Source organism: Myxine glutinosa, chromosome 5 (assembly GCF_964187855.1).
Source record: "Myxine glutinosa chromosome 5, kmMyxGlut1.1, whole genome shotgun sequence".
In the NCBI taxonomy this organism is placed as follows: domain Eukaryota; kingdom Metazoa; phylum Chordata; class Myxini; order Myxiniformes; family Myxinidae; genus Myxine; species Myxine glutinosa.
The window spans coordinates 209,019,939-209,092,027 of NC_136265.1; the positions used below are offsets into that span (position 1 = coordinate 209,019,939).

General features: G+C 44.8%; 1 long non-coding RNA gene across 1 annotated transcript; it reads right to left on the reverse strand.

Annotated features, from left to right (window-relative positions):
- Positions 1–25,516: 25,516 nt before the first annotated feature.
- On the reverse strand, positions 25,517–38,359 carry LOC144892079 (uncharacterized). The gene is made up of 2 exons (XR_013623387.1): positions 38,313–38,359; positions 25,517–26,797 (listed from the first exon to the last, which is right to left on the reverse strand). It is a non-coding gene; the product is annotated as an uncharacterized LOC144892079 (long non-coding RNA).
- Between the last annotated feature and the right edge of the window lie 33,730 nt (positions 38,360–72,089).

Here is a 72,089-nt window from a genome sequence, read left to right on the forward strand (position 1 = left end):
GCCAATGGTGGCCTCCCCAGAAAAACTGAGTTAGAACCCTCTGAATGCCTGTGACCAAGTATCTCGGAGGTTGGAGGGGGATAACTTTATGCCAAATAAAAGGAACCACCAGGTTATTTATTATTGTCACCCTTGCCTTAAGCGATAGAAGGTGGTGCAACCGTTTCCATCTAGCCAGTTTCTGCTTAATTCTTTCCAAGAAACCCTCCCAATTGTTTTGTTCATATGCTTGGACTCCGAGAAATAACCCTAAATATTTAAACCCCTCTTTGTTCCACTGCATTCCTCCTGGTAACACAGGCAGAGCTGAGGAAGGTGGACTGGGGCCCACCCATAAGGCAACACTTTTGTTCCAATTTACTTTTGCCGTGGAGGCGAGCTCAAACTGGGACAGACATCGAAAGACCTCACCCACATCATTTTGGCTGGAAACAGCAACACAAATGTCATCCGCATAAGCTGAAGTAACCATTTTGTGGTTTTTTGTTAAGGAGACTCCTTCCACTGAGTTTCGGAGCAAAGCTAGTAAAGGTTCGACCGAGAGACTGTATAGCATTCCTGAAAGCGGGCAGCCCTGACGGATGCCTCGCTGAAAGGGAAAAGGGCAACATAAGCTGTTGTTTACCTTCAACAGACAGGATGCATTTTCATACAACAACTTAACATAGGAAACAAAATTTTGTCCAAAACCAGCTCTCTGTAGTACAGCAAACAAAAAAGAATGGTCAACACTGTCAAAAGCTTTTTCTTGATCTAAAAGAACCAAACCAAAACCATGAGATGTAGTACGACCGAGACTGATCAAGTCTCTCACCAAAAAAATGTTATCGTAAATAGAACGCTCAGGAATACAATAAGACTGATCAATATCAATCAAAAGGGGGATGACTTCCTTTAGATGTATCGCGAGCGCCTTCGACAATATTTTATAGTCCGTATTTAGGAGTGACACAGGCCGCCAATTTGTGGCGTCTTGCAAGTTCCCTTTTTTTGGAAGGAGACACAAAACTGACCTCCGGCAACTTAGTGGCAATTCACCTTGTTCAAGGCTATCATGAAAGATGTCAAGTAGAGTAGGGCCTAGAATGTCCCAAAAGGCCTTGTAAAATTCAACTGGGAGGCCGTCAAGTCCAGGGGCTTTCCCATCTTGAATTCCTTTAAGAGCAACAGTAAGTTCTCCGAGAGAGATGCCAGGCTCCAGTTGTTGTCGCTGGTCTTCAGACAAAGATGGGAGCAGTTCAAACATCCCGTTTCTGTTTTCCTGGTTCACAGTTCTCAAGGCAAACAGCTTTGAATAAAAGTTTCGTAATTCATCTTTGATGTCACTTTGAGAAGACAGAAGCGCACCGGCAGAAGAGTGCAAAGCGTGAATTTGTTGAGGGGTCTTGGCTGTCTTTTCCAGGTTGAAAAAGTCTTTGTTTGGTTTGTCAAGTTGGATATTGTCCATTCGCAGTCGGACGAAAGCACCAGATGCACGCTCTCTCACCATTTCAGCCAGTAGTGTTCTTTTCTCTGACAACTGCTGGACATTTTCATTGGACATTCCAGATTTCTGCTCACAATAAAGTATATCGTTTTTTAAGGCAGTTATCACACCGAGTGTGTTACAGGTATTATAACGACAGTATTGCTGGCAAAAACACTTAATTTGGGATTTTGTGCAATCCCACCATTGCCTTAAATTTAGGTAGGAAAACTTTTGCATTTCACATTCCTTCCATACCATTCTGAATGCTTCTTTGAAATGCTCACTTTGTAAAAGTTTGACATTGAAAGTCCAATATGCACTTCTACACACGTGATGAGGTAGGCCACATACAACAACAACCATGTGATGATCAGAAAAACCAGATGGCCTTATATATGAATTCTTGACAAGATTTACCTTATCATGGTTAACATAAATTCTATCCAAACGAGCCATTGTCAAAAGATTTCTTGCGGCACAAACCCACGTGTACTGCCGGATATTAGGGTTCTGTACCCGCCACACATCCACAAGTTGAAATTTTTTAATGAGCTGTGCCAAAGGCCTTGCACTCGGTGGATGAGGCTCAGGAGTGTTTCTATCAAGTTGTGGGTTGAGGGTACAGTTGTAGTCTCCCCCCAAGCAAACCAACATGGGCAGGTCAATAGTGCTTAAAAAACCTGCTAACTTGTGAAGAAAAGCACTTCTTGCAGAGTTCGCACTAGGGCAGTATACATTAGTCGTGCAAATCTTTTGGTTACCGCTGACAAACTCCACAGATAGTAAATGGCCCTTGCAAATTTCTCTACATCTGATCTCCAACGGCTGGAGTCTAGGATGTAAGACTACTGCAACACCAGCCTTGGCATCAACAAAAGCACTGGAGAAAAAGTGACAACCTTTAAAGATTTTACGCCACTCAACCTCAGAAGACTGATTTGCATGCGTCTCTTGTAACATCAGCACATCAATTTTTTCATTCTGAAACATTTGAAACACCTGGAGGCGACGCACACAACTGCGACCACCGTTGATGTTTAAGGATGCTACTTTTATCTCCACTCTGTTAACTATTCATAAAGTTCCTTGCCCGCTCGAGTTACACATTTTCTTAGCCTCTGGAATTGAGGTTCTGACATGTTAACCTGATAAGGTTCACGAATCATGTTCTTTGCAGTCAAAATAAAATCATGCAGATTCGGAAAGTAGTCTTTGATTTTTACATGTCTTTTCCTGAACGTTTCTTCAAGGAACTTGATAACATTTTCTTGAGAAACCATGGTGATGGTATTGTCATCACACGCCTCACTCTCTTGAGCACTTGAAGCACTAAAGAGTGGAGTAGAAGAGGTTTCATCAGAATCAAGTGCTTCATCTTGATCTGCATCTTTTCCTCCTATTTGCTGAACACTTAGTTTTGGAAACAGCAATTCTACAGGGTCAAGGACCTCCGCGCTCTTTGCAGACCCTTCCAAATTTACCATATCCTCTGTGGCTATAAGTATGTCCCCCACCTCATCATCCCTTTCATTTTTATCTGTCAGGGAAGGGTTAACGTTATCCTCACAGTCGCAAGGACTTTCCCCTTTATCTATTTTTTCCTCACTAGCAGATCCAGCTGCTAACTCGTCTGAGCGAGTTTGGTTATGAGGACAAGGACTTACCACATCCTGAGAGGATCGACTATTTTCCAGGTCATACTCAATCTCAGCAAGTGGTGCAAGCGAATCTTCCTCACGTACATACACTTCCGGTACCATCTCCATTACCGCCAAGGAGTTTCCGGTGTAGGCCTCACCCTGGAGGTCCTGCGAGCCTGACACGATCTGAATCTTATTTTGTTTTTCTTCGGAATCACAGGATTCATCACTTGAATGCTTCTGACCTTTTTTCCTGGTGTCCGCCACCGATACTTCCATGGTATCGTCCGCACTGTCGTGTACAGTGGACGAAATGGGAGAGGGTTCAACCACTTTCATTCCCACCTTAAATGGAGGAGCGGGGTTAGTCACCTCACGTTCTAGATCTATCACTTCCACCCCCCCGGTCGGGGTGGTCGGGCTCTGGCGCTTCGCTCACCGCAGTCGGTGCGATGGGTGGATTCACCACTCGATCCGCCTCCTCCCCTTCATTGTGCGGTGAAGAGGAGTCACTCCTCACCAATCCTCCGCGTTCCTGCGGTGTACCCGCATTGGGGCAGGCACTCCTCACATGCCCGTAAGCCCCACACTCGAAACACGTCATAGCCTCCGAGGAGGCATACATTTTGTATTCAAAGCCGTTGATTTTCACCCTCAACACGACATTGAGCGTTTTTACATTTGCAGGCAGTATCATGTACACCACTCTCTTGAAGGACATGACATGTTTGAATCGATCGCAAACATTTCGCATCGGCACCATCGAAATCCTCGCTACGACCTTACCGACTTGTTTAATTGTTCACGTAACTCCTCATTTCTAATAAATGGCGGGATATTACTGATGTTAATCTTTACCGTCGGGGCTTGTAAAGCGAACACAGAGAGGAATGTGTTCGGTTCAATGAACAAGCCTTGTTCAACTACACTCGCCACCATGTGCTCCTCGGACAAAAATACGACGAATTTCTTATTCATACGAGAGGCAGCGCGAATACTGTGTGCACCGACGATGTTTCCAATGGCGGAAAGCACATCGTTAATTTCCACCTCGTTGGGAAGAACACAAGCTAGCCCGTGTTTGCGAGTTAGCGATTCGTACGTATCAATGCGGAAACGTTCGCCCGCCATTCTAACTCGACCAAATAAAAGTTCGTAGCCAAGAACCGAGAGAACCCAATGTTTGTCGAACACCAACAAACAGATCAAATTCCCCCCCCCCCCCCCCCCTTGTCCGGACCGGACAAGAGGGTATCAAACCTAAATAATCGAGCTAAAGTAAATAAAAAACGTGCGTTCTAAGCACAAAAATGGCTTACAAAGCGCCGTCAAAGCCAGTAGGCCGCACCCAACAAGGGCCCGCTCTCAATCCTCTCTCTCTCGAAGACAAGGGTGCAGAACGGATGAAAACACAATGCCGAAGCACACAGGATGGAGAAGGAGAGGGAGGGGGGCAGGGGAGGGGAGGGGAAAAACGCAACGGCCTCACCAAAGCACAGAGCAGTTGCTCACAGCCGCCATGACGCCACACCCAACGCACCGACAGCCGATAGGTGGAGAGAGAGAGAGAGAGAGAGAAAGAAAGAGAGAGAGAGAGAGAGAGAGACTTTTATGTGCTTTTATTATAAAAGTATCAAAACACACATGGAAGAACACCGCAAAATTTTTACAAGAAAAAGAAAGTTGTACAAGCAAAAAGAATGTATATACATGTATATGTGGACATTGAGCGTAAGTATAATTTACAAAAACAAACTCAACACCTCATCTGTAAAACAATCGTCGTTCACACTGCCGAAACTTATCCGGGCCGACACTATTCCTTAAAAGCAAAACAGCACATTTTCATCTCTGCCACTCAATTTGATCTTTCTAGTTTTATATATTGCGAGTTTAGCAATTCCGCACAGAAAATTCAAGAAAGGGACCACTGTCTTGTTCTTGGTGCTCCTTTCAATGCCATACACAAAAATTGCAACAGAAAAAACAAACTGAAATTTATAATAGAGCTGTTGGAGGAAACAAAAAAGGGGTACCAATCTCTTACATTTCACAAAAGCATGGGTCACATTTTCAGCCTCTTCACAAAAAGGACAAACATTCAGTACAGAAGGATCAAACTTATTAAGTAAGTATTTGGTGACCAGGGCCTGATGAACTAGTCTCCAATTTAAGTCTCCGGTTCGACCTAAGGTTGGAGACCTATACATCTCTTTCCACACTGGAGATAGGAACGAATTAGCCGGAATGATCTCATCCCACCGATTTTTTAAAGGTTTTGTGAAACCCGGTATAAGCACCTCTTGGCATATCCCATAAATAACTTTTTTTCCCATCACATGGAACACACCGCAACCATCTGACTTTGAGAAGACACCCTGTTGTTTTTTTTAGGTGACTTGGAGCTCGGGGAAATAGAGACGAGAGTCCACCACTTCATCTGCCCCAGTCCACCCGATATTTAATTCCCTGAAAGTTTTAATCACAACTCTCAAAACTTTGTCCACCATTCTAGATGACCGAACCCCCACTTTTGATGTGAGAGAACCGGTGGATAACCATCCATTTAGGGAAGGCTTCATCAGGTCTTGCACTCTGTTTATTCCATTACAGGTGAAGCAATGCATAAATGACCTGGAGGTTGAAATTTCAGGGAATAAAGGATTCAGAACCAATGGCTCATGCATATATTTTTTTGCATCGTAGGACACCTCTAATCGTTGTATTCCAAGGACTTGCCAGGCATTCAGAAGGCTCTGATGAAACTCGGGGAGCAGAGTCGTGTTGACATGCTGCAGGTCCATGAGGAAGAGCTCTCGGTCATACTTCAACCCATCTGCTTCTTGCAGCCAAGCGTTTGTGAGAGGCCGCCACGGGACACACTCACCATACAATAAACGCTTTATCGTCCACATACGGAAAGCCATTATCCGACTCGGAACATGTATCAAGCTTTGGCCACCTGCATTTCGGGGTCTGCACACCGTGTCTGGTCCAAGCCAATGGTGGCCTCCCCAGAAAAACTGAGTTAGAACCCTCTGAATGCCTGTGACCAAGTATCTCGGAGGTTGGAGGGGGATAACTTTATGCCAAATAAAAGGAACCACCAGGTTATTTATTATTGTCACCCTTGCCTTAAGCGATAGAAGGTGGTGCAACCGTTTCCATCTAGCCAGTTTCTGCTTAATTCTTTCCAAGAAACCCTCCCAATTGTTTTGTTCATATGCTTGGACTCCGAGAAATAACCCTAAATATTTAAACCCCTCTTTGTTCCACTGCATTCCTCCTGGTAACACAGGCAGAGCTGAGGAAGGTGGACTGGGGCCCACCCATAAGGCAACACTTTTGTTCCAATTTACTTTTGCCGTGGAGGCGAGCTCAAACTGGGACAGACATCGAAAGACCTCACCCACATCATTTTGGCTGGAAACAGCAACACAAATGTCATCCGCATAAGCTGAAGTAACCATTTTGTGGTTTTTTGTTAAGGAGACTCCTTCCACTGAGTTTCGGAGCAAAGCTAGTAAAGGTTCGACCGAGAGACTGTATAGCATTCCTGAAAGCGGGCAGCCCTGACGGATGCCTCGCTGAAAGGGAAAAGGGCAACATAAGCTGTTGTTTACCTTCAACAGACAGGATGCATTTTCATACAACAACTTAACATAGGAAACAAAATTTTGTCCAAAACCAGCTCTCTGTAGTACAGCAAACAAAAAAGAATGGTCAACACTGTCAAAAGCTTTTTCTTGATCTAAAAGAACCAAACCAAAACCATGAGATGTAGTACGACCGAGACTGATCAAGTCTCTCACCAAAAAAATGTTATCGTAAATAGAACGCTCAGGAACACAATAAGACTGATCAATATCAATCAAAAGGGGGATGACTTCCTTTAGACGTATCGCGAGTGCCTTCGACAATATTTTATAGTCCGTATTTAGGAGTGACACAGGCCGCCAATTTGTGGCGTCTTGCAAGTTCCCTTTTTTTGGAAGGGGACACAACACTGACCTCCGGCAACTTAGTGGCAATTCACCTTGTTCAAGGCTATCATGAAAGATGTCAAGTAGAGTAGGGCCTAGAATGTCCCAAAAGGCCTTGTAAAATTCAACTGGGAGGCCATCAAGTCCAGGGGCTTTCCCATCTTGAATTCCTTTAAGAGCAACAGTAAGTTCTCCGAGAGAGATGCCAGGCTCCAGTTGTTGTCGCTGGTCTTCAGACAAAGATGGGAGCAGTTCAAACATCTCGTTTCTGTTTTCCTGGTTCACAGTTCTCAAGGCAAACAGCTTTGAATAAAAGTTTCGTAATTCATCTTTGATGTCACTTTGAGAAGACAGAAGCGCACCGGCAGAAGAGCGCAAAGCGTGAATTTGTTGAGGGATCTTGGCTGTCTTTTCCAGGTTGAAAAAGTCTTTGTTTGGTTTGTCACGAGCGATGAGACCATGTACTTCCACGTGGTCGCCTCCCTCGGGCCCGGCACAGCCGCCCACGTCGTGTCTGTCCTGAGGAACCCACCAGCCAACCACAGGTACGAGGTGATCAAGCGTCTCCTCCTCGCCACGTTTGGCCTCATGGAGGACGCAAGAGCCGACCGCCTCCTGGACCTCCCCAAGCTCGGCGACACGCGACCGTCGGTCCGAATGGACCATATGCTGTCGCTGATGGGTGACGAAACCCCGGATTTTCTATTCCGAGCGTTATTTCGACGCCAGCTGCCGGCACGAGTACGCCTCGCGTTGGCCGGTTCCGTGATAACGGAACCCCGAGCTCTCGCTGCCGAGGCCGACAAGTTCTTGGCGGCTTTGGACACGCGGGTGAGTTTCGGTGCGGCCGTCGTGGCTCCCGGGGCTGCGGCAGCTGCGGCTGCACGCCCCTACTCCGAGCCCGAAACTGCTGCAGGTGACCACCCCTACTACACAACGCACCGCGTGGCCGCTGAACCTCCTGCGGGTGACCACCCCTACTACGTGACGCACCGCGTGGCCGTTGAACCTCCTGCGGGTGAGCACCCCTACCCTGACGGGCGCATTGTGGCATACGCCACGCCCACCTCCGCCGCCGCGGAAAAAACCGCAAGCCTGGTGCCGGTTTCACACCAAGTTCGGCCACGAGGCTCGGCAGTGTCACCCGCCGTGCTCATTCGGCATGTCGGGAAATGCCCGGGCCGGCCCTTGGTAGTGGCACTGAGCGCCGGCCATTCAAACAGCCTACTGTTCATAACGGACACCTTATCTGGGCGCCGTTACCTGTGCGACACGGGAGCGCAGGTGAGTGTCGTTCCCGCCGGTACGTCTGACAAGCAGACCACGGGCCGGGGCCCCGCGCTGCTTGCTGCCAACGGTACGTCCATACGCACATACGGAAAACGCTGCTCTCTCTGCGGTTCGGAGGGCAGGTTTTCCGGTGGTCGTTCGTCACTGCTGACGTGCCTATGGCACTGCTTGGCGCAGACTTCCTGTGTGCCAATGGCCTGTTGGTGGACGTAAAGCACAGAAGGCTCGTCCAGGCCGAGACGTTCAGCTCGCTCGCTTGCGCACTGCCCGCCTCGTTGAGCAGCTCCCGGAGCGGCTCATCGAGCGGCTCGCCGAGCGGCTTGCTGAGCGGTTCGGTTCCGGCCAGGTTGATCTGTATGCTTCCGGCAGCGGACGAATTCACCCGCCTCCTCGCCGGCTTCCCGGCCCTCACGCGGCCCACCTTCTCGGCGGGGGCCGTCAAGCACGGGTGGAACACCACATCCCCACCGCCGGGCCACCGGTCTACGCCCGGGCACGCCGCCTCGAGCCGATGAAGCTCGCGGTAGCTAAAGCGGCGTTCGTTACGCTGGAGCGGCTCGGCATCGTGCGGCGCTCCGAGAGTGCTTGGGCGTCGCCGCTCCACATCCACATGCCAAAGCACGGCGGGGGATGGCGACCGTGCGGGGACTACCGGCGCCTCAACGACGCCACCACCCCCCGACCGCTACCCCATCCCCCACATTCAGGACTTCTCCGCCCGGTTGGCGGGCATGTCCTTCTTTTCAAAGGTGGACCTCATACGCGGCTACCATCAGGTCCCCGTCAGGCCGGAGGACATCCCGAAGACGGTGGTCATCACGCCATTCGGACTTTTCGAATTTCTTCGGATGCCCTTCGGGTTGAAGAATGCGGCTCAGGCGTTCCAGCGACTAATGGACAGCGTCTTGCGGGACTTGGATTTCGTGTACATCTACCTGGACGACATCCTCGTCGCCAGCGCGTCCCGCGAAGAGCACCTCCACCATCTCCACACGCTCTTCGAATGCCTGGGCCAGCATGGCCTCATCGTGAACCCCGCCAAGTGCCGGTTCGGCGTCGCCGACATCGACCTTTTGGGGCACCGCATCACCAGGCACGGGGCCGTCCCCCTACCGGCCAAGGTGGAGGCAGTGAAGGGGTTTCCGCGCCCCCGCACGATCAAGGGGCTCCAGGAGTTCCTGGGGATGGTAAACTTTTACCATCGGTTCCTGTTCCGCATAGCCCAGCTCCTGCGCCCCCTGCACGAGGCCCTCCGAGGGAAGCCGGGCAAAGGTGACGTTGCCTGGACCGAGCAGATGGACACGGTGTTCGCGGGTGCGAAGCTCGCCTTGCCTAACGCCACCATGGTCGCGCACCCGGCGCCCGATGCACTGATCGCCCTCACCACCGACGCCTCGGACTACGCGGTGGGCGCGGTGCACGAGCAATGGGTGCGTGGTGCCTGGTAACCACTGGCGTTCTTCAGCCGGCAGCTTCGCCCGCCCGAACGCCGTTATAGTACCTTCGACCGCGAGTTGCTCGGGCTTCACCTGGCGGTCAGGCACTTCCGCCATCTGCTCGAGGGCCGTGCGTTCACGGCCTTCGTCGACCACAAGCCACTGGTCTTCGCGATGGGCAAGGTTGCCGAGCCGTGGTCGGCCCGGCAGCAGCGTCACCTCTCGGCCGTGTCCGAATATACGACGGACATCCGGCACGTCGCGGGGAAGGACAACCCGGTGGCGGATTGCCTTTCCCGGTCCGTCGCCCACGCAGTCCACCTTGGCATCAACTATGCCCGGATGGCGGTGGACCAGGCCGCCGACCCTGGCGTCCAGGCCTTGCGGACCGCCGTCACGGGCCTCCGCGTCCCCGAGGTGCCGTTCGACGGCGCGGGCACGGCCCTCTTGTGCGACGTCTCCCTCGGGCGGCCTCGCCCCATCGTGCCCGTGGGCTGGCAGCGCCAGGTTTTTGACGCCATCCACGGCCTGTCCCACCCGGGCACGAAGGCCTCCCAGAGGTTGGTCGCCGACAAGTTTGTCTGGCATGGCCTCCGGAAGGCCGTCCGCGGCTGGACCAGGACGTGCCTCGCGTGCCAGCGCGCGAAGGTGCACCGACACACCCAGGCCCCATTGGCCCCGTTTACGGTGCCGGAACGTAGGTTCGACCACGTTCATGTGGACCTGGTGGGACCTCTGCCCCCCTCGCGGGGTTTCACCCATGTCCTCACAATGGTGGACCGCACCACCCGGTGGCCCGGAGGCCGTGCCTTTGGCGGCGACGACGGCGGCGGACGTCGCGCAGGCGTTCATCACCACCTGGGTCGCCCGGTTCGGCGCCCCCTCGGACATCTCGTCCGACCGCGGCCCCCAGATCACCTCGGAGCTCTGGGGGGCGGTCGCGCGGGGGCTCGGGGTCCAGCTGCACCGAACCACGGCTTACCACCCCCAGGCCAAGGGCCTGTGCGAGCGGTTCCACCGCTCGTTGAAGGCCGCGCTCTGGGCCACCCTCCGCGACGGCGGCTGGGTCGACAGGCTCCCCTGGGTCCTGCTGGGCCTCCGGATGGCGCCCAAGGACGACCTGCGCGCATCCGCTGCGGAGTTGGTCTTCGGACAACCGCTGCGGGTGCCGGGCGAGTTCCTCCCCGACCCCACGGCGCTCCGCGCTGCAGGAGACAGCCCGGAGGTTCGCCCCGGTGCCGACGGCGCACCACGGGCACCCGCCTACGCACGTCGCCCCGGAGCTTCGCACCGCGGAGTACGTCTTCGTCCGGCACGATGCCCACCGGACACCACTGCGGCCCCCGTACGACGGGCCTTTCCGCGTGCTGGAGACCGGGGTGAAACATTTCACCTTGGACATCGGCGGTACTCCCAACTGCGTCTCAGTGGATCGCCTCAAGCCGGCCCACATCGATGTGGACCACCCGCCGCCGGTGGCTCGGCCCCCGCGTCGGGGCCGCCCCCCTGCGGGCAGACCACCAGCACCGCCCAGGCCCGCCGGCGTGTCGCCCCCCGGTCCTGCACCCATCCCGGGTGCAGCCGGAGGCATCCCAGCTGGCATCCCTGCACCCCGGACGCCGCCAGTCGCCAGAGGGCGCTTCGGCCGGGTCATCTGTTTGCCCCGAAAACTGGCCCTCCAGGTGCGCGGGACTTCTGGGGGGGCGCGTGTGGTGGACACGAAAGCTCACTGGCATGATGGCATCATTCCGCGCACCAAGTGGGCGGCGGCCACGCCCGAGGGGTAGGCGTGGCCTCGGGATATACACGGGGCACACAGCCCCGAGCACGGCAGTGCTACAGTGGAGCTCTTCCAATAAAGACTCTTTCTTATTACCTACGTTGTCCGCTTCCCTTCTTGGTAAGCAAGTCGTGCGCGTAGCATCGCACTACAAGGTAAGAGTTTATTTATTTATTTATGTATTTATTTTACAAAGTTTGATTTATACATATAATAATATTGTATTAAATTAATACATTGTTATTTTGTCTTACAGGAAATTGTATCTGCTTTTACCCCAAGTTGTGGTAAAATGATTGATTTGTTTGAAGACTTTCTGAACAGCCACGACCCACAGAATGAGTTTTACCCTGATGATCCCGCAGACAAGTTTCACCCTGGAGACTCTACCTGTGTGGAACTAAACCTTCAAATTGATGAACTGGATTCAGTTGATTGAAAATAAATTAAATTATATGGATGCTATAATATTAGATAAGTAATTTATTTTACATACATTTCAGGAATATCAAGAAAGTCCAAGGAAGAAAATGCTGGAAAAATTCTTCGTCCTCATTTCTACTTCTTCAAACTTAAAAGCTTTGGAAGACAATTGGAAGAAGAGGAAAAAATAGTATGTTGGGATTTTAAATGTGAGGGTTATGGCTGGGGTTAGGGCGAGGGCTAGGGTTAGGGATGAGGTTATGGCTGGGGTTAGGGCTGGGGTTGCGTTTGGGGTTTGGGTTGGGTTTAGAGTTGGGTTGGTATAATATTTGGTTGGGAGGGGGGAAAGGGGGGGAGAGGAGCGGAGAGGGAGGGGAGGGGGGAAGAGGGGAAAGGGGAGAGAGGGGAGAGGAGGGGAGAGAGAGAGGGGGGAGGGGGAAAGAGGGGGGGCAAGAGGGGAAGGGGGGTTCATATATATGCTGGTGGGTGAATGTGGCTCACGTTTCTGAGTTAAGTGTGATGCCGATCAGGAAGCAGAAGAAGATGTACTACCAAATTCGTGCACTTCCTGTGCATGGGGTAAGGGGAGAAGGGGGGGGGTGGGGAGGGGAGAAGGGGAGGAGGGGAGAATGGGGCAAAAGGGAGGAAGGGGATTAATTACCTTTTCGTTGAATATATGCTGTTGAATGTGGCGTTCATCCTGTTTCCATTAAGTGTGATGCCGAACAGGAAGAAGAAGAAGCTGGACAACCAACTTCGAACACTTTCGGAATTGTTTGATTTGTTTGTGTTCAAATGTCTGGTGATTGTTTTGTATTTATTTATGCAAATATGTACTTGTATATAATTGTCATTAATTTTAAAAAGCTTAGGCACTATCGAGCGATTATTATTTTTTAACTCGATAAAAACGATCTTTTTTTCATATTTTTTGGTTGTTTTTCCCCAAAAACACTCCCAGGCACTCACTGATGAACCTCTGAAAGTTTGACGAATATCCGTTCAGCCAACTCTGAGAAAAATGGTGATACACAGACAGACAGACAGACAGACATCTCGCTTATATAGTAGATTTATACTTTATATATAAAAATGTATATACAATAAATCCACGTGCGTTGTATCGTCGAGGATTGTGAAGTGCCAGCCCATTGCTTTCAAGAGCATTATCTGCTTATTTGTGTCTTTTGTAATTCCTGTGAATAAAATAAACCCAGGATTTCCTCCCCATTCATATCATACAATTTGTAAGTCCAAGGAACTGTATCCATTTCATCAACGATTTAAAAAAGTTAATTAGTCCATCTCTTTGTATAACCTTTCTCAAAATGACTTTTCCATCTATATATTCTTACAATATCACCAACTTTGAACTTGGGCTTTCTCAAATTAATTTGCTTTTAATATTCTAATTTTGTAAATGTTTCTGATGGTTTTGATTTTGTTGATGAATGAACTGTATTATTGTAATTATCTACAATAACCTGAATTAAAGCTACCCATTGTTGAGAACCGACTTGTGTAAATTTTTTATATAATCTCTCTTTCAAAGTGCGATTAAAACACTCAATAACAACTGCCTTTCCTTCATTAAAAGTACTGTATAATGTAATACCATTATCTTTAAGAAATTTCATAAATATTTTATTATAAAACTCTGTTCCCTCATCAGTCCATAACTTCTTTGGTTTTCTTTTGCTTTTAATAAATATTCCACTGAAAGCTAACATTAGAGTATTACCCATTTTGTTTTTCAAGGGAACAACCTACACAAATCTGCTCCTCAAATCAATAACGGTTAAAGCATATTTGTATCCCCCATCATTATTTAGTTCAATTAAATCAGTGGACCAGATGTAATCAACACCTTTGGAATAAACCTTCCTTCTTTTAAACTTTGTGATTATAGGTTTATGCAATTCATCAGCCAAAAGCTCCTCAGTCTTGATGACATCATTAGAGCTCAATAGGTTTTTTGAGGGTTCTGTCCACGGTGAACCACCTGGATAACCAAGACCCAGTTTCAATTTAGCACTTATCAATTTTTTCACAATAAACCTATCAACTTTCTCTCTCAACGTTGGATTTTGTATCAAAGACAAATTATACAACATTTCTCTGTCGGCTTTGTGTTTTCCATTCAACGTAGTGGTCTTCCCATAAGCAATATCATGCTTCATGCACACTTCATCAACCTTATTTAGAGGTTGAGACCAAGGTTTAGGATTGTCAGCCTCATCTAATCTTTTATCCAAGTTTGTCCCTGGTCCACAGAAAGAATATCCAGGAAGGTGGAATTCCCCTGGAATTCCAGTTGTTGTAAATTTACTCCCTGACAAAAACTTTTGAATATCTCCCCCACTTTTATTCTTCGGAATGAATTGGAACTTTTTAGAGCCACATACTAATCATACCTCTTTTTCATAAACTCGATTATTTTTATTTATGACATATGAGATATTTTTAGGTTTAGTTTTCTTTTTACACTTGAGACAATAACTCATTTTATTTATTAGTTTAGTTGTTATTTATCTTATCACCTATTATCTTCACACAAATCCATAGGGGACACTATCAATTCCATTTTCTAAAATAAACCTCTTATCATCAAAAGCCCCAAGAGCTTTCCTATTTACCTCTTCTGAATATATTTGATGGTTTTAACATTTTATCGTATTCATTTTTCTAAACTCCTTTCTTTACAGTCAAACAGTAATAATAATTTTCAAAGTTTATTGATTCTTTAATAACATTTTTCTTTATTCCTTTTAACTTTTTATCACTTCTTTCAAGATTATTATCAATATACTTATAGGCCTAAACTTTAGATCTCAATCCTATACGAGCATCGTTCATTCACTCATTATAAATATAAATTATCCTATAAATGTCACTCATAAATTATCCTATAAATTCACTCATTACCTTACCCCCAAATTCACCCTGAAACTTTCTAATTACCTTTTTATTCTTTGAAGAAAACAACTTATCACCCGACTTGTAATTACTTGTGTCAAATATATCAAGATCACCAATCATATCTGAATAAACATCTTCTGCATAAATTTTCAAAATAAAACTATTTGTATCCATATAAAGCAGATTAACATCATTTTGATATTTATTCCTTAGGTTATTGCAAAAGTAATCACACATTAATGACTTTGACAAGTCAAGAATTATTGATGCTCCAATATAAATAGGTTTATCCATTTCCATACTTTCTTTAATCAAATGGATAGCACAAAAGTTCTCTGAAAACATATCTGCTCTTCGAAAACCGGGTCTATTAATTAATTTTGATGCTCGTTTCCAAGATGGAGCAAGTCCTATTGTAGCATTGTAGCAAGATGTAGCATTTCTAAGATTTTTGGTTACTTTCCAACCTGTTCCAAAATTTCTAAGTTTTGTCTATTTCTAAGATTTTTCCATCGTTTTTCCAAATACAGCATTATTCATTAATTTATAAAAGTCTTTCTCAAAATCGGTTTTTGCTTCAGTTCTCTTTATTGTATTAAAATCAATATACTCCTTCAACCAATGACTGACTAAACTGTAAAACTCGATGAATCTTCTTTGTTCTCAGCCCCGCTGATAAACATTGCCTCAAGTTCCTTTGGTGTAAAACATAATTTCCTTTATCATATTCTTGCGGATCCCGGCGTTCGTCGATGTACTAAGGGGGGTTTATGCCCTGCTCCCTCTCAAACTCCGGGTCCACTGAGGCCGCCGTCCACGACTAAGTTCGTGGTTGACGGATTGCTAAGCAATACCGATCGCCAATTTCCCAGCTACGCGTCGAAGAGTTTACTGGTCAATATTCCCAAATACCTTCAAGACACGTGACCGGAGAAACCGGGGATTAAACCCTCCCTTCCACACACCTTATTCAGTTGCGTGCCGAGCGGATTTGCACGGTGTGGAAAGCGGCGTTACCTTATGTGATTTATGAATCCGATTCGAGCCAAATTCGGTCTCGGATGATGCTAGGCCAATGGAGAAAGGACGTACCGAACAGGTTGGAAAGTAACCAAATGAACAGCCTTTTATTTAAAAGGCACAGAGAATACACAAAAGATACAGCTTATCAACTCTTACCCAATAATAAACCCCACTGGCACCTTCACACTCACTCTCACACAGGGGAAAAGACACTGGTTATTATCGTACCAATTTACGTGCTGGAATTTCCTCGCAATTGGCCACGTGGTCTGGTGTGCGCAGTTCGGTCCTCACGTGCAGCCTGGACGAGGTCAGGTCCGAAGGACGAACCACCACCTCAAAGTTGGCATGGACGAACTTCAGCACAGGTAGATGAACTTCAGCGCAGGTCGATGAACTTCAGCGCAAGTGAGTCGTGTAGAAAGCCAACGCTTGCAGGTCAGCCGGATGGCGCAAGAGATCGGCGCATAAGCGATGGGTGTCGACCAAGAACACATAGGTCAAACACGAGTCGTGGGAGGAATGAAAAAGCAAGCGAGGTCTCGGCGTGGGCGTGGCGAAAAAGGCAAGAGCTCAGGGGTGTCCTCGACGAAGTCCCAAAAAGCAAGAGAGAAAGAAACGCGATCCGCGCGGGCTTTTACCAGATCCACCCACGCCTCCAAAATGCTCCACAGCCTCCCATTGGCTGAGATTTGCCGCCTCCTGGCTCGGTGTTCCCGCCTCCTCACTGGTCACTCGGGCCTGTGCTTCTGGCCACGCATTCCTGCACATTAGTAATGGCTTCTCCCAGCCACATGAAGGCTTGACATCCTGCTTAACTTCAACCCATATTGGTCTTGATTATGACACAATGGGAAAGGGCTAATCTTTACATTCAATAAGACATAACTAACTACTGCAGGCTACATGTTGTCGTGCAATTTAACTATAGGGGGTTTGCCTTCATGGCACAACCGCAACACTACCCCCTCCTCTCACCGAGACTCGACCCAAGTCATCCACATGGAGTGGCTGGGGTGAGTTGGCATTCATTTAACATTACTATTAGTGTGACACGTAGATGTGATTCCCCTAACATTTTAAACTGTAATCCCAATGTGTGCGACATTTTTTTTTTTTTTTTACATTTCAATGTACATTTTTAAACTAAATATGTCCCTCCATTTTGGGACGACGAGAAACTACCTTACAGATTCACACCCACAACCTTATACTGTTCACGTATTGCCGGAATTTTGAAACTAAACACATAACCGGTGGGCAACATTTTTACATTTTACACTAAACATAATTTATTTTACCAAAAACTATGACCCAGGACCTGGACTTGAGGAATAAAACTTGAAGAATTTGTTGCTGGAGTCATCTTCCACTGCTGGAGTGGCTTCTTGCCTTGGTAGGCGGCCTAACAAAAACCGGCTGGCCCTGACCGGCATACAGGCCATTTCAAGATCAGGGCCATCTAAATCTTCACCATGGCACACATGGATCACTTTTTATTTCTTGAGCAGGGCCACTCGACCAGTGGTCCGGATGTGTGGCGTCGGTGCCACTCAACAGGTGATCCATATGTGGCGTCAGTGCCATCCAACAGGTGGTCCATATGCAGCAAGATGATGAGGCAGCCAAGAGGTGCAACAATGGAAATGGGTGTGGCCACAGAGCCAGTGGTCCATAATGAGTGATGGATGGATGGATGATGGTAGTGAGTTATGGATGGCAGCAAGATGCTGCGACGGCAAGGTGATGCCTCTTGATGGTCCTGGATCGGGAAGGAAGAGAAGACGCGACGAGCAACAAGGAGAGCACACGGTGGCACATGCAAAACACAGGTATGACAAGCGGGTGAGAGGAACGCCGGCAGAGTGAACTAGAGCCTGGCCCTATCCGTTCGTGCCCCCCACCGTTAACTACACTACCCTAGCCCTCATTGTATTCACAATTCGTCTCTGTCTTGTCTCCCACGTCCCCTCTTTATTCCAAATTCGTCTCCAACTCCCCCCAGGTTCTCCAGAGAAGGAAAGGCGGAATGAACACAATGTTTCGTACTCACGTTGTGATGCAACTCACCAATCAAACATTGAGTCCCGTGGTGCGAAATCCATCCCCTTGTGAATGGTTGTGGGTGGTGCGAAGGGGTTTTCACAAAATCCTAACTTCACGAACATCATTTACACATTTAAATTTCCCTGGGTTCGTACCCTGCCAATCGGCCTTCTTTAAGGTGGGTTTTCACGGGACACACGAACGGTTCACGAAGGATGCGAATGTCAAAAAAATGGCAAAGTCCAACATTCGTATTTTAGGCTCCAAAAGTTCGCCAAACATGCGCGGGGGTTCGGAAGCGTCGTCAATTGTTCGCAGGAGTCGTTTTTTGTTCGGCGGGTATTTCAAACATTTTTGAAATTTTTGAAAAAGCCGGCTATCTTCGTGCCCCGTCCTGTAGTGCGTGGTTATGTACTAACATTAATTACACGGACGGCCACCGCCGGCCCGTCCATTTTGACGAGAGTACGGCCCACGACTAAGCCCGGGACGGACTGCGCTGCCACCGGTTCGACCAGGTCGCAGGACTCCTGCCAGGTTGGGCGATCCCGCCTTTGGACAATCTGACAATTTGTGCTACCCCGAACAGATTTTGTTTTTTGTACACACAGTGAACAATTTGTGCTGCCCCGAACAGATTTTGTTTTTTGTACACACAGTGAACAATTTGTGCTTCCCCAAACAGATTTTCTTTTTTGTACACACAGTTGACAATTTGCGCTGCCCCGAACAGATTTTCTTTTTTGTACATATAGTGGACAATTTGTGGTACCCCGAACAGATTTTCTTTTTTGAACACACAGTGGACAATTTGTGCTGCCCCGAACAGATTTTCTTTTTTGTACACACAGTGGACAATTTGTGCTGCCCCGAACAGATTTTGTTTTTTGTACACACAGTTGACAATTTGTGCTACCCCGAACAGATTAAAAAAATTTGCACACACAGTGGACAATTTGTGCTGACCTGAACAGATTTTGTTTTTTGTACACACAGTGGACAATTTGTGCTTCCCCAAACAGATTTTCTTTTTTGTACACACAGTGAACAATTTGTGCTACCCCGAACAGATTTTGTTTTTTGTACACACAGTGAACAATTTGTGCTTCCCCAAACAGATTTTCTTTTTTGTACACACAGTGAACAATTTGTGCTACCCCGAACAGATTTTCTCTTTTGTACACACAGTGGACAATTTGTGTTTCCCCGAACAGATTTTCTTTTTCGTACACACAGTGAACAATTTGTGCTACCCCGAACAGATTTTCTTTTTTGTACACACAGTTGACAATTTGCGCTGCCCCGAACAGATTTTCTTTTTTGTACATATAGTGGACAATTTGTGGTACCCCGAACAGATTTTCTTTTTTGAACACACAGTGGACAATTTGTGCTGCCCCGAACAGATTTTCTTTTTTGTACACACAGTGGACAATTTGTGCTGCCCCGAACAGATTTTGTTTTTTGTACACACAGTTGACAATTTGTGCTACCCCGAACAGATTAAAAAAATTTGCACACACAGTGGACAATTTGTGCTGACCTGAACAGATTTTGTTTTTTGTACACAGTGGACAATTTGTGCTACCCCGAACATATTTTCTTTTTTGTACACACAGTTGACAATTTGCGCTGCCCCGAACAGATTTTCTTTTTTGAACACACAGTGGACAATTTGTGCTGCCCCGAACAGATTTTCTTTTTTGTACACACAGTGGACAATTTGTGCTGCCCCGAACAGATTTTGTTTTTTGTACACACAGTTGACAATTTGTGCTACCCCGAACAGATTAAAAAAATTTGCACACACAGTGGACAATTTGTGCTGACCTGAACAGATTTTGTTTTTTGTACACAGTGGACAATTTGTGCTACCCCGAACATATTTTGTTTTTTTTGTACATACAGTGGACAATTTGTGGTACCCCAAACATTTTTTTTTTCACACACAGTGGACAATTTGTGCTACCCTGAACAGACTTTGTTTCTTGTACATACAGTGGACAATTTGTGCTGCCCCGAACAGATTTTGTTTTTTGTACATACAGTGGACAATTTGTGCTACCCCAAACAGATTTTGTTTTTTGTACATACAGTGGACAATTTGTGCTGCCCTGAACAGATTTTTTTTCTGTACATACAGTGGACAATTTGTGCTGCCCCAAACAGATTTTGTTTTTTGTACATACAGTGGACAATTTGTGCTGCCCTGAACAGATTTTGTTTTGTACATACAGTGGACAATTTGTGCTACCCCAAACAGATTTTGTTTTTTGTACATACAGTGGACAATTTGTGCTGCCCTGAACATATTTTTTTTTTGTACATACAGTGGACAATTTGTGCTGCCCCAAACAGATTTTGTTTTTTGTACATACAGTGGACAATTTGTGCTACCCCAAACAGATTTTGTTTTTTGTACATACAGTGGACAATTTGTGCTGCCCGGAACAGATTTTTTTTTTGTACATACAGTGGACAATTTGTGCTGCCCCAAACAGATTGTTTTTTGTACACACAGTGGACAATTTGTGGTAACCCAAACATATATTTTTTTGTACACACAGTGAACAATTTGTGCTGCCCCGAACAGATTTTCTTTTTTGTACACACAGTGGACAATTTGTGCTGCCCCGAACAGATTTGGTTTTTTGTACACACAGTTGACAATTTGTGCTACCCCGAACAGATAAAAAAAATTTGCACACACAGTGGACAATTTGTGCTGCCCCGAACAGATTTTCTTTTTTGTACACACAGTGGACAATTTGTGCTGCCCTGGACAGATTTTGTTTTTTGTACACAGTGGACAATTTGTGCTACCCCGAACATATTTTGTTTTTTTTGTACATACAGTGGACAATTTGTGGTACCCCAAACATTTTTTTTTTCACACACAGTGGACAATTTGTGCTACCCTGAACAGACTTTGTTTTTTGTACATACAGTGGACAATTTGTGCTGCCCCAAACAGATTTTGTTTTTTGTACATACAGTGGACAATTTGTGCTACCCCAAACAGATTTTGTTTTTTGTACATACAGTGGACAATTTGTGCTGCCCTGAACAGATTTTGTTTTTTGTACATACAGTGGACAATTTGTGCTGCCCTGAACAGATTTTTTTTTTGTACATACAGTGGACAATTTGTGCTACCCCAAACAGATTTTGTTTTTTGTACATACAGTGGACAATTTGTGCTGCCCTGAACAGATTTTGTTTTTTTTGTACATACAGTGGACAATTTGTGGTACCCCAAACATTTTTTTTTTCACACACAGTGGACAATTTGTGCTACCCTGAACAGACTTTGTTTTTTGTACATACAGTGGACAATTTGTGCTACCCCAAACAGATTTTGTTTTTTGTACATACAGTGGACAATTTGTGCTGCCCTGAACAGATTTTGTTTTTTTTGTACATACAGTGGACAATTTGTGGTACCCCAAACATTTTTTTTTTCACACACAGTGGACAATTTGTGCTACCCTGAACAGACTTTGTTTTTTGTACACACAGTGGACAATTTGTGCTGCCCTGGACAGATTTTGTTTTTTGTACACAGTGGACAATTTGTGCTACCCCGAACATATTTTGTTTTTTTTGTACATACAGTGGACAATTTGTGGTACCCCAAACATTTTTTTTTTCACACACAGTGGACAATTTGTGCTACCCTGAACAGACTTTGTTTTTTGTACATACAGTGGACAATTTGTGCTGCCCCAAACAGATTTTGTTTTTTGTACATACAGTGGACAATTTGTGCTGCCCCAAACAGATTTTGTTTTTTGTACATACAGTGGACAATTTGTGCTGCCCTGAACAGATTTTTTTTTTTGTACATACAGTGGACAATTTGTGCTACCCCAAACAGATTTTGTTTTTTGTACATACAGTGGACAATTTGTGCTGCCCTGAACAGATTGTTTTTTGTACACACAGTGGACAATTTGTGCTTCCCCGAACAGATTTTGTTTTTTGTACACACAGTGGACAATTTGTGCTTCCCCGAACAGATTGTTTTTTGTACACACAGTGGATAATTTGTGGTAACCCAAACATATATTTTTTTTGTACACACAGTGTACAATTTGTGCTTCCCCAAACAGATTGTTTTTTGGTACACACAGTGGACAATTTTTGGTACCCCAACATATTTTATTTTTTTTGTACACAGAGTCCAGGCTCGTGGAACAGATCGTAAATACCCTGGAATTATCAGGGGCAAACGAGCTTTCAACTGAGAGCCACGGTTGGGCAGCTCCAAAAGTTCTGGGCTTGTGTATCGAATCACTACTTTATCCGAAGCCGAAGTGGGGCTCGAACCCTGCTTTGAATATCTTATATTTTATCATCGTCACTGCGGAAGAATTTACTTACCATGGGGGTGGCAGGAAGGGGCATTGCTCTTTGGGGTATATAGAGGAGATCCAGGATCGGGCCTCAAGAACGTTGGGGGTGTGTTCATTTAACAAGTTCCTTGAAGAACACTTACCAAGTGGATTAAGCATTCGAGCAAGCACTCCATTCAAAACCGTTGATAAGGAACGGCAGGCTTGACAAGCGCTAGCGAGCTGCTTGGTAACTGAACACACCCCGGGTTACTTCCCTTTCCGTTTTGTGTTGAACAACGACTGCTAAGATGGAACTTTTTGGCCTAAATGCAAAACGTTACATTTGGCACAAACCCAACAGAGCACATCACCCAAAGAACACCATCCCTACACCTCATGATAAAGTCCCTCATGAAACAGCCAAACCATCGAATGGGTCGTTTGACAAGCATCCGCTACAGCTCAGGCTCAGAGCATGGCAGAACTAACTGGGAGGGGCTTTCTACAGAACCGAATCACCACCTCTCTCCATTGTCTGCTGTGGAACCTTGTCGTCGCTCGCCTGGGAGGACGGCCAGCGAATCTGGCAAGTCCTGAAGCGTACGATCATGAAACCGGCCCTCTCCAACACGCTCAGCTACATAGCCCAGTCGGACGTCCCAATATGAACAGAGCTTTGTATTGAACCAGTCCCAGAACCGGCTCGGCGTCCGAAAGTCTCTGCCCCGTTCCGGTGCTTCAAGCCTGATTCGTCCTTCAGTTGTAACCTTCAGTCACTCACTTGAGCAGGTGAGCGAGGATGCTGCTGTTGCCTCAACCTTTTGCCATTCATTCGGCAGCCTGCACGAGGACACGCTTGCGGCATCGTTCCGGGATGGTGCCGCTCCTGCTTCGCCTCGAATGGGCATTTCCGCTGGACCACGTGGCATCAAGACTCAGCTTCCCACCTTCAATGTCCAACTTTTTACTGAAGTCTGAAGGCCGTAAAGTTATAGGAAGCTGAAACTTGGCATATGAACTAACACACATGAGTTCTACTTCATGTGTGAATTTCGTGAATGTACCTCATTTACTTTAGAAATGAGGTTCTCTCATACATGTGCAAACATTCAAGTTTTAAAAGTACCTGAGAATCACCTTTTTCCAAAATTTCTGTACTTAACCTGAACGGACAACTCTCATTGTTATTTTTTCTATCTCGATAAGGCATTCTACACACTTTGGTGTATTTTCAAGTTTCTGACTTAAAAGGGAAAAGTTTAAACCAAAAAAACTGTTGTATTTATGACACCTGCAAAATGTCAATTTTGGGACAATTGTGGAGGCTGCAGATCAGAGGAAGAAAGATGTAGGAAGCTGAAACATCGGATATGAACTAACAAGTGTGTTCTACATTGTGTGTGAATTTCGTGAATGTAACTCGTTTACTTTAGAAATGAGACCCTCTCATACATGCACAAACATTCCCTCTCATAGTTTTTTTTTTTTTTTTTTTTTTTTTTTGTATACTGAATCGAGGCTCGTGAAAGAGCTAACATTTATTTCACAAACAAAACAACCAGACAAACAAAATATACAAAAAGAGGGAGTGGAAGACACGATGGGGAGAGAAGGGGAAGCACACAACCACAACATTTGAGAGCAGGGAGAAGCGTGGGAGGGAGAGGGCTTGGGGGGAGGAGGCGTGGGAAGGGGGGGGGAGAGGTATAAAACACAAGGGGACCGAAATTAGCAGGGGTAGAAAAGATCAAGGTTTTCGATGGGGGAGGATAAGAGATGGTGGTGAACAGCTGTTTTAAAGACCTGGAGGGTGGAGTGGGATTGAAGAGAGTGAGGGAGTTTGTTTCAGAGGCGGGAGAAAAGAGGAATGAAGGAGTGAAGGTGAGCAGAAAGTCTTGATTTTGGCAGTTTAACCATAAGAGGGTTGCAGGCAGATCTTGTGCGGCCTGTAGGAATATTTGGGGGACAGAGCCCAGAGAGAGCTGGGGGGGCAAGGCCAGAGAGGAGTCGGTAGAAGACGGAAAGACCACCAACCTGCCTGCGGTGAGTGAGTGAAAGGCCCTTGGAACTTCATCGCGGGAGATTCCAATGATTCTGAACGCTTTGGTTTCAACAGCGTGAAGACGAGCTAGGTGTGAGGCAGGAGCACCAGACCAGAGGGGAGAGCAGTATTCCATAAAGCTGCGGATGAAAGCCTTGTATGTGGTGAGGAGCTCAGGTGTGCCAACGAAGGACTTCGCACGACGGAGGATGCCCAGTCGGCGACTGGCTTTGGAGGCCAGATTTGAAATGTGGTTTTCCCAGGAAAGATCATGGCAAATAGTGAGACCCAAAAGCTTGAGTGACAGAACTTCTTGGAGAGGATTATTCAGAAAGTGGATGGGAGGGTTGTCCAGTCGGTCTTTTCGGAGAGACATCGTAAGAGTGTGAGATTTGTCAGGATTGAAAGACATGTTCCATTTGTTTGCCCAGTCTGTGATTTTGTCCAAGTCTGCAGAGAGTGAGGAGGCTGCAGACTGCCGATCTGAGGGATGAGGAATGGAGCGACAGAGAGTAGAGTCGTCAGCAAAGAGATAGAGAGGATTTTCAAGAGAGTCAGAGAGATCATTGATGAAGACCAGAAAAAGCACAGGGCCCAGAACACTACCTTGGGGAACTCCAGCCTGAACAGGAAGAGGAGATGAGAGAAACCCATTCAGGGCCACACGTTGACTACGACCAGAGAGGAAGTCCGCCAGCCATGCGTGGAGATTTCCATGGATACCAAAGGAGGAGTGTTTGGTGAGCAGAGCAGGGTGCCAGACCGTATCGAAGGCACGTGATATGTCGAGGGAGACAGCTCTAATTTCCTGTTTGGCATTGAGGACCTCCATCCATTGTTGAGACAGCAGAAGCAGCATGTCCAGAGTAGAGTGACCTGGTCTGAAACCAAATTGATGATCAGAGATCAAGCCATTGGAGAAGAGGAAAGATTTCATATCTGAAGCAATGATGGATTCCATGACTTTGCTGATAATTGGGAGAAGGCTGATTGGTCTGTAGTTGCTAGGATCTGTTTTGTACATTTGTACACTGTTTTGTACAGTGTTTTGTACACTGTACATGTACATTCATTTTTATGACATTTTCCCCGCGATCCTGAAAGACAAAAAAATAAAATGCACACACAGGAACATTTATTACCCTTTATTTGAAGCACATATGAAAGGTCATGCAAATAAAAACAATGTAGTTGTGCAAACAGTTAGAGAAACAAAAATCATGCCCGGTCTGAAAGACTCGACTTTATGGGGGTGCAGGGGTTTTTTTTTACTTAAAAAAAAAAGAAAACACGTCAAATAATCCAATAGAGATAAATGCTTTTTTTTTTCTTTTTCTTTTTTAGCAAAATAACCTGCCTGACAAATTCCGGGTCAATGATCCATGAATGCGTTCTTGTGATTTATTGAATCACTGCATCTAACTGTTAAGCCGTCCGTCCCTCCATAGTTCAAGATTTTCCTCACTTGTGAGCAAAACTGATGCCAGCGACGTTTCCAGGGCGACATTCATGTTATGACCATTCCAGGGTGACCTGAGAAATGAAGGTCACTCTGGTTCAATCGCGACGTGGAGGGTGACCATCCCCACCAGGTGACCCACACAATACTCGTGTGAAGGACACAACTGTTGTGCAGAACTTACCAGGCTCGTTAACCCTCCGGGGATCTTTGCCTGGCCGAGGGTTAACAAAGACCATCACCGCCGCGCCTCAGCAAAAGCGCCATTTCCTGTGTGTTTTGTATTTTACGGCGATGGCCCCGCTTCACACAGGAGCGACAAAGGCTTCATCGGCTTGAACTGTCACCTGAACCAGGTGGTGTTGAAGTGTTTTGAATTACGTGGTGGCGAGGTCTTTTGAATTATGTGGTGGTGAGGTGTTTTGAATTACGGGGTGGTGTGTTTTGAATTGTGTGGTGGTGAGGTGTTTTGAATTACGTGGTGGTGAGGTGTTTTGAATTATGTGGTGGTGAGTTGTATTGAATTACATGGTGGTGAGGTGTTTTTGAATTGCATGGTGGTGAGGTATTTCGAATTACGTGGTGTTGAAGTGTTTTGAATTATGTGGTGGCGAGGTCTTTTGAATTATGTGGTGGTGAGGTGTTTTGAATTACGGGGTGGTGTGTTTTGAATTGTGTGGTGGTGAGGTGTTTTGAATTACGTGGTGGTGAGGTGTTTTGAATTACGTGGCGGTGAGGTGTTTTTGAATTGCATGGTGGTGAGGTATTTTGAATTACGTGGTGGTGAGGTGTTTTGAATTACGTGGTGGTGAGGTGTTTTGAATTACGTGGTGGTTTGGTGTTTTGAATTGCGTGGGTCTTGGTTGTTCAAAATGTCTTCAAACAAATCAATAACTTCACCCCGAGTTGTGTCAAAAGCAGTATTTTCATTTCGTATCTCAGATACAATTTCCTGTGAGAGAAAATAACAATGTATTAATTTAAAACAAGTTTATTATATGGATAAATCAAGCTCTGTGAATATTTAAAAAAATTTGCTAACTCTTACACGAGTCTCAATCTTATTTTAAAAAACAAAAAACAAACAAACAAACAAACAAATAAACAAACAAACAAAACAAACTTACCTCCATTGATAAGACGTTCGAGTCCAGTTCATCAATTTGAAGGTTGAGCTCCACACAGGTAGTAGGACCCCAAGGTAGGTTGCAATAATCCCACTCAAGCTGTGGACAGCAGTGCATTCTCATGAGAAGCAGGAAGTCTGTTTAAAAAAAGGCTGCGCTGCAACCCTTTATATAAGAATGGTTGGTGCGTGTCATTTCCTGTGGAAATTCCCTGGGCAAGCCTGGGCAAGCCTTAACTGGAGATGATGCAATGTTAGCTCAAGATGGTGATTCTGCTTTTAAGAAAATTCAATTATTACCAAAAAATAAAACACAAATATTCGTTGGGTCTCTGTATGAGTATAATGAAAAATGTGGAGAGTTAATAAGTTAAATGCTGGTGTGAGTCAACAGCTTAATTTTCCCCATTGACTTCAATGTTATATTCCATGTGTTTTAGTAGTTGGGTCGATTGAGGATTTTAATATTTGTAGACAGGCAAAAAGAGGATGAAATCTGGGTGAAAAACAGTGAGTTCGTAAGTTATTTTAGCTCTTTCCCCATTGACTCCAATGTTAAATTTTAAGGTGAGCCCTGAACCCCCCTTTCTTTATGAGTGAGGTGTTTTGAATTACGTGGTGGTGAGGTGTTTTGAATTACGTGGTGGTGAGGTGTTTTGAATTACGTAGTGGTGAGGTGTTTTGAATTACGTGGTGGTGAGGTGTTTTGAATTACGTGGTGGTGAGGTGTTTTGAATTACTTGGTGGTGAGGTGTTTTGAATTACGTGGTGGTGAGGTGTTTTGAATTACATGGTGGTGAGGTGTTTTGAATTATGTGGTGGTGAGGTGTTTTGAATTAAGTGGTGGTGAGGTGTTTTGAATTATGTGGTGGTGAGGTGTTTTGAATTACGTCTCATTTATCCTCCCTCCTGGTATCGTTACTTTTGGAAAGATATATCTTCCCTCCTGGTATCCTCACAGGTGCATGAGATCTCTTTGCGGAGCTTTTAATGGGGAGATAATCGTAAAAAATAACTCACTCCCTTGAGGGATTCACTCGCAATGAGTAAACAAAAATTATTTGGGGAACTTCTCATGGAGGGAGTTTTGGAAAGATTTATCCTCCCTCCTGTTAGCCTCACGGGATGAGGCGATTTCCTTGGTGAGCCTTTAACTGTTGGGGATTGTTTTGTGGAGGGAGTTTTGGAAAGATTTATCCTCCCTCCTGTTGTCTTCATGGGATGAGGAGATTTCTTTGGTGAGCCTTTATCTGTTGGGGATTGTTTTGCGGAGGGAGTTTTGGAAAGATTTATCCTCCCTCCTGTTGTCCTCATGGGATGAGGAGATTTCTTTGGTGAGCCTTTATCTGTTGGGGATTGTTTTGCGGAGGGAGTTTTGGAAAGATTTATCCTCCCTCCTGTTGTCCTCACGGGATGAGGAGATTTCTTTGGTGAGCCTTTATCTGTTGGGGATTGTTTTGCAGAGGGAGTTTTGGAAAGATTTATCCTCCCTCCTGTTAGCCTCACGGGATGAGGAGATTTCCTTGGTGAGCCTTTAACTGTTGGGGATTGTTTTGTGGAGGGAGTTTTGGAAAGATTTATCTTCCCTCCTGTTGTCCTCACGGGATGAGGCGATTTCCTTGGTGAGCCTTTATCTGTTGGGGATTGTTTTGTGGAGGGAGTTTTGGAAAGATTTATCCTCCCTCCTGTTAGCCTCACGGGATGAGGAGATTTCCTTGGTGAGCCTTTAACTGTTGGGGATTGTTTTGTGGAGGGAGTTTTTGAAAGATTTATCTTCCCTCCTGTTGTCCACACGGGATGAGGATATTTCTTTGGTGAGCCTTTATCTGTTGGGGATTGTTTTGTGGAGGGAGTTTTGGAAGGATTTATCTTCCCTCCTGTTGTCCTCATGGGATGAGGAGATTTCTTTGGTGAGCCTTTATCTGTTGGGGATTGTTTTGCGGAGGGAGTTTTGGAAGGATTTATCTTCCCTCCTGGTATTGTTACAGGTTCACAAGACCTCTTTGGAGAGCTTTTCAAGGAACTAGTTGAAGATGGATTTATCTTCCCTCTTGGTGTCGTCACTGGTTCACAATATATCTTTGGGGAGCTTTTTGCGGAGGGACTTTTGGAAAGATTCATCACCTCCCCTGGTGTTGTCATGGGTTCACAAGATCTCTTTGGGGATCTTTTTGTCGAGTTCATTTCAGAAAGATTTATCTTCTCTCCTGTTGTTCTCACGGGATGAGGAGATTTCCTTGGTGAGCCTTTCTCTGGTCCTTTTGATAAATTTTGAATTGACTTTATCGGGAAGTTCTCAACTGACGAAGAGATGTTGCCTTGTTGAGTTGGTATAGAAATAGATATTCCTAGTGGGTTGTTTGTCCCTACTTTCCCTGGTACCGATTCAATCATATGTCGCCGCGTGTTTATACTTTGGGATGAATGAACCGTGATCACTTCCTGGTTGTGCTTGTTTGTGAACCAGGTAGGCAGAGATCCCAGAAAAACATTCTCACTTATCTTTGATCTGTTGCCACATGATATGGAATCTTCCTGGTTCACCGCGGATACATTACCAATCACAGGCATGGCCGACTGGTTCTGCCGAGCTGGGTTCTGTTGCAACTCCACACGTGACTGTGATGTGTGATGCTCTTGCAACTCCGCAATCGGGACAGGAGCATTCACTTCCGGGATCTCGGCATCACTTCTCACTGTGCTTCTTCTCTTCATGGAGTCAGGGCAGTCTGTGAATGAGTTACAACAAAATCATGAGACGGAATGATAATTCCTTCATATAAATTTATCTTGTGATTGGTGTACATTCGTGTTCAATTCCAGGAGCTATAACTTACCAAACTTCTCCATCATCATATTGTAAAGTCGTTGATTCTGGAAGCCAACGAAGATCTGCAACACAAAAAGTATCAGACGACACACGTTAAGAGAGGACCTCATGCCATGTAACATCTTGTCCGATTTCACACAACTTCTGCACAAAGCAAAGGATTAATCAATTTGACTTGTCATGTTTGTTTTATTTTCAGACTCCATTATCTGGCTATTTACTGTGTCCGACACGTCAAGTTGTGTCCGACTTCCGGTAAAATTCATGATGACTTTTCTCCAAACATCCCGATTGTCCACTGCTGTCCGAAGCTCTCGCCGAGACAGCTTGGTTGCGGCCTTTACGCCATCTGCCTTGTCCTAGTACATATAAGGTCTACCTGCCTCTGCTTCCCTCAACCACACCCAAAATAGTTAACTTCTCCAGACGTTCTTTTTCTGCACACATGAGGTGACACTCCATGCATTATATATACTGAAACGCAAAAGAAACTTACCACCTTTGAAACCTTTAAATATCAACAATAACACTGCGTGTAGTAAATGTGTGAACTTATTTGTGGACAATAGTGTCCTCACTGTCAGACAAAACGGTCACGGATGGTCACTTGAACCTTCAATGGTCACTTCATAGCACAGCTGTTGAACAGCCGTTTTGACTGTCAGTGATTAGCCAAGGGGTACGGGATGATTTTAATGAGCTGCACGTGATGTCTTGATATTGGCTTTAAAAAGGCCAGTGCAAAATGGGCATTTTGACCGAAAAATTTGACCATTTTGACCAACTTCAAAAAGATCGAAAACGCAAAAGAAACTTACCACCTTTGAAACCTTTAAATATCAACAATAACACTGCGTGTAGTAAATGTGTGAACTTATTTGTGGACAATAGTGTCCTCACTGTCAGACAAAACGGTCACGGATGGTCACTTGAACCTTCAATGGTCACTTCATAGCACAGCTGTTGAACAGCCGTTTTGACTGTCAGTGATTAGCCAAGGGGTACGGGATGATTTTAATGAGCTGCACGTGATGTCTTGATATTAGCTTTAAAAAGGCCAGTGCAAAATGGGCATTTCAATCAACATGCCACGATTGTCAAGGGATAAACGGCAGCGTGCCCTGGGCATGCTGCAAGGCGGACTGAGCTACCGTGAGGTGGCACGTCGCCTTGGCTGTTCACACCAGACGATATCGGCCCTGGTGGACAGAGACACCCTCCACAACTCTGCAGATGACAGACCTCGATCAGGGAGGCCAAGAGTCACCACTGCAAGGCAGGACAGGCAGATGGTCCGAAGTCACCTGCGGGATCGATTCCGTCCAGCATCCCGCACTGCGGCAGAAACTCCGGGGCATGCAAACCACGGATCTCCAATGATACTGCACGAAGACGACTGCATGACTATGGTCTGACTGCCAGAAGACCATACAGAGGCCCCGTGATGATGGCTGCCCATCGCCGCAACCGACAGAGATGGTGCCAGCAGCATCAGCGGTGGACCTTGGCGCAGTGGAACGAGGTCGCTTTCAGCGATGAGTCAAGGTTCTGTGTGGACAGTCCTGATGGGCGTGAGCGTGTCTGGAGAAGAACTGGCGAGCGATATGCCGATTGTTGCGTGCGTCAAGCCAACAGGTGGGGTGGCCCAAGTGTGATGGTGTGGGCCGCCATATCAGGCCGGTACAGGACGCCACTGGTGGTTGTGGATGGGAATCTTAACGCCCAGCGGTATGTGGATAACATCCTGCGACCTCATCTGCTGCCATTCCTGCTAGACCACCCAGAACTGAGAACCTTTCAGCATGACAATGCTCGTCCCCATGCTGCTCGCTTTACCACTGCATTTCTCCAAGGCGAGAACATCAACACCATGCAGTGGCCTGCGTTCTCCCCTGACCTGAATCCCATAGAGCACCTGTGGGATGAGCTTGGGAGACGCGTAGTTGGCAGGGCCAGGACATGGGCAGAGCTGCTTCAGACATTGAGGACTGAGTGGGACAGAATCCAGCAGCAATCCATCCAAAGACTGGTAGGCAGTATACGCCGACGATGCACTGCCTGTATCCAAAACAATGGTGGCCACACACGCTATTGAAAGGGGACTGACATTGCACCCTGTGCTGTTCTGTACTGTAGAACAAACTGATGAGATGGTGTATCTTGGTCAAAAACTTGACATGTCATCAATAAAATGCCAATGTTTCAATTAGCAATTGTTGGTTTGTTTTATTTTGAACTGTTACAATTTTATTACATTTCAAACAAGTGATAAGTTTATTTTGCGTTTTCGGTCTTTTTGAAGTTGGTCAAAATGGTCAAATTTTTTGGTCAAAATGCCCATTTTGCACTGGCCTTTTTAAAGCCAATATCAAGACATCACGTGCAGCTCATTAAAATCATCCCGTACCCCTTGGCTAATCACTGACAGTCAAAACGGCTGTTCAACAGCTGTGCTATGAAGTGACCATTGAAGGTTCAAGTGACCATCCATGACCGTTTTGTCTGACAGTGAGTACACTATTGTCCACAAATAAGTTCACACATTTACTACATGCAGTGTTATTGTTGATATTTAAAGGTTTCAAAGGTGGTAAGTTTCTTTTGCGTTTCAGTATATATATATATACATATATATATATATATATATATATATATATATATATATATATATATATATATATATATATATATATATATATATATATATATATATATATATATATATATATATATATTGTTACGGATTCGTCACTTCCGTTGTTGTGGTTTTCATCCACTGTAAACATTGTTGGTTCCATGTACTATTATTGTTGTCGTTTAAGGGAAATAGAGATTACTATTTTCAAAAGGTAAAAAAGTTAATGTTTTAAATGAAACCGGAACCGGACGACGACGAAGAGGAAGAGGGGGAAAAGAAGGTGGAGCGAGTGAGTCGGACAAGAAGCCGAGCTGCTTCAAGGTCCTGAGCGAACATTGGCGAGCGAGGGTCACGTGTCAACTTTGGGTTTCCTGGGAAAGGGATTCCTGCAACAGAGTTGTTATCGCTGACAGATAAACCTGCGTGACAGGTTTTGCGGTTGATTCCGAAGAGAATCATCGGAGTGCCGTTACGCCATGAGAATGGGCCGTCGGCCATTTATAATCGCACGCTTTGCGCATCACTCAAGGTTTTTCACTTCGCTTCAACCATTCTCACCGCATCCAGACGTTAATTTGGTGTGTGTGTGTAACGTGGCTTTTGAGTGGGAAATCTGCGGTTCGCCGATTGAGAGCCGTCAAACTTCCATACCTGAAGGTGTGATTTCCCCGTCGCTTCTCGAGGACACCTTCGCCCATCTTTGGCAGTGTAACTGCCAACCCAACGGGATTCTGGTCTCGATACGACATCGTACGGACGATCACTGGAGTGGATCGACCACGGGAACAGTGGTGAGTTTGAGGTGAAGGTGGGAGTGCATCAGGGGTCGGTACTAAGTCCACTACTATTTGTAGCTGTGATGGAGGTGCTGGCTCAGAACGTAAAGGATGGTTTACCATGGGAGTTGTTATATGCAGATGATCTGGTGTTGATTGCAGAAAGTATGGATGGACTGAAGGAAAAGATGAACAAGTGGAAGGAATGTCTGGAGACAAAAGGTCTGAAGGTGAATATCGGAAAGACGAAGGTGATGGCAAGTGGTAAAGCATGTGGTGAGGTGGAAAGAACTGGGAAGTGGCGGTGTGCTGTGTGCAGGAAGGGTGTCAGAGTGAACTCCATTCAATGTACAATGTGCGCTGAGTGGGTTCATCAAAAATGTAGTGGTTTGAGAGGGTCATTAACCAGTGTGGCAGCTACATTCAAATGTAAGGTGTGCACAGAGGGAGCTGCAGATGGAGGAAATGTTGAGTTGGATCTTGAAGACAGCGTGAAACTGGAAGGTGTGAAAACATTTTGCTACCTCGGAGACATGCTGAATGGAGAAGGTGGATCAGACTCGGCAACGGTTGCTGGAGTGAGATGTGCATGGAAGAAGTTTCGGAAACTGAGTGGCGTGCTGACGAGGAGGCGAGTGTCGTTGAAGCTGAAGGAAAAGTTGTATGCTGCATGTGTGAGAAGTGTTATGATTTATGGGAGTGAGACATGGGTAATGAACGTAGAGCAGCAACGAAGGCTGGAACGGGTGGAAATGCGAATGGTTCGGTGGATGTGCGGAGTATCGTTGAGAGAGAGGAAGACAAATGATGAATTGCGAAAGATGATGGGAATAGAGCCTGTGATTGATGCTGTGAAGAGAAACAGGTTGAGATGGTTTGGTCATGTGTTGAGGAAGGATGAAAGTGACTGGTTGAGAAGAGTGATGGAAATGAATGTAGAAGGAAGTAGAGGACGGGGAAGACCGAGAAAGACTTGGCTGAAGATGGTGGAAGAAGAAATGCGGGCAAGGGGGTTAACAAGGGGAGATGCAGAAAATAGGGCAAAATTGAGAAGATTGTCATGGGGACCGCAAGGCTAACCCATGCTCTAGCAGGGAAAATGGCCTTAAAATGCATGTTGTTGTGTTGTTTGTTGTACATTTTACCCACGAGATAGATTGGAAATTGATTGGGAAAAAAATGATTATGCGGAAGCCTACAAGTCTTACCAAAAGGTGTGTGTGAAAGCAACGGTAATCAAGAACCCATTTTGGATATGACTGCATTCAAAAACTTTATACAATCTACGCAATTGACCTGAGTTCTCAAAAGGAAACTATAAAGTCTAATAGAGTGGATACTTCTCTATACAATGAAAGAGAGGAGAGTGAAGAAGTTGATACATATTGTTTGCTTTTGGAAGAAACAGAATTGCAGATTAATACAGATAATGGTGTTATCATTAATATCACATAGATTTTTCTTATAAATAAATGAGTAGGAAAGAACTAACTGGGGTATATATTAATCAAATCAGTCTTAATAAACTATTGTCTTGTATTCAAAATCAAAAGCCTTGTACTATTAGCGTGAATACAATTCAAAGAAAAGGAGACATAAGAATTGATGTTTTGCTCACAAGAGAACAGGTGAAAACACTAAATGATGCTGGCTCACTTAAATTTAAAATATCAAAACCTATGTTGAAGAAATGTTCAATAAAGGAGACAAGAGGAGGATTTCTTCCATTTCTAATTCCTTTATTTGCTGGTTTAAATGTGGCGGGAGCATTGACATGTGGTATTTCAGCAGCGGTAAAAACTGCTAACGAAAGGAAGGCACAACTAAAAGCTCAAAAAGAATTGGAAAGACATAACAAGGAGTTGGAGAAACAAATTAGTGGAAGCGGTGTAATTGTAGATTTTGCTGAAAAGCTTGAAAGCCGACCTGATAAAGCAAGATTGTTAGTTGGAGATATGCTTTATTCTATCGCACAGGCAGGTGTTAAACCAACTAAAAGGGGTAATGGATTATATCTTTCTCATAAATAAATGGATAAATGGTTTAAACAATTTGGAAAGAACACAACGTTAAATATAGAACTTCCTAAATATTGTAAAAAAAACAAAAAATTGATAATGTGGATATTTGTATGAGAGATGAATTAACAAAGTTGTCCAAGAATACAAAGAATATTATTATGAATTTAGACAAACAGAATGGTTCTCATTGGGTTTGTATTCATAATAGTCAGGATGAATATTATTTTGATAGTTATGGTCTACCGCCACCTGTTGAAGGAATAAAATTCTTACAGAATGGTGCTTATCAAACATTTCAAGTACAAGACATTAATTCTAAATGTTGTGGTCAATTGTGTTTATATGTATTATTTCAACTCAATAATATTGAAAATTTTAAATCTAATATAAATGACTTATGTTGGAAAAGGTGGTTCTATCTTTGGAGTATCCTGAGAGTTGGATATTCATTTATCAAATTATTATACAAAGGCACAGGCCGAAAGACAAAAATATAATATAACAAAAAATATTAATATGAAAAATACTTATAAATTAATCGACTATCCAAGCCCCACAGATGCGAATGACTTGGTGAGATTCAGTGATTTAACAAAATATTCGACAGCACTTTATCAAACAAGTGGAATTTACAACCACAACACCTGGACCTATAAGACATACACCTTTCCTTATTAAATTTAACACTCGACTTAAAATTGAATTCTTTAAAGAAGGATGCTTAGTTAATATGAGAATAGAAAAATGGGGGCATGTTATGCCTGATTTGGGGTATAATTGGACTTTTTAAATAAACCTACAAGACCTACACGATTTCAATAATTCTCGTATCAAAGAATATTACACACTTGGTGTGGATAATGAGATATGTGGAGGCATAAATAACAGACAACAAATACACGATTTCAAGAATATTAAATTATATGATGGCGAAGTGATAGTTTATATGACAAGGAAGGAAGGAAATTGAATAAAGATAGAAAGCCGAGGAATACAAACTGATTTAACAATTGGAAGATGGGGTGGTATTACCTGTCATAATATTAATCTCACATATATTTCAGAAACATTAATTTTTTTATACATAAATGGCAGGGAGAAGACTACAAGAGAATTATAATTTTTGTATTCAAGGATACTTACAAGAAAAGGGTGTTAGATATGAAATTCCTTATGAATTAGAACATAGACATGGGAATTTTGTAATTAAGGACTGGCCTTACAGTGATATTGACAAACCCTCAAATGAAGATTTGATTAAAATCTATATATATAAAACACAGTGTGTGTGTGTGTGTGTGTGTGTGTGTGTGTGTGTGTGTGTGTGTGTGTGTGTGTGTAATGTTACCGATAGACTCCTAAACGGAGAGGCTTACGTGCTTGATATTTGACATAGACATGGCCATTGAGCGTGGGACGAACATGCCGAACTCAAAATATTTGACGATCCATATTTTTTATTCATATTTACCTCAGCGCATTTCAGCGCACGGAATCAACGGAATCAGAGCAGGTGGGCGCTGATTCGCTCAGAGCGATCACGTGATGACGCTATGACGCTATGAACGCTATGACGCTATGAATGATATGACGCTATGAAAAAAAAAATCGCTATGACGCTATGAAACGCTATGACGCTATGAACGATATGACGCTATGAAGCTATGAAACGCTATGAACGCTATGATGCTATGACGCTATGACACTATGAAAAAAAAAATCGCTCGCTTTGCCAAGGGGCTCGCTCCTCCCCCCCCCCCCCTGTTCCCCGGCCCTCCCCCTCCCCTCCCCCGCCCGGCAATGCCAGGTACTTCTGCTAGTATGAAATAAAAATCAACTTCTAAAAGTTATGAAATAGAAAACTCTTCTAGAAATCGTCAACAAATCTTAATGGTATTCTATTATGAGAAAAATAATTACAGATACAAGAATATCTCAAAATCCAGATGAATATATGCATGATATTCTATGGGGCTCAAACTCAAGGGCAGCAAGGGATGAGAAAGGAGTTGATGAAGAGAAGGAGGAGAGGGAGAAAAAGGAGAAGGAGGCAAGGGAAAAAAAGGAGAGGGAGGAAAGGGAGAAGGAGGCAAGGGAAAAAAAGGAGAAGGAGGAGAGGGAGAAAAGAGAGAGGGAAGAGAGTGAGAAAAAGAAGAGAGAGGAGAGGGAGAAAAGAGAGAGGGAGGAAAGGGAGCAAAAGGAGAAGGAGGAGAGGGAGAAAGTAGAGAAAAGGTTGAAAGAGGAGAGGGAGAAAAGAGAGAAGGAGGCAAGGGTGAAAAGACTCAAGGTACTGGGAAACAAATGCCCACGCACTGAGGAGGAAAATAAAGATGGCAAAGTCCACTGAAAATATTACTAGACGGCACCAATATCAGGGGGGAGATTTAAATGAGAAAGTGGGGATAAAGAAGGAAAAGATTATGTGGTAATCTTTTGGCAAAGTAATTATGTGGTAAAGAAGTGGGAAACAAGCACATGATCAGAACAAACAAACAAACAAACAACAAAAAAAGAACTAAATAAATAAATATATAAACAAATAAATAAATATACAAACAAATAAAAAAAAATTTTTGTTTGTTTTGTAAAATAAAATATTTAAAATAAAATATTACCTCCATTGATGAGAGGTTTGAATCAGGTTCATCAAGGTGAAGGTTGAGCTCAACACAGGGAGAGTCTCCAAGATAGACCCCACAGGTATAGTCTCCAAAATGAAACCAGTTTTCAGAGTCTCCAAGGTTTAACTCTTTGGCTGGGTCATCAAGGTAGAACTCGTTCTGTGGGTCTTGGTTGTTCAAAATGTCTTCAAACAAATCAATAGCTTCACCACAAGTTGTGTTGAGAGCAGCATTTTCATTTTGTATCACAGATACATTTTCCTGTGAGAGAAAATAACAATGTATTAATTTAAAACAAGTTTATTATATGGATAAATCAAGCTCTGTGAATATTAAAAGAAACGTTGCTAACTCTTACATGAGTCTCAATCTTATAATAACAAAAAAAAAAAGTTAAGTAAATAAATAATTACACAAATAAATAAACAAACAAACAAACAAACAAACAAACTTACCTCCATTGATAAGAGGTTCGAGTCCAGTTCATCAATTTGAAGGTTGAGCTCCACACAGGTAGTCGGACCCCGAGGTAGGCCGCAGTCATCCCACTCATCCATTCTCAAGAGAAGAAGGAAGTCTGTTCACAAAAAGCCTGTGATGGAACCCTTTACATAACAATGGTTGGTGCGTGTCATTTCCTTAACTGTAAATGCTGCAATGTTAGCTCAAGATGGTGATTTTGCTTTTAAGAAAATGAAGTTATAACCTAAAAATGAAACACAAATATTCATTGGGTCTCTGTATGAGTAAAATGAAAATGGGGAGAGTTAATCAGTAAAAATGCAGGTGTGAGTCAATAGCTTAATTTTCCCCATTGACTACAATGTTATATTTGATGTGTTTTAGTAGTTGGGTCGATTGAGGATTTCATATTTGTAAATGGGCAAAAAGAGGGTGAAATCTGGGTGAAAAACAGTGTTCGTTTAGGGAATGTAGGATGGAATTTTAGGATGGAAATGAGTTTATGGAATGTCGGAAGAATGAACTGCAAGAGATGGAATTTTTGTTTGGAATGAATAGATTTGGTGAGCGAGTCGAAAGCAATATTTCAAAGAAGAAGAAGAAAAAAGTGTTATAATATACGGCAGAATACAGCACTTGAGGGGAAAGTTGTGTGAGGTAGCACTGTGAGGCAGACTGTATTTAACTGACTTTCTCCCATTAACCTGGTCCGTCCAGTCGTGGACGCAGGTTTTCACTCCATGGAGACCCCCAGATAAGGAGCTGCTTAGTGGGAAGAATCTCCCTTTTCGGACAATACTACAAATGACATTCCATTCCCTGATTTTCTGGAGCAAAATTATTTCATTATTTTATACCTGGATCGGGATTAGAGTGGTTGAGTATGTACGAGGAGAACTGTGCTCAATTTCCCCCAATAAGAGAGGAATTGCAGTCCAGCGTGATCCTTCAGGCCAAAATGGAATTCCATTGCTATGGAACACCCTTTGGGAATACGGGTTCCACGGCATTGACTGTCCACTGGATATCAGACAGAAGGTAGATCACATATGTGACCACTGCAATTTTCTGCCAGAATGAACAGTTTACATTTTGTATCCACTGGTAGGTCAAATCTAGATAAGGACCTGCACCAAAATCTCATGGGCTTGTTCTTAGCGCTTACCCAACTCATAAATTCTCACTGGTACCTATTGTTTTTACTTCCTGAGAGTGGTTTCATTGAAATTCGTCAATCACTTCTTAAGTTATGACACGACAAACAAACAGACAGACAGACAGACAGACAGACAGAGACAGACACGGCTCGTTTTACAATTGAGATTTTTGCATCCATTGGTGAAAGTTGAAGCATGTGTGTGCGTCTGTGTGTGCGTCTGTGTGTGCGTGCATGTGTGTTGTATCCACAGCCAACAAACACCAGCTTTTACCAACAGTAAATTATAGGAACCTGACTCCTGTCATCCACGGATATGTCTAATGTTATCCAGCTGTGTGAGGTAGCACTGTGAGGCAGTCCATGAAGGCCGCCATCTTCCGGATGCGGAAGTATGCATAAAAAAATTGCGAAAAACTTCAATAGGAGTTTGTTTCACCCGTCTTTGTTTGATTCACATCTGATGCACCTCTAATGTGTAATTAAAATACTTTAAGACCAACCCCGTTATCTTCAACGAAAATCGTCACCAAACACCGGAACCAATGAGATTCGAGCATTTCAAAAATTATTTCAAAAAAGCTTATTACGCGTTTCAGAGGGTGAAAACGGTGTCAAATATTCTAAAATTGACGAAGAATTATTTTTTAGAAATCTCGCGGCCGTAGGAGATAGTTTTTCATGGCTGGAAATATCCGAAGTTGAGACGGAATTCACCGAATTAATAAAGAAGTAAATTTTATCAATTTTAATCTCATCCAGAATGCAAATGGTGTCATTTTAGGTCTGAATTTGTGAAATTTTGTGAGCTGACCAATCAGCAATCAGCTTAGGTCAGCCAATCAGCACCATCGACATGGTTTGATTGACTACAGTCACACATTGCCGTTGAAACGGCGCTATCGTCTGACCTGTCGGCACTGATCTTACTGCAAGCTAACTTCTCCTTCTTTTTTTTTTTGTATACTGAATCGAGGCTCGTGAAAGAGCTAACATTTATTTCACAAACAAATCAACCAGACAAACAAAATATACAAAAAGAGGGAGCGGCAGACAAGATGGGGACAGAAGGGGAAGCACACAACCACAACATTTGAGAGCAGGGAGAAGTGTGGGAGGGAGAGGGCTTGGGGGCAGGAGGCGTGGGAAGGGGGGGGGGGGGGGGGAGGGGAGAGGTATAAAACACAAAGGGACCGAAATTAGCGGGGGTAGAAAAGATCAAGGTTTTGGATGGGGGAGGATAAGAGATGGTGGTGGACAGCTGTTTTAAAGACCTGGAGGGTGGAGTGGGATTGAAGTGAGTGAGGGAGTTTGTTCCAGAGGCAGGAGAAAAGAGGAATGAAGGAGTGAAGGTGAGCAGAAAGTCTTGATTTTGGCAGTTTAACCATAAGAGGGTTGCAGGCAGATCTTGTGCGACCTGTAGGAATATTTGGGGGACAGAGCCCAGAGAGAGCTGGGGGGGCAAGGCCAGAGAGTAGTCGGTAGAAGACGGAAAGACCACCAACCTGCCTGCGGTGAGTGAGTGAAAGGCCCTTGGAGTTAGCTTCATCGCGGGAGATTCCAATGATTCTGAACGCTTTGGTTTCAACAGCGTGAAGACGAGCTAGGTGTGAGGCAGGAGCACCAGACCAGAGGGGAGAGCAGTATTCCATAGAGCTGCGGATGAAAGCCTTGTATGTGGTGAGGAGCTCAGGTGTGCCAAGGAAGGACTTCGCACGACAGAGGATGCCCAGTCGGCGACTGGCTTTGGAGGCCAGATTTGAAATGTGGTTTTCCCAGGAAAGATCATGGCAAATAGTGAGACCCAAAAGCTTGAGTGACAGAACTTCTTGGAGAGGATTATTCAGAAAGTGGATGGGAGGGTTTTCCAGTCGGTCTTTTCGGAGAGACATCGTAAGAGTGTGAGATTTATCAGGATTGAAAGACATGTTCCATTTGTTTGCCCAGTCTGTGATTTTGTCCAGGTCTGCAGAGAGTGAGGAGGCTGCAGACTGCCGATCTGAGGGATGAGGAATGGAGCGACAGAGAGTAGAGTCGTCAGCAAAGAGATAGAGAGGATTTTCAAGAGAGTCAGAGAGATCATTGATGAAGACCAGAAAAAGCACAGGGCCCAGAACACTACCTTGGGGAACTCCAGCCTGAACAGGAAGAGGAGATGAGAGAAACCCATTCAGGGCCACACGTTGACTACGACCAGAGAGGACGTCCGCCAGCCATGCGTGGAGATTTCCATGGATACCAAAGGAGGAGTGTTTGGTGAGCAGAGCGGGGTGCCAGACCGTATCGAAGGCACGTGAAATGTCAAGGGAGACCGCTCTAATTTCCTGTTTGGCGTTGAGGACCTCCATCCATTGTTGAGAAAGCAGAAGCAGCATGTCCAGAGTAGAGTGACCAGGTCTGAAACCAAATTGATGATCAGAGATCAAGACATTGGAGAAGAGGAAAGATTTCATATCTGAAGCAATGATGGATTCCATGACTTTGCTGATAATTGGGAGAAGGCTGATTGGTCTGTAGTTGCAAGGATCTGTTTTTGCACCTTTTTTGTGCAAAGCGGTGATGTTGGCTGATTTCCAAGCAGATGGCAGATGACCTTGAGCAAAAGAGAGGGTGAAGAGAACAGAAAGAGGGAGTGAAAGAGCGGAAGAACATGATTTTAGGACCCGTGGGCTGATGCCGTCAGGACCAGTTGCAGAATCAGAGTCGAGGGTTGACAGAAACTTTTCCACCTTGTCAGGAGGAAAGAACACAGAGTCCAGGAGCAGCTGGGTACGACTGGGTACGGTGGGTACAGAGAGGGATGGGTTTGGGACACAAGACTTAGAGGCAAACACAGAGTTGAGGCATTCAGCTTTTTCACGTGCGGAGTCAGCCGTTAAGCCGTTTGAGGTGAGGGAGGAGATGGAGGGGGAACAAACACCAGAAACAGATTTGACCAGACGCCACCAGGATTTGGAAGAGGGAGACAGATAAGAGAGTTCGGTCTTGAGAACGGTGAGATATTGTTTCCTGGCTCTCCTGAGGGTGGACACACACTTGTTTCGGGCTTTGTGAAAGGAAATGAGATTTCCTTCCGTTGGATTTGCTTTCCAGGAGACGAAAGCAAGTTGTTTCAGGGCAACAGCCTCACCACAAGATTCCGTGTACCATGGACGGGAGAAAGGGTATGACAACTGAAGGCGAGATGGGATAAATCTGTGCATGAGAGAGAGCAATTTACTTTGGAAGAATTCCCAGGATGAGTTGATGTCAGAGGCGGTAGAGATGGGAGACCAGTCCAGATGATTGATGGCTGCTTGAAGACCGTGCCAGTTGGCCTGAGTGAAATGCCAGACTCGTCGACGCTGAGGAGGCTCTCTGAGAATGGTCAGAGAGATGTCCACTTTGACAAGCACATGATCAGATGAGCCGATTGGAGCAGAAGAAGAGCAGCAGACATTTTCAGGGAAGTTAGTCATAACCAAATCCCTAAGAGAAGATGCTCCGTTGACTGAGATCCGGGTCGGGAAATTGACAGATTGTGTCAGTCCCAGTGAGTCGCAGAAGTCCTTTGCTGAAGAGCCATGGCTGGTGAGAGAGGTACCCACACCCAGCCAACTGGCATGGTGACAATTGAAATCACCACATATGAGGAAGAGAGAGTTGGGATGGGTAGATAGAAGTTGGTCAAAAAAAAAAAAAAAAAAAAAGAAGCTTGTTGTGACATTTATTGCATGTAGGTATTGGGAAGGACTGTCTGCTCTTCTCTTTTACCAAGTCTTACCAGGTACGGTACCTACTACACCTACCTACTACCAACTACCTAACCCACTGATGCCATCGTGATGGGTAAAATAGTGGCAAGAGGCTTTGGCTTCGCCGGCTCATTGCGGCTTTGCAGTCGGGTACTAGTATGAGGAACTCACAGCAGATTCGGCGAAGTCAGCTGGCTTGATGGACCAAAAACTCGTATCCGTGCACAATCCTCGGCAGTCGGCACTGAGCACACCGGATATTGCACTTAGCACACCGGATCTTAGGCCTTCTTATGGGGCCGTGGTAATCACGATCGGCAGCGCTCACTCACACCACGAAGCTGTGACGTACAATTCGCTCACTTCTGACACCATGTTTCAACGAGTAGTCATGAACAAAGATCGGTGGGTCATTCAGGCTTTAATGAATCACGTTCAGCCAGAACCATTCTCAAGCATCGCCATTCCCAGCAGTGAGGATCCGCGCATGCGCACCGGCCTCATGGACTGTACAACATTTGAACACTGTAACACATTCATGAGTCATGACTCATGACGCATGAGCATAACAGTAACACCCGTCGCCATCGCGTTAGTGGTCCGATGCGCTTTATGGGTTAAACAACCTATATGGAGGTTTCCGTATTTTCATCGTCAGAAACACATGCCGTGTTTGAGGGAAACTGGGTTGTTATTCACTTATTCCGATATGAGGATTCGTTTCTTATCCCATTTCATCCGGATGGGGTGGAGCCAACACTCGCGTTAATTTACGTCATCACCGCGATTATCATTGTATAATCACGGGGCCTTATTACTATTACTATTAGTATTATTTATTAGGTTCAGTCCTTGGGGTAGTTACCCCGCCTACGCCCCTCCCCCTCTTGGCTCCCCTGTCTGCACACCACACATGAAGGGTTGGGCTATCCCACCCCCCAACTTCCCCCACAATTCCGTCAATACTCATTTAAAACTCACCTGTTCAAGATGCGGCAGATATCTCAGGTAATCGCAGAGTAGCCAAGAACGAGCATGAAGATACACGACATCTCTGTGGAGAAACAATGCTGCAAATGGAACAAAGACCACCGTGGTAATGCGAACAGGTTTCCCACGCTCTGTGACGTCATAAAGTCACGCCCCTTGTGACGTCAATGAGTTCCAGTTCGTACCAAAATTGCATTTAAATTCGAGTTCTTTCGTTACCATGGTTAACAGTCACCACTCACCATGGTTACCATTTATTTCAGAGCTGGTCGATTAACATCTTCGGGGCTGTCTATATATTACTTATGCATTTTTGGATAATTCAAGAAACTCCTCCTTTGGAGGGAGGGTCTCCAACCAACATCACCGATAACATTAACACACTTATTACACGTCGATCATTCCAGGTGCATCTCAAACTCTGTCTCCCTGGAAGGATTGGCAAACGAACCCAACCTGTCCAATGCGTTTCCTAAATGAACTACCGTGAATAGGTTTAGTATTTTTATTTTTATTTTTTTTGTGCATCCAAGATCGAGGCTCGTGAAAGAGCGAACATAAATCACACAAAAAGTCAAACCGACACACAAAACACAAAAAAACAAGGTGAGCGGCAGACAAGATGGGGAGACAGGGGGAAGGACACAAACACAACATTTGACAGCAGGGACATCGGGAGGACTTGGGGGGAGGTGGGAGAGGAAAAAAACTTGGGGGGAGGTGGGAGAGGTGGGAGAGGAAAAAACATATGAACACTGCAAGGACTCTGGGGTGAATTACCGGGGGAAGAAAAGATCAAGGTTTTGGATGGGGGAAGATAAGAGATGGTGGTGAACAGCTGTTTTAAAGACCTGGAGGGAGGAATGGGATTGAAGGGAGTGAGGGAGTTTGTTCCAGAGGCGGGAGAAAAGGGGATTGAAAGAGTGAAGGTGAGCAGAGAGTCTTGATTTTGGCAGTTTAACCATAAGAGGGTTGCAGGCAGATCTTGTGCGACCTGAAGGAATATTGGGGGGACAGAGCACAGAGAGCTGGGGGAGCAAGGCCGGAGAGGAGTCTGTAGAAGACAGAAAGACCACCAACCTGCCTGCGGTGAGTGAGTGAAAGGCCCTCGGAGTTGACTTCATCGCAGGAGATTCCAATGATTCTGAAAGCTTTGGCCTCAACAGCATGAAGCCGAGCTAGGTGTGAGGCAGGAGCACCAGCCCAGAGGGGGGAACAGTATTCCATTGAGCTGCGGATGAAATCCTTGTATGTGGTGAGGAGCTCAGCTGTGCCAAGGAAGGACTTCGCACGACGGAGGATGCCCAGTCAGCGTCTGGCTTTGGAGGCCAGCTTGGAAATGTGGTTTTCCCAAGAAAGATCATGGCAGATAGTGAGACCCAAAAGCTTGAGCGACAGAACTTTTTGGAGAGGATTGTTGAGAAAGTAGATGGGAGGGTTTTCCAGTCGGTCCTTTCGGAGAGACATTGTGAGAGTGTGAGATTTGTCAGGCTTGAAAGACATGTTCCACTTGTTTGACCAGTCTGTGATTTTGTCCAGGTCTGCATAGAGCGAGGAGGCTGCAGACTGCCGATCTGAGGGATGAGGAATGGAGCGGCAGATAGTGGAGTCATCAGCAAAGAAATAGAGAGGATTTTCCAGAGAGTCAGACAGATCATTGATGAAGACCAGAAATAGCACAGGGCCCAGAACACTACCTAGGGGAAGTCCAGCCAGAACAGGGAGGGGAGATGAGAGAAACCCATTGAGGGCCACACGTTGCCTACGACCAGAGAGGAAGTCCGCAAGCCATGAGTGGAGATTTCCATGGATACCATAGGAGGATTGTTTTGTGAGTAGAGCAGGGTGCCAGACCGTATCGAAGGCACGTGATATGTTAAGTGAGACGGCTCTGATTTCCTGTTTGGCATTGAGGACCTCCATCCATTGTTGAGACAGCAGAAGCAACATGTCCCGAGTAGAATGACCTGGTCTGAATCCAAATTGATGATCAGAGATCAAGCGGTTAGGGTCGTCTTCTACCGACTCACTCTGGCCTTGCCCCCCCCAGCTCTCTCTGGGCTCTGTCCCGCAAATATTCCTACAGGTCGCACAAGATCTGCCTGCAACCCTCTTATGGTTAAACTGCCAAAATCAAGACTCTCTGCTCACCTTCACTCCTTCATTCCTCTTTTCTCCTACCTCTGGAACAAACTCCCTCACTCTCTTCAATCCCACTCCACCCTCCAGGTCTTTAAAACAGCTGTTCACCACCATCTCTTATCCTCCCCCATCCAAAACCTTGATCTTTTCTATCCCCGATAATTTCACCCCAATTCCACTTTTTGAAATACCAACTTCTGTCCTGGAAGTCCTTGGTGTCCTTGTGTTTTATACTTCTCCCACCCCCCACCCCTTCCCACGCCTCCTCCCCCCAAGCCCTCTCCCTCCCACACATCTCCCTGCTCTTAAATGTTGTGTGCTCTCAAGTGTTTGTGTGCTTCCCATTCTCTTGTCTTCCGCTCCCTCTTTTTATATATTTTGTTTGTCTGGTTGATTTGTTTGTGAAGTAAATGTCAATGTCAGTAAAATGATGCAACCAGCAGCTGGGTGGCTGCACATGAACCACCACCATTATTGTTCAATTTATTGTGGTGTTATGCGTGTTTTGTGGTTTGGGAATAAACCCGTGTGTTCTGTTCAGATGGACGCTTCGCATTCCTTCATTCCCGTGCATGACAAAAATAAGGCCCCATAAAAAAAATAATTATTATCTTATCACCCTATCCAGGCTGGAGAAGTGATGAGGGAGGGTGGTTTTTTTTTGTTTTTTTTTGCCAAAGCCAAATTCAAATATCACCGGTGTTTGCTGGCGCATTGACGGTCAAGGTCAAATACATAACATTGTGGTAAATGCGCATGCGCATAAAGTAAAAACTATCGATCCGATGACTTCCGGAGCGCGAAAGGAATCGTTCGTTGTTATTCGGAAGGAATCGTCCGCTTTTCGAGCAAAGAAAGACCGAAAAGACGATCGAAAAAAAATAAAAATCGGAATTCTACCAAAAGTGATGCGCACGAGGGTGATAAGATAATAATTTTTTTATGGGGCCCAACGTCATCTTCAGTTGGTCGCCTCGGGAGTAAAAACTGCTTGGTTATTCGTCATCCAGCAGTCTTAATCGCTGGTGACAGGACAATATAAAAACTGGAACACCACTGGGTAAGGAGCGCACCTCCACCAGGCTGTATACCATTGATACGCTGGATTTGGATTCAGACTTGAACCAAAATCGAATCGGTTTGTTCTTGTCGCCAACCAACTCATCCACCAAGTTTTGTCATAAGTCGCCACAACTTTTTCAAATACCGTGCTATTTTTCATTTTTTGGCAAATGGCAAATGGCAAACAACGATCCAATAAATTCCGCATTCCTGTACCACCTTCACTCAAACGTCAAGCATTGACAGCAGGTGCGTGAAGGACTTGGGTAAAAAAAAGGCAAATGGCAAACAATGAACCAATAAATTCCACATTCCTGTACCACCTTCACTCAAAGGTCAAGCATTGACAGCAGGTGCGTGAAGGACTTGGGTAAAAAAAAGGCAAATGGCAAACAATGAACCAATAAATTCCGCATTCCTGTACCACCTTCACTCAAACGTCAAGCATTGACAGCAGGTGCGTGAAGGACTTGGGTAAAAAAAAGGCAAATGGCAAACAATGAACCAATAAATTCCGCATTCCTGTACCACCTTCACTCAAACGTCAAGCATTGACAGCAGGTGCGTGAAGGACTTGGGTAAAAAAAAGGCAAATGGCAAACAATGAACCAATAAATTCCGCATTCCTGTACCACCTTCACTCAAACGTCAAGCATTGACAGCAGGTGCGTGAAGGACTTGGGTAAAAAAAAGGCAAATGGCAAACAATGAACCAATAAATTCCACATTCCTGTGCCACCTTCAGTCAAACGCCAAGCATTGACAGCAGGTGCGTGAAGGACTTGGGTAAAAAAAAGGCAAATGGCAAACAACGATCCAATAAATTCAGCATTCCTGTACCACCTTCACTCAAACGTCAAGCATTGACAGCAGGTGCGTGAAGGACTTGGGTAAAAAAAAGGCAAATGGCAAACAACGATCCAATAAATTCCGCATTCCTGTACCACCTTCACTCAAACGTCAAGCATTGACAGCAGGTGCGTGAAGGACTTGGGTAAAAAAAAGGCAAATGGCAAACAACGATCCAATAAATTCCGCATTCCTGTACCACCTTCAGTCAAACGTCAAGCATTGACAGCAGGTTCGTGAAGGACTTGGACAAAAACGTGCCCAGTCTGAATGTTGCTAAATCCAGTCCATGGTGAAACTTCAAATGGGGAATCCATGAATGTCACGGATGGAAACCCCAACGTCATTTCCTCATTCTGCTTTGAACTCAATATCTCTATATTTTCATTCCAAAAGAATTATTCTTCATTCCAATCACAAATTAATACAACGGTTAAGTCAGTCACCTGAACCGTTAAGCCAACACAAGGCTATAATCATGGTTTGTAAATGTGACAAAATTCATAATGTAAATTCATAAATTTTCTACAAATCCCTACAGATGCTGTTTTAAAGCACCTTTGTACCAATTTTCATCTCTATCGACCCAAATACAAGGGAATGGCAAGGTGTAATTGTGTGATTGTTTTAAACAAGATTTTCACCTTTGACCTATTGATATCGGAACAGTGGACCTAAAAAATTGCGGATCTGAGTGTATTGGGCCAATGCAGGTCATTGCAAATTTTTGCGAATTGGCTCAGAATTGAAGGAATGGTGTGTGATTCAAATTTCACTGTTAGAGATTAGGTTTAATGATTGAGGAACTGAGGTACTTTTTAAAAACTGAAGTGAAATGTTTCTTTAGGAAGGATGTGGAGTAATGGGAGAAAGGAAGGGTGATTTAAAAAAAAGAAGGGTGTCGATTTGAGGGAAAATTTGTCTGTTGGGAGCCGTTGGTGAGGTGTGTGGATGGACAGAAGGACCACCGAGGCACTCGGATGCATGGTGGTGGGATGATGAAGTTGGAGGGAAGGTTGTCGAGGGGAGGAGGGGGTTCAGGGAATTGCGGAAGGCGAAGGGTATGGGGGCAGAAGGGGCAGAGCATGAAGGTTATAAAGTAGCCAAGAAGGCTGCAAAGGGGGGGGGGGGGGGTGGCGGAGGCACAGGAGGCATGTGGGAGGATGTTCGGAGAACGCTTGGGTTTGGGGGAGGGTCAGAGAGCGGTATTCAGGATGTGACCGATGACATCACTTTTATCAAACTATATTTCCCATGGGTAGTTGATCAACTAGTGAAAGTTTCACATTGATCGGTTTCAGAGAATAAGATTTTCATAGATTTTTGCTTAGATCCAATATGGCTGCCCATCCATGTGACCTATGGGCTATGACATCATAAATTTACACTCCAACTCCAATTGGATAGGGGATAAAGTGTGTGAAGTATTGTGTTGATTGGATAAGTTTCATTTTTATATCCAAGATGGCTGCCAAACTACGTGACATCATCATTTTCACACTATATGCAGCAATGGTGTTAGATGATATTTCAAAAGTTTCACTTCGATAGGTTCAGCTGTTTCAGAGAAATAATTATTTATTTTTCCCTTTGATCCAACATGGCTTCCAGACCATGTGACCTATGATTTATTTGTGAGCACCAATGTATCCCCAAGGCTTGGGGAACATGTGTGTGAAGGTTCCCTTCGATCTGTCCAGCTGTTCTTGATAAAAAATATTTTTAAAAGGTTTTAGGTTAGATCCAATATGGCTGCCAGACCCTGTGACATGTGATTTATTCATGGACACCCTATATTCCCCAAGGCTAGTAGATCATGTGCATGAAGTTTCGCATTGATCTGGTCAGCCGTTGTGGAGAAGAGGGTTTTTAAAGGTAAAATTTTTTTAAAATCCAACATGGCTGCCAAACCACGTGACCTATGATGTCATCAATTTAATTCTGTTTACAAAATTCTCCAAGAGTTGACCCTCAAAAATTTTAATACTGATCGGACCAAGTGTTGTACTTGTCGAGTTATGATGTAATAATGAAGGCACCAATGATATCATCATCTCATTAACATATGTTATTCCCCAAGGGGAGTACTTGACAATGAGACATCTTTCAATTTTTTTCCATGGAGAGGTTCTGGAGATGTTGAGGTGCAAGGTTTTTACAAGATGGCACCTGCACCACGTGACCTATGATGCCATAATTATCATTAAAAATTCTGCTGGAGGAGGTGCTCCTACAATGAAAATTTTGTGTTCACTGGATCAACAGTTGCAGAGAATTTTTTCAAAACTGATCAGATCAAGCGTTGTTTGTACTTGTCGAATTATGACGTCATAATGAAGGCAGTGATGACATATCATCAACATATCTTATTCCCCATGGGGAGTACTTGACAATTAGCCATGTTTCAAATTTTTTTCCATGGAGTTGTTTCAGAGATATAGAGGTGCAAATGTTTTCCAAGATGGCGCCCATACCATGTAACCAATGACGTCATAATTATGACTTACAACTTCTACAGGAGGAGGCGCTCCTATAGTGACAATTTTGTGTCAATCGGACAAATAGTTGCTGAAAAAATGAACTTACAAAATGCAGATACGTACATACGTACGACATACTGTACGTACATACGTACATACGTACTTATGCACCCAATCGCTTAACCCCGTTTTCGCTTCATGAGTGCAGGATAATAAAAGCGGGCATGTGCCGAGACTCATTGTCAATGGCCTGAGGAAGCTCGCTGGGAAGTGTATGAAACGTCGCTTGAGACCGGGGATGCTCTTGATTGTTTGTTACTTAACTTACTCGAGTAGATCTAGTTACTTTTTATTGGTTGAATGTGCCTTTTTCCTTTAAAAAAAATGTGTGTAATCCCAACCACCCCAATCTTATAACTAATATATATGCACACAAATAATTATTGATGTTCTCCAACCTGGACAAAAACTGTTGTGATACTGTCACAACAATGTGAAACATGATATATACATACAGTCACGTGAAAAAGTAAGTACACCCCATGTAAAGTTTTGACTTTTTCAACATAATTCAACATACAGCTATTTGATCTTCATTTCAACAATATTGATAGATAAAGGTGATATAATATAACAAATATCATGAAACATTTACATTTTGTAGTCCATTGTATAATTTAAATAAACATAAATGCAAATTTCGCATGTGGAAAAAGTAAGTACACCCTTGGCTCTAAAAGGTGGTATTGCCCCCTTTGGCAAAAACAACTGTTACGGATTCGTCACTTCCGGTGTTGTGGTTTTCATCCACTTGAAACATTTCTGGTTCTATGTATTATTATTATTATTGTTTGAGGGAAATAGCCATTATTATTGTCAAAAGGTAAAAAGGTTAATGTTAAATGAAACAGGAAACCGGATCGGGAACCGGAAGACGAAGAAGAAGAGGAGAGAAAAAGAAGGCGGGGCAAAAACGTCGGACAAGAAGCTGGTCGATTCAAGCTCCGGAGCGAGCGTGGTCGAACGAAAGTCGCGAGTGAACTTGGAGTTTCCTTGAAAGGAATTCCTGCGATAGGTGTTATCACTGGGATTGATAAACCTGCATGGTCAGGTTTGGCGTTGGGATTCTGAAGAATCATCGCCGGGTCGTTGCGACTCAAATACGAGCCGTCGGCCATTTTGACACCCGCGCTTTGCTCATCGCAAAAGGTCTTTGCTTCCCGTCAGCCTTTTTCACCATTCCGACGTCTATCTGGGATGTGTGTGTACAACGCGGAGTTTGAAGATTAATTTGCGGTTCGCTGACTGAACCGTGAACGTTCATACCTGGAGGGTGCCTTTGGATTTCCCATTCCTCCATGAGTTTGCCTTACGCGGTTTTGGACCACGTGACTTTTTGCGCCGCTTCGGCCGCCTACGCCTTTTGTGTGGTTTGGGCGGTGTGACTGAGCCCGTCATCTGAACGGGGTTCGGGTTTCGATTCGATATTGCTCTGACGCTCGCTGGAGGGGATCACCTTTGAGCTATAGAGACATTGGGGAGTGTTCTTTTTTACTCACTTGGAGCACAGTGAGTTATCTTACCCTAGCTGATGGTACCATCATAAGATGTGTTGATTGTATTGTTGATTGCAATTTTTGTTGTATCGTTATTCTGGTGTGATTTTTAATACAATATTTGTTTGTTGATAACCATTGGTGTGGTTTCACTCGTGATTTTTGACACGGAGTAACACATTAGTCTGCCGTGGCTCCTCTCGGGGCTCGGAGGTACACCGTGACCAGGGGGTCGGGGAGGCCCACGTAACACAACCTCAAGTTGGCGTTTCTTATAACTGTCTACTAGTCTCTGACATCGACTGGGAGAATTTTTTGCCCACTCCTCCATGCAGATTTCTTTCAGCTGTGCGATGTTTGAGGGGTTTCTTGCATGCACAGCTCGTTTCAAATCCCCCCACAACATCTCGGTGGGATTTAGATCCGGGCTTTGAATTGGCCATTCCAGAACCATCCATTTCTTTCTTTTCAGCCATTCCTTGGTGGATTTACTGGTATGTTTAGGGTCATTGTCATGTTGCAAGGTCCACCTTCGGTTGAGCTTCAACTTTCTGAAAGATGGCCTCATATTATCCTCAAGCACCCTCTGGTACAATGAAGAATTCATAGTGGATTCTGTGATGGTGAGCTGCACAGGCCCTGATGCAGCAAAGCTGCCCCAAACCATAATATTTCCACCACCATGCTTTACAGTTGGTATCAGGTTCTTGTGGTCAAATGCTGTCTTTGGTTTTCGCCAAACATGTCTTCTGGTACTGTGGCCACTAGCTCTACATTTGACTCATCTGTCCAGAGCACATTGTTCCAGAAGTGCTGGTGTTCATTGGCAAACTTTAGTCTTGCCCTGATGTCTTTTTGGACAGCAAAGGTTTCCTCCTGGCACACCTCCCATGTAGATCAAATTTGTGCAGCCTCTTTCTAATGGTAGACTCGTGCACTTTGACATCAACAGTGGCAAGAGCTACCTGCAGGTCCCGTGATGACATTCTGGGGTTCTTCGAGACTTCTTTCAGCATCTTACGGTCTGCTCTCGGGCTGAACTTGCTGGGGCGGCCTGGCCTGAACAAGTTGGCAGTTGTTTGGATTCTTCCCCACTTGTAGATGATCTTCCGGACAGTCGAATGATTGATTTCAAATTGTTTGGAGTTCTTTTTAAATCCCTTCCCAGACTCGTAGGCATCTATAACCTTCTTTCTGAAGGCCTCAGAGAGCTCTTTTGATCAAGGCATGGTGACGCCGCACACTTCAACAACAAAGAGCAAGTCAAACTAAATGTCTGAGGTTTAAATAAGACAGGTTCCTCCAAGATCCTCTCTAACGATGTGCTAATCATTTGCACCTGAGCTGGTGCACCTGATTCTAATTTTATGTATTTGAAGTAGTGATAAATGTAGGGGTGTACTTACTTTTTCTACATGTGAAATTTGCATTTATGTTTATTTAAATTATACAATGGACTATAAAATGTAAATGTTTCATGATATTTGTTGTATTATATCACCTTTATCTATCAATATTGTTGAAATGAAGATCAAATAGCTGTATGTTGAAATATGTTGAAAAAGTCAAAACTTTACATGGGGTGTACTTACTTTTTCACGTGACTGTATATGTCCAAGTACTGCTCAACAGAAGGGTGTTGAAAGTGCCAAAAACGCAATTTGGGTTCCCCAATGTTCAAGTATATAATTCAATTGAAATTTAAAAAAGATTTTAAAGGTTGTAAATTTTTTTTTGTACGTTTACAATGTTTATGCAGCATCTTTGACACCACCTTATTTAAAACGTCAAATTAGTTATGTGTGCTTGTTGTTGTGTCCTTTGTGACATCCTTAAAAACAGCAAGTTTCCTGTTTGGAATGATTTTATATTTTGTTTGACTGCCAGACAGGGAGACTGAGTAAAAATATTATCTTTCTCTTCTGTACATGTGCGATTCGGACGAATTCAGCGCCAAAGTACTGCTAAACTAGAGGTTCATTTTCCGATTTATAGTGCGATTTGTGATCAAAATATAACATTCGATTGATATTGAGTTATTAATCGATCATAAAATGACGTTTGTAGACAAACAGACAAATCAAGAAAGACGTCGTACAGAGCATGCATGATACTTGCAAAATCCACCTACCTCCCCCCCCCCCCCCCACCCCCCCCCCCCCCCCTCGAAAGAAAGTGGCCATGGATACATCAAATTATCCATTTCATTAAGTTTTAAATTGACAATCTTAATCAAAGCTCGGTTCAATCGGATGATAATTCATTATTTTTCAGATGAAAATTGATAATTTTAGCAGTTTGACCTTGAGTTGACCTTTACCCTTTTGACCTCAAAAATGGTTGCTTTCCCAATTCAGTGATGCATTATGCAATTGTGGTTTAAATTTGCAGGTTAATCGGCTGACAACTGGCAATTTTTCAGATGAAAATTGATGATTTTAGAAGTTTGACCTTGATTTGACATTTTGACCTTAAATAATTCATTTCGGTATCTGCTATAAATGGATGAGTTTTGTGTGTGTGTGTGTGTGTGTGGGGGGGGGGGGGGGCATACTTTTTTCGCCTATTATTTACATACATCAGCCAACGAGTCCGAAGAGTCCCACGAGTCTACGAGTCCTGACGGCATCAAGCCACGGGTCCTAAAATCCTGTTCTTCCGCTCTTTCACTCCCTCTCTCTGTTCTCTTCACTCTCTCTTTTGCTCAAGGTCATCTGCCATCTGCTTGGAAATCAGCCAACATCACCGCTTTACACAAAAAATGTGCAAAAACAGATCCTTGCAACTACAGACCAATCAGCCTTCTCCCAATTATCAGCAAAGTCATGGAATCCATCATTGCTTCGGATATAAAATCTTTCCTCTTCTCCAATGGCTTGATCTCTGATCATCAATTTGGTTTCAGACCAGGTCACTCTACTCTGGACATGCTGCTTCTGCTTTCTCAACAATGGATGGAGGTCCTCAATGCCAAACAGGAAATTATAGCTGTCTCCCTCGACATATCACGTGCCTTCGATACGGTCCGGCACCCCGCTCTGCTCACCAAACTCTCCTCCTTTAGTATCCGTGGAAATCTCCACGCATGGCTGGCGGACTTCCTCTCTAGTCGCAGTCAACGTGTGGCCCTGAATGGGTTTCTCTCATCTCCTCTTCCTGTTCAGGCTGGAGTTCCCCCAAGGCAGTGTTCTGGGCCCTGTGCTTTTTCTGGTCTTCATCAATGATCTCTCTGACTCTCTTGAAAATCCTCTCTATCTCTTTGCTGATGACTCCACTCTCTGCCGCTCCATTCCTCATCCCTCAGATCGGCAGTCTGCAGCCTCTTCACTCTCTGCAGACCTGGACAAAATCACAGACTGGGCAAACAAGTGGAACATGTCTTTCAATCCTGACAAATCTCACACTCTTACGATGTCTCTCCGAAAAGACCGACTGGACAACCCTCCCATCCACTTTCTGAATAATCCTTCCAAGAAGTTCTGTCACTCAAGCTTTTGGGTCTCACTATCTGCCATGATCTTTCCTGGGAAAACCACATTTCCAAGGTGGCCTCCAAAGCCAGTTGCCGACTGGGCATCCTCCGTCATGCGAAGTCCTTCCTTGGCACACCTGAGGTCCTCACCACATACAAGGCTTTCATCCGCAGCTCAATGGAGTACTGCTCTCCCCTCTGGGCTGGTGCTCCTGCCTCACACCTCGCTTGTCTTCACGCTGTTGAAACCAAAGCGTTCAGAATCATTGAAGCGATCATTGAAGCTCCCGCGATGAAGCTATCTCCGAGGGCCTTTCACTTACTCACCGCAGGCAGGTTGGTGGTCTTTCCGTCTTCAAGCGACTCCTCTCCGGCCTTGCTCCCAGCTCTCTCTGGGCTCTGTCCCCCAAATATTCCTACAGGTCGCACAAGATCTGCCTGCAACCCTCTTATGGTTAAACTGCCAAAATCAAGACTCTCTGCTCACCTTCACTCCTTCATTCCTCTTTTCTCCCACCTCTGGAACAAACTCCCTCACTCTCTTCAATCCCACTCTTCCCTCCAGGTCTTTAAAACAGCTGTTCACCACCATCTCTTATCTTCCCCCATCCAAAACCTTGATCTTTTCTATCCCCGCTAATTTCACCCCAAATCCACTTTTTTTAAATCCCAACTTCTTTCCTGGAAGTCCTTGATGTCCTTGTGTTTTATACTTCTCCTACCCCCCTCCCCCTTCCCACACCTCCTCCCCCCAAGCCCTCTCCCTACCACACATCTCCCGATGTCCCTGCTCTCAAATGTTGTGTTTGTGTGCTTCTCCTTCTCTCCCCATCTTGTCTACCGCTCCCTCTTTTGATATATTTTGTTTGTCTGTTTGATTTTTTTTGTGATAATGTTAGCTCTTTCACGAGCCTCGATTCTGTATACAAAAACAAAAAAAAACCCAAAAGAAAAACCGTCTGTTAATTAATTACGCATTACGTACTATTCTATTGAAACGTACTTTTAACTCTTTCGACTGCTGAGATCCCTTCGATCTTTGAAGACCCTTTATAACCCCTGAGCTCCTGAAGACCCCAAAGACCCCAAAAGACTCAGAGGACCCAAAAGTCCCCAAGCACACAAAAGACCCTGAAGACCAAAAGTTCCCGAGGACCCAAAATAACCAGGTGACCCAAAAGTCCCCGAGGACCCAAAATACCCAGATGACCCAAAAGTGCAAAAGATGCCGAAGACCCAAAAGACACAAAGGAGGTCCCTGACGACCCAAAAGTCCCAGAGGACCCAAAAGACCCAGAGGACCCAAAAGACCTCCCCGAGTCCGGCAGGCATGTATGCTACAACGTGGTGAAGACCAATGAAAATTTGGTCTAATGGACCAACGGGCCCCCTAGTTCCTTAAGGGTGTAGTACTGGTGAAAATTTGAGAAAACTACATAGGTACCTTTGAGATGCCTTTACACAAAAACAAAGTCAAGTTAATATCTAATTTTCAGTTTTTCTTGAAAGATATAATCTTGGCTTTAACTCAGACCAGTTTCAACGCTTCTTTGTCATATTACATGCATATAATTTGCATAAATTAGACCGTCAATAAAAAACAAGGAAAAACAAAGAACACATTTCTATCTTCTATGTCACCTATCATTCTTTTCACACAAAACTTGGTACATGTATTATACATGTGTTACTCTACTACCTGATGAGGATTTTGTGAAATTATGTCAAATGTTCACTAATTAGCTAATTATGCCAATTACCAGATAAAACTTGGTTGTCCTTCAATAAATCCACAATGGCTACTCCTATAAACAAAAGCCTTCATCATTTTAAAGGAAGTGATATTATGAATATCCTGTCCAAATTTCAGCCCAAAAGAATGATGCAAATTAAAGTTATAACAAATAATTCTACTTCCGGTTATTGAGGGCATGGATGATGTCAGAAAATTTGAATTTTTCAATAATTAGGGGTACTTCTATGACCTCTAATAGCATGATTCTTGTTTATAAGACTATAAGGAAACTGTTCAGCTAAAAAAAAAAAAAAAAATCACCTGTTCACCAGTACTACACCCTTAAGGCTCTTGTAAGTGCAAGATTAAAGCTAGAGTACCGTTTTTTTAAAATGAACAAGAATTTAACATGTTTTAAAGAAAAATGGGCTTTTAATGATGTCATATGCAAACTTGATGATGATGATGTGATAATAATTTCTCCTTGAGACCATTTTAATTACTAGGGCATGCCCGTACTATATATATATATCTAAAAGTATATCCCCCCCCTCTATTTACATGCAATGGTTTGGTCCAAAGCGAACGGCTTGCGAGTACGGTGACAATCCCCCCCCTCTATTTACATGAAATGGTTTGGTCCAAAGCGAACGGCTTGCGAGTACGGTGACAATCCCCCCCCTCTATTTACATGAAATGGTTTGGTCCAAAGCGAACGGCTTGCGAGTACGGTGACAATCCCCCCCCTCTATTTACATGAAATGGTTTGGTCCAAAGCGAACGGCTTGCGAGTACGGTGACAATCCCCCCCCCCTCTATTTACATGAAATGGTTTGGTCCAAAGCGAACGGCTTGCGAGTACGGTGACAATCCCCCCCCTCTATTTACATGAAATGGTTTGGTCCAAAGCTAACGGCTTGCGGAGTTTGGTAAAGAAATCGCCATCGCGTGCACAAATGCGCAGGAAAGCGAATGAATCGCAAATTAGTTTTAATTAGTTTTAAAACATAGTTTAACGCCCGAGCGAGTTTAACGCAATCGCAAATCGCATCGCAAAGCGAAAGAATCGCAAATTAGTTTTAATTAGTTTTAAAACATAGTTTAACGCCAACATAGCGCCAACATAGTTTGCCGACGGGAAATAAATGAATACGCTCTCAAATGTGCCGTCCGAGGCAGAGTCTGTTCGCCACGTTCGGCACACGTGATAGCTCGCTGCTCTCTGATTGGTTGAATCGTTTTTTGGACATAGCTCGGTAACTACTTCTCCGATTAATATGAAACCTTGAAAAGGCACATCCTCGGGTCCCCAGCAATATACCTGGCAAGTTTAAAGTATATCGGACCCGTGGTTGTCGAGAAACAGCGGTCACAGACAAACATACAAACATACAAACATACAAACATACAAACATACAAACATACAAACATACACACAGAGATTACTGGAATTATAGATAGATTGTGTTTCTTTCTTTGTGACTGGACATAACTGATCTTTTTCACTTTTGTAATAAAAGGAAGAAACAGTCTCTCTCTCACAGTGTCTGTCTGTCTGTCTGTCTGTCTGTCTGTCTGTCTGTCTGTCTGTCTGTCTGTCTGTCTGTCTCTCTCCCTCCCTCCCTCTCTCTCTCCCCCTCTCTCCCCCTCTCTCCCGAGTCGTGCGTGGGTGTGGTAATCATGGCGGCTGTGGGTGTTGAGCTGTGAGTACGGTGCTGTGTTGGTGGTCTTTCCTATCCTCCTTTCACTCCATTTGTGTCCTTGTACGTGGTTGTGAAGTTTCTCCGTGTTCCCCTTCTGCTCTTGAGACAAGAGAGGGAGAGAGAGACAGCACGGTAACGGTTGGCCACCTGGAGAGGGAGAGAGAGACAGCACGGTAACGGTTGGCCACCTGGAGAGGGAGAGAGAGACAGCACGGTAACGGTTGGCCACCTGGAGAGGGAGAGAGAGACAGCACGGTAACGGTTGGCCACCTGGAGAGGGAGAGAGAGACAGCACGGTAACGGTTGGCCACCTGGAGAGGGAGAGAGAGACAGCACGGTAACGGTTGGCCACCTGGAGAGGGAGAGAGAGACAGCACGGTAACGGTTGGCCACCTGGAGAGGGAGAGAGAGACAGCACGGTAACGGTTGGCGACCTGTATTAATTTATAACGTGGGTTGGTTATACCGTGCCGATTATTTATTTATTTAATTAATGTTGATTTGTTTGGTTAGTTTATTGCATTGTTACCGTTTAGTTTGTTTAGTTTATTGCCGATAAATGGCTAATAGGAATAGTCAAAGGACTGCTGATCGTGTTGGTGATGAGGTGTTATCGCGTAAGCACGGGCTGTGCCTTGTTCCGCCGGAAGACGTGCAAATGGACGATGTTCTACTTGCAATCGGGGATTTGATCGGGGTAAATAACATTCGTGCTGCGTCTCGAATGAACCACAAAGTGGTGGTTTTCGTGTCACAAGTTAGCCTTGCAGACATCGTGGTGCAAAACGGGTTAACGTTGGGGAACGACCAATTTGTCCCGGTATCGTCCATGGACACGCCGGCGGTTAAAGTTATTTTAAGTAACGTTCCGCCCTTTCTGAGGAATGAAGAAATCCTACGTAAATTAGGGGAGCATGGGACTGTCGTCTCACGAATTATCACGGTCCCCCTGCGAACCAGGAACGGAAGGCTGAAGCATGTCGAGTCGTTTAGACGTTTCTGTTTCGTCGTACTAAAGGATGAGGTAAAACAGCTGAACATATCTATAAATTTTAAAATAGGAGATCATGATTACCGGATCTTTGCAGCTACTGAGACCTTGATTTGCTATACATGTGGGGCATACGGACACATTCGGCAATATTGTCCTGATGTGAGGAAGAGTTACGCCGCAGCAGCTGGGGTAGCCCCCCCTGTAAATGACTTGAACGACCCTGTAGATGAGCCAGGTGTAGAAAAAAGGTCAACACCGGAATACCAGGATGCGGGTGACAGTGGTGCTGGTGGAGAAGCCCATACGGTAGTGGAGCAACCATATGTGGAGGAGAGGCTGCAACCTCAAGAACAAAGGGACTTTGAGGAGGTGAAGCTGATGGAGACCGAGTCGAGGAGAAACTTGAAACGCTCTCTTGCGAGCGATGAGAATGGAGGAAAAGGAAACAAAATGGTTCTCGTGCAGGCAGATGGTAATACAGACCAACCTGATGACCATGAGCAAAATGGTAATGCAATAGGTAGAGATGCGAATCTGCCCATTTCACAGGATGAAGAGAATCGAAGCATTACCGAGCGTGTCACCGTGTGTGATGGTGGACACCCTGCACCATGCGACGAGCAGTTAAGGACCCTCATCTCAACGGAAGATGATGAGAAAGAGATTGATAAGTCGGTGGCAGACAACAACGATGGGGTAGTTGGTGCTATGCAGACGCAACAAAAATACCATGGTGACAATGACACCGATGAGGTGCCAGTACCTGACACACTACTAGGCGAGAGTGGGGTTGAGGCTGATGAGTGATGAGGAAGGATGCAGTCTTGCTGCCCTGAGTGAGTCTCAGAAGGAGCAGGTGAGGCAAGCAGAGGTGACAAAAGGGAAGGTCATTGATTTCTTAAACGAAACGTTTAGACAACGTCATGTTGTAATTAGAGATCATTTCCCTGATGTTCAAGCTTTCATTAAGGCTTCGAAACCTCTTTTACAGAAAAATGACCCCATGCTCTCGGAGCCTCAATTTCATCGTCTTCGTAAAGCAGTAACAAAGGCGAATAAAGAATTGCAGGCGGAGCGTGAGCTACCACCTTAGAATGACAATGCGAGAAATACATATTGCCTCCCTGAACATCAATGGGGGATGTGCCCCCTTATGAAAAATTCAAGCAATGCAGGCAATGGAGAGGGTAAAAGCAGATGTCATTCTATTGCAAGAGACCCATGCCACAAACAATTTGGCAGCTGAATGGTGTAAACTTTTTAAAGGGCAATGGTGGCTGAGTGGGGTTTCCACACCCAAGGCTGGTGTTGCCATCGCCTTAAGTCCCAGGCTTCCCACTCAGAGTGTTATTTATAGGGAGGTCTATAAGGCACATTTGATAGCGGTAGAGTTCTACTGCAATACACAAAAGCTTATTATAGTAAATGTGTATGCACCAAGTGAACCTATAGAAAGAAGAACATTCTTTTCCACATTGCGGGACTTTGTAGAGCGACTGGATCCAGCTGCTCTCACCTGTATCGCAGGGGACTTTAACAGTACAATTGATCCTTCAGTTGACAGGAATGGACATGAACCCCACGGCGCTTCTGCAAAGGTGTTAGCGAGCCTCATCAAGAACTATTATTTTGTGGATGTGTGGAGGGTACAGCATCCAACTTCACGGGCCTACACATGGTGCAGATGTCATGATGGCGTCATATCAAGGGCAAGGCTGGACAGGATCTATATCAATAAGCCAATGCTGAATCTGGTGTCCACTACCCAAATCCTCCCAACAGGGTTTTCAGATCATAATTTAGTGGCAATGTCCTTTAAATTACCCCTGACATCAGGAGGTAGCGCGTACTGGTCACTCAATACTCGGCTGTTAAGTGATAAGAAATTTAAAGATGCCTTCCGAACCGTGTGGGGGAAAATCCGGTCCTCTAAGCTTGAGCATGCCAACCTTCGCATATGGTGGGACCTTGCAAAGTGTCAAGTTAAAACGTTTTGTCAACAGTATAGTCTGTTTACTACTAAAATGCAAAGTCTCTCAATTGACTCATTAAAGGCCGAAATTGCAGAATTGGAACAGAATCGTAATGGGGCTGGGAAAGATTTGGGATATGATCAGTTACTATGGACAAAAAGGTCGTTACTGACCGAAATGGTGAGGCAGCGGGCAATGGGTACCTTGGTGCGTATGAGGATGAGTTACTTGACTTTGGATATGCCAAATAAGGACTTCTTTAGCTTGGAGAATTCGGTTAAAAACTCGCAGCAAATTCATAAGCTCTGTACTGCTAATGGGTCAACGGTTACCTCCCAACTGGAGATTAAAGCGGCCTTGAAAGCATTTTACTCTGACCTGTATTCTGCCCAGAGTATCAACAGTGAGGTGATACAGGAGCTGATTGCTGGGCTCCCAGAAGTCGAGGAGGACAAGCAACACACACTGGAATCGTTAATTTCACCTGATGAACTTGAAGCAGCCATGCGAGGCTTGAAAGATGGTAAAGCCTCGGGGATTGACGGGCTGCCTGGAGAGTTTTATAAGACATTTTGGAATCTTGTGGGACCCGATCTGCTTGAAGTCCTTGACGAAAGCCTTCGTGCTGGAGAACTTCCTCTGTCCTGTAGAAGGGCGGTCGTATGCCTTTTGCCGAAGCCTGGGAACATTCAACTCATTGAGAACTGGCGACCTGTTTCCTTACTGTGTACTGACTACAAAATCTTGTCTAAAGTATTAGCGAATCGGCTGAAAGAGGTGATCAGCTCTGTTATACAGCCGGATCAAACCTACTGTGTTCCTGGACGGTCCATGCATGATAATCTGTTTCTGGTAAGAGATATTATTTCCTGTAAAAAGTATGTGCCTGCCAGTTTTGGGTTATTGTTTCTGGATCAAACAACGGCTTTTGATCGTGTTGATCATGCATACTTGTTTTCGGTTCTTAAGGGGATGGGTTTTGGTGAAACCTTCACAACATATGTTCAACTGTTAAATACAAACACTTTCTGTATGTTGAAAGTAAATAATAACTTATGCTCCCCCTTTCCCTTTCGACGGGGTATCCGCCAAGGCTGTCCTCTCTCGGGACTGTTGTACACAATTGCCCTTGAACCACTTTTGGCATCTTTCAGGAAACGATTGCCTCAGGATATGGGCGTAGAGGGGTCAAAATTTGTCGTAACAGCTTATGCTGATGACGTTTGTGTTTTACTTAAAGGCCCGGGCAGTGTAGCTGCAGTACAGCAGTGCTTAAAATACTTCTCTGCAGCCTCTTCTGGTGAAGTAAACTGGAGTAAAAGTGTAGCCTTGTGGTGTAGTTCAGGTAACCCCTCAGTCATATCACCACCATCACTCCCACAAAATCTGGTATGGAAAACAGACGGGGTCAAATATCTTGGAGTTTATCTTGGAAACCATGAAATGGAAATGAGGAATTGGGAAGGAGGTGTGGAACAAATTGCATACCGTTTAAAATCATGGAAAGGACTACTGCGGTCTCTTTCATACAGAGGCCGCGCTCTTGTTATCAATAACCTGATTGCAGCGAGATTGTGGCATAAAGTCATTACCCTGCAGCCACCCAAGGAGCTGATCCCTGCCATCCAGAGGAAGTTGATAGATTTTTTTTGGAGTGGCTACCACTGGCTGCGGCCCAGTATACTGTACCACCCTCGAAAGGAGGGGGGCCAAGGAGTCATTGATGTCTCTGGGTGGCTTATGGCTTTTCGCCTGCAGTCTGTGCAGAGACTACTGTATGCGGAGGAGCTGCCCTGGCGCCCATTTGCACATTTTCTATTACAACAGGCTGGTGAACTGAACTATGATCGGCACCTTCTCTTGGTGAACCTTGATTGTGTCAGCAGTGCTTCACTTCCCGCTTTTTATCGGAGTTTGCTGGATGCATGGAAAGGCCTTGAGGTTAAACGTTGTATTGAGGCATATAATTGTCGTAATTTCCTCCAAGAACCTCTGTTCTATAACAGCTTTTTCCCATGTATTCCTCGTAGCCATGCTTTAATTCAAAAATTCATTAAAGGAGGCTTAAGCAAAGTGAGTGATCTAAGGGATGCATCTGGAACCAAGTGGAGGTCTGCTGGGGTGGTGGCGACAGGTGTTTGTGTAGCGTCTGTTCGAGTTGTTCAACAAATCAAACATGTAGTCGTAAAAAAATTCAGGCAGCTAAACATTGGCTGGGAAGGCACCGGAATTGTCGAAGATTTTCGTCTATCTTTCCCCGAAATCAAGGTGCTGCCCTCTGTCCAGTCCAATGATGATGGTTTTCCCTCCCCCTTTCAGTTAGTAACTAAGGCTGGTGTCCTTAAACTCGTGAGGGGGAAAGAAGTCTCATCCCTGTCTGGTGCGACGTGTGTGGCCGTGTGGTCAGAACGGTTAGGGCCGGGGTTTCCCTCTACTCCACTGTGGCATAATATGTTTGTTCCACCCATCTATGGGTTCCTAGCGGATATCCAATGGAGGCTAACACATTGGGCTCTCCCCTCAAACACTTTTATTCACCATCTAAATGCCTCGGTGCCTGTAAATTGTCCCTTCTGCGAGCAGGAGGAGGATCTTTTTCACGCATATGTCCAGTGCAGGAGGTTAGCACCTCTATTTTCTGTGATTGCACACCTTTCTTATAAAGTATCTTTCACTTTTACCTTGCATATGTTTATTTTTGGTGTACCCTTTACCTACTCTTGTAAAAATGCTGGTGCCTTGATGAATTTCCTGATTGCCATTGCAAAATATGTAATTTATAAGTCAAGGAAAATTAAGATTGATAAATGTTATGGTCATGACGTCATTCCCATATTTAAAGGGCTGGTGTCAGCAAGAATAAGGCTGGAATTTGATCAGCATATGAGTAACGAGAATGTTGAACTTTTTGAATGGAAATGGTGCACTAACAACGAGGCCTTGTGTGTGGTTCAGGACTCGAAACTCGTCATGATGTTTTAAGAATTGCATCAAGTGTGATGCTTTGTTTTTGTGGTACCTTTTTTTTCTCTGCCCCTGCTTGTAAATACCCTTGCGGTATGGATTGACATGCTTGTGCATTTTGTGGAAATAAACGGTGTTCAATTTCAATTCTCTCTCTCGCTCTCGCTCTCGCTCTCTCTCTCTCGCCCCCTGCAGGCCATTTTGTGTTGGGCATGGCAAGATGGCGTGCACTCGTGTCCGTGTGCTGTAGCTCTGTGCTTGTGCTGGTTTCCCCCCCCCCCCCCCATTCCTTTTTTTCCCATCGTGCCTTTGTCGTGTCCTTCGTTACCACCGGTCCCTCTTTCCCCTCCCTTGAGACAGAGAGAGTGAGAGAAGAGCCCAAAGGTGAGAACAGACCCATTCGGTTCAGTTTACCTGCTCCGTCGGTGCTGTTTACCTTACTCGCGTCATGAGAACTTTATTATTTATTATTTCATTTCGACTTTATCTTTTTCGTGTCCTTTCCGCCTGGTCAAGGTGGAAAGGTGAGACATCGCCGTTATGGCGAGTGTTCGTGCACGGCAGGAAGGGTTTGAAACCCTAACAAGGAAGCATGCTTTTGTGTGTGTCCCTCCCGAAGGTGTTCCTACCGAGGACATTATCCTCGCTGTAGGGAATGTTATCGGCGATGAAAATGTCCGCGCCGCGTCGTGGATGAACCAAAAGTTTGTTGTTTTCGTGTCGGACGAGAAGTTCGTGCATGATGTTGTTAGTACCGGTCTGTCATTGAAAGGTGGGCAGTTCGTCATGGTTTCCCCGATGGACACACCGGCGATGAAAGTAATTATTTCAAATGTCGCTCCGTTTATCACAGATGATAAGTTAATGGCTGTTCTGACCCGGTATGGAACTGTTGTTTCCCGAATCTCGATGATTCCCCTGGGATGTCGGGATGAACGAGTGAAACATGTTATGAGTTTCTGGAGACAAGTATTCATGGTGCTTCCTGATCGCGGAGACGATACAGGACTAAACATCTCGTTTAAAATTTCAGTAAATGATCGTCAATATCAAATGTACACTTCGTCAGGCACCTTAACGTGCTTCCTTTGTGGAGCCTTCGGACACGTTAAAAGGTTTTGTCCCAAAGCATCTTGTACGAAGTGCGGCAAATTGGGACACACCGATGTGGGCTGTAAAAAAGAAAACGCCCCGACCGTGCTTCCTCACGCCTCGACCGTGCTTCCTCACGCCTCGACCGTGCTCCCTGATGCTCAAACTGTGCTTCCTGACGCTCAAACCGTGCTACCTGAAGCCCCGACCGTGCTTCCCGACACCCCGACTGTGCTTCCTGATGTCCCAACTGTGCTTCCCAAGGTCCCGACTATGCTTCCCGAAGCCCCAACCGTGCTACCCGAAGCCCCAACCGTGCTACCCGAAGCCCCGACTGTGCTTCCCGACGCCACGACTGTGCTTCCCGACGCCACGACTGTGCTTCCCGACGCCTTGACTGTGCTTCCCGACGCCCTGACCGTGCTTCCCGACGCCCCGGTGCTACCCAAACCCAGTGAGATGGCACTTGGTGATGCTAGTAGGGGAAAGTGGTACAAAATGGACCCCTTGGGTCATATGGACCCCTTGGTATATTATACCAGCAGCTGCTGCCATCTTGTGGCTGTTCATGTTAAAACATTCCTTTGTGGATTAGCAGAAAGTAACAACATGGTGGCCATCCCTATCCAGTCTTGAACTCGAGCTGAACCATCCAACATTTTGACACCTACTAGGATCTATCGGTAGGTATGTGAGAAAATTGTGTTTGTGGTGACAGAGTGACTCATATTTCCTAGTGTTACTGCATGCTTTTAGAGTACTAGGGCATGCCCGGACTATATATATAAGCTAGGACGTGCCCGTACGTGGGTGCCCGTTCCTTGCCAAAAAAAAAAAAAAAAAAAAAAAATTTGTGTAGGGGTGTGTGTGTGTAAACATCCTAGGGCGTGCCCGTACGTGGGTGCAAAAAAACATGCGTGCAAACAACAACAACAAAAAAAAAACTTTGAAACCACGTGGCAGTAACGACCACAGAACCCCCCCCCCCCCTCTATTTACATGAATGGTTTGGTCCATTCGCAACGACCACAGAACCCCCCCCCTCTATTTACATGCAATGGTTTGGTCCAAAGCGAACGGTTTGGTCCATTCGATGTGATTCGATGATTCGATGTGAATGGTTTGGTCCATTCGCAACGACCACAGAACCCCCCCCCTCTATTTACATGAATGGTTTGGTCCATTCGCAAAGCCAAAGCGAACGACCACAGAACCCCCCCCCTCTATTTACATGAATGGTTTGGTCCATTCGCAAAGCCAAAGCGAACGACCACAGAACCCCCCCCCCCCCCCCTCTATTTACATGAATGGTTTGGTCCATTCGCAACGCCAAAGCGAACGGCGAACGGCTAAATCGCCATAGCTCGGTAAGTACTTGTCCGATAAATTTCAAACCTTGAAAAGGCACATCCTCGGGTCCCCAGCAATATACCTGGCAAGTTTCAAGTATATCGGACCGGTAGTTGTCGAGAAACAGCGGTCACAGACAAACAAACAAACGTACAAACGTACAAACAAACAGAGATTACTGGAATTATAGATAGACTAGGGCATTGCCCGTACTATATCTATATCTAAAATTATATCCCCCCCCTCTATTTACATGAAATGGTTTGGTCCAAAGCGAACGGCTTGCGAGTACGGTGACAATCCCCCCCCTCTATTTACATGCAATGGTTTGGTCCAAAGCGAACGGCTTCCGGAGTTTGGTAAAGAAATCGCCATCGCGTGCACAAACGCGCAGGAAAGCGAATGAATCGCAAATTCGGTTTTATTAGTTTTAAAACATAGTTTAACGCCAACATAGTTTGCAAACGTGAAATAAATGAATACGCTCTCAAATGTGCCATCCGAGGCAGAGTGTGTCCGCCACGTTCGGCACACGCGATAGTTCGCTGCTCTCTGATTGGTTGAATCGTTTTTTGGACATAGCTCGGTAAGTAATTGTCCGATTAATATGAAACCTTGAAAAGGCACATCCTCGGGTCCCCAGCAATATACCTGGCAAGTTAAAAGTATATCGGACCCGTGGTTGTCGAGAAACAGCGGTCACAGACAAACGTACAGACGTACAAACGTACAGACGTACAGAGATTACTGGAATTATAGATAGATAAGTCAGTCACTAAAATTGACCTTTGAAACATTCTGCCCAGTAGGGGAAGGTGGGGCAAAATGGCACACTTAAGCTTTCTTTGAAATTTTATCCAAAATGATGCAGTATATCTGAAATCAGACAGTGTCTTTACAATCATTATTCCATTATAAATACACAAATTACTTGGTATTAGAATCAAATCAACCATTCACTGGTGAGAACCAAAGACCAAAAATGTGCTAAGTGGGCCATTTTGTACACCACGTTGGGCAAAATGGCCCCCACATATGGGGCAATATGGTCCACCCGTGGGGCAATATGGTCACCCCATTGAAAAACATAATAATTACCCTCAGAATCACCAATCAAAACACTTTGAACCTGAAATAATATTTATTGTGAAAAATTACAGACTACAAGGTGAGATTATGCACATAATTAGGCACAAAAGTCACAGATGAAATTCACATCTTCTTCATCCACACCTGCACAACCATCATGGGCCCAAAGACGACCGACTGTGCACTTTATCCATCCTTCTCCTATCACACTATAACTTTCCCGGCAGAATAAGCACATTGTTCCATCATCATCCTCAGACTCGCTAGATTCTTCTGGTGCCGTAAATATAGCCCGTTTACCCTTCACTATCTTCTTTTTTGGCTTTTCTGCAACTTTCTTTTGCTTCTGAAGTTTTTTTTCAGCTCTCTGCTTTGCCTTCTCTGCCTTCTGTGCTTCCTGTCTTTTCTTTTCTTCAGCTGCATCAGCAAGTCGTTTCTTGTATGGGCTTGATGTTAAATGCTCTGACATTGACCTTTTTGATTGACGTGTTGTAGGCCTACCCTTAGCAGGAGTAGCCTTAGGTGGGGGACTGATTTGAAAGGGTGAAATGAACTCCCTACTGGTGCTTGCAACAGCAGGTCTTGGAACAGCAGCATGTCTTTGAGTGTTACCAATGGGTCTCACAGCATTTTCGGGGCCTCTCACAGCATTAGCATCAGGTGCAGGAGCACCAACAGGTCTCACAGCATTTTCAGGGCCTCTTGCAGCAGATGTCGCTTCAGGCTGACGGATGGAAAGGTCTTGATGTCGTGAAAAAAAGCCTCGCAACCAATCTTTTCCAGCGATTGCATTCTTGAAAGGATGCTGGAGGTGATTCTGTTCTGCCATCTGGTACGTCAATCGACGGACCTCCACTGTGGTCATCCCAAACATCATCTGCTCCATACTCAATATATACTGCACTAGTGCTGTTTCCATTTCTGTGGAGAAGACCATCTTGTAACGACCAAGAGTTTTTGATGAGCCCTTAGCACTAGCAGTCTTGTTCCCACCCTTGTGGCGTCGTTTAAGTGTGGTTTTGGGGACTCCAAATTCTTTCGCAGCCTTTTTATACCCCATGTCACCATTCTCTATTGCTTGAAGGGCTGCCTCCATTGCCTCCACAGTCCAAGACTGCCTGGTTGATTTCCGTACATAATTGCGGGGCATCTTCACCTGCAAATACACAAATGTGTGTATAAATACTCATGCATTGTTCCAACTAGGCAATTGTACACGGGTGCCCTCTCAGATTTCTTATAATCACCCTGCCCCTTTGTGAGAGTAAGGTCCAATGTTTCTATCTTACTTCCACAGAAAATCAAAATTCAAACAGTGACCATTTTGATGACCCATAATCCCTTATTCCTAACCCTCATTACCCGACTTGGTGAGAACAGCACTAACTAAAGCAGACAACAATCATGAAGCACCCTGCCCAATAGATGAACTTATATTTCAGTGCATAAAATGACATGGTATAAGTAGATATGTATAAGTTACATGCATGCATGCAGCCAGCCAGCCAGCCAGCATGCAAGCATGCATACATACAGACATACATACATACATACATATAGGGTAGGCCTACATGTATACATAGGCCTACATATTTGTAACAAAAATAAGAAACATGTATGGGGTAAAATGGCCCACTAAAGGGTAAAATGGTACCCCACGGGCCATTTTACCCCAGGGAAATGGACCGTTTTGCCCCATGAACGACCTCCATGAAAACCTGACATCATTGGAAACCACATGTACTGGGCAGAATGTTTCAAAGGTCAATTTTAGTGACTGACTTATACTCTAAAAGCATGCAGTAACACTAGGAAATATGAGTCACTCTGTCACCACAAACACAATTTTCTCACATACCTACCGATAGATCCTAGTAGGTGTCAAAATGTTGGATGGTTCAGCTCGAGTTCAAGACTGGATAGGGATGGCCACCATGTTGTTACTTTCTGCTAATCCACAAAGGAATGTTTTAACATGAACAGCCACAAGATGGCAGCAGCTGCTGGTGGAATATACCAAGGGGTCCATATGACCCAAGGGGTCCATTTTGTACCACTTTCCCCTACATGTGGTTTCCAATGATGTCAGGTTTTCATGGAGGTCGTTCATGGGGCAAAACGGTCCATTTCCCTGGGGTAAAATGGCCCGTGGGGTACAAATGCTGTGAGACCTGTTGATGGTCCTGCACCTAATGGTAACGCTGCGAGAGGCCCTGGAAATGCTGTGAGACCTGTTGATGGTCCTGCACCTAATGGTAATGCTGCAAGAGGCCCCGAAAATGCTGTGAGACCCATTGGTAACACTCAAAGACATGCTGCTGTTCCAAGACCTGCTGTTGCAAGCACCAGTAGGGAGTTCATTTCACCCTTTCAAATCAGTCCCCCACCTAAGGCTACTCCTGCTAAGGGTAGGCCTACAACACGTCAATCAAAAAGGTCAATGTCAGAGCATTTAACATCAAGCCCATACAAGAAACGACTTGCTGATGCAGCTGAAGAAAAGAAAAGACAGGAAGCACAGAAGGCAGAGAAGGCAAAGCAGAGAGCTGAAAAAAAACCTCAGAAGCAAAAGAAAGTTGCAGAAAAGCCAAAAAAGAAGATAGTGAAGGGTAAACGGGCTATATTTACGGCACCAGAAGAATCTAGCGAGTCTGAGGATGATGATGGAACAATGTGCTTATTCTGCCGGGAAAGTTATAGTGTGATAGGAGAAGGATGGATAAAGTGCACAGTCTGTCGTCTTTGGGCCCATGATGGTTGTGCAGGTGTGGATGAAGAAGATGTGAATTTAATCTGTGACTTTTGTGCCTAATTATGTGCATAATCTCACCTTGTAGTCTGTAATTTTTCACAATAAATATTATTTCAGGTTCAAAGTGTTTTGATTGGTGACTCTGAGGGTAATTATTATGTTTTTCAATGGGGTGACCATATTACCCCACGGGGTGACCATATTGCCCCATATGTGGGGGCCATTTTGCCCAACGTGGTGTACAAAATGGCCCACTTAGCACATTTTTGGTCTTTGGTTCTCACCAGTGAATGGTTGATTTGATTCTAATACCAAGTAATTTGTGTATTTATAATGGAATAATGATTGTAAAGACACTGTCTGATTTCAGATATACTGCATCATTTTGGATAAAATTTCAAAGAAAGCTTAAGTGTGCCATTTTGCCCCACCTTCCCCTACTGCTGGCGAACCCATGAATGAAGAACTTGCCGTACTGACCAAAAAACGGAAAGCACCACTAACAAATAGCCCCGATGGTGCGATAAAGAAGGCTGTCTTGGGCAGAGACATTGTCTCTGCAAAAGAGGGCAAAACGTCTACAGCAAACGAAAATATCGAACGCCAAAGTGGAAAAGAGGATGTTACTGATTTCCCAGGCTCTGAGAATGAAGCCTGCATTGATCCGAACCATACGG